Source organism: Hetaerina americana, unplaced genomic scaffold (genome assembly GCF_022747635.1).
Source record: "Hetaerina americana unplaced genomic scaffold, ioHetAmer1.1.p SCAF_76, whole genome shotgun sequence".
In the NCBI taxonomy this organism is placed as follows: domain Eukaryota; kingdom Metazoa; phylum Arthropoda; class Insecta; order Odonata; family Calopterygidae; genus Hetaerina; species Hetaerina americana.
Window position 1 is genome coordinate 949,018 of NW_027287383.1, and position 72,089 is coordinate 1,021,106.

Genomic DNA, 72,089 nt, shown 5'->3' on the forward strand with positions numbered 1-72,089 from the left:
TGAAGCGTGGTCCATGGAATTATTATCATTTACTGTCACCGGAAAAAAGAGAATTAAAAATTCCGATTATTGTCGAGTGACCTGGATCATTCCTACTTTATCTATTAGCTGTGTGGTTTATTTAGAATATATAGGTACATCAGTTAGGTATGCAGGCCGCGGTACTCCAATGTTATTCAAATGAATCACTCAAGTGAACGAGTCATTAAGGTGAATCGATCCAATTGATTCGATGCAATAAATTGAATCATTCGGCCCGACACCATAATACCAAGTGCTAAAAGCGAGATGACTAGCAGAAAGATTAATCGCCATGGCGGGAGTAGATCAGTCACGATAACATTGGTTATTTATTTGATAGAGTACACTTTTACTCGTTGAAAAAACGAAGGGCTTTATTAGCGCGAGGTGGGACAAGGCGGAGCTTTCCTTGGGCAAGAGAAATTTGGCGTCTTCCACATGAATGTGGTATAATTCTTATAATAACTTTATTTTATCAAGTAATTGGATACAGAATTTGAAAGGTAGAGGTAAGAACATATTTCTTTGTTTGGTGATGCATTTCATGACCAAGAACATCGTCTTCTTAAGTTATTCTGTTTACTCCGATTCGTGCGTATTTTCCCAGGATTCCATCTATGCCTCGTTTGTGTGTTTGTTAAATCTTATTTTGGTATATAAACACTACTGAAAAGAATCTTCAAGCGTTATGTTGTATTGGGAGAGTGTAAGCATTTAGTAATTCCCTCAATGAAAATGTAGCTATCTGCATGAATCCAGCTGCGTAATTATTAGGTCGTTCGCCGAACTTTGGATAAAGGAGTCACTATTTTACTACGTAATCCCACAAATAATACAACCAACAAAAATGAAAAAGTGCCGACAAAGACTAATTGTAGGCTAAATATTTAATTGATACTAAGCTAAACTTAAAATTATTAAATCTTACGCAAGAAAAGTATGCATAAATATAAATGAACTACACTCGCCACATTTCTTAAAACAGTTACTGACGAGGATTACAGACCGAAAAAATACACTGGTGCACAACACCATGTAGTAAGATAAAACGTTTAAAATTATTTAAATGTAATGCTCTAAGACCTAATAACTAAAGCAAGTCAAAAAAGGGATAATCTAATAATAGAGGAAATATAGTCCGATAAGAGAAAATGACTACAAAACTTGTACCAAAACTCGCCCTAGTTAAGGCAAAGAAATAAATGGAAAACTTCAATATAAGACTGCCGAATGAATTGTAAAGTGAACTCAGAATTAAGCAATAATATTCACGCGGTTTTGCAACAGCACACAAATGTTCGCACAATCTATCTATCAAAATATTTACATTCGGACATCATATGTTTATTCCTTATTCTTAGCTACATAGATGGCAGTACTACCGCATAGGGTGGCCAAACTCGAGCTGAGTTTTCATTATGCGCTTTACACTAAGGCATCAAGCATGCTCCTTAATGCGTAACCAGGTTGGACGCAGCTATAAAGGTTTTAGCATGGGAGTGGGTGTTCCATGGTTCAAAACTAATGTTTAGAAGGCATAACTGTGTTACTTGTATACTTTGTTTTAGAGAAGCCCTCGGTGGTGTTAATGTGGAGATTAGTGCCGTGATTGGTTTTCGGAGTTGGTAAGGATTTCATGCTGATGTCCGCAGTTCGTTATATGAAGTAGTACATTGTTCTTGTCGGCAGTAGAATAAATGTATCCAGTGTGCACATTGTCATTGTATTTAAATATCTATTTGAAGTTGCAATCATTACTTGTGGAACTTGCTGTAAAATCAACAAATGTTAGAGTTTTAAGCAGGCAGCGAAAGTTGAATAAGCTTGTACTTCTTTGTAATAAAGCAAGGAATACAGCTTATAACTTGCAAATCCTTATTTGGCTGCTACATTCTGATTTATTTATTGCTCTATATTTCACCCTTCCTTAGTACTTAAATACGGCGTAATGAGTAATATTTTTCTCTGAAATTGAGCTGAATGTTAAATTGCAAACACCACGAAAATTTTCATTATGTCATGGTTGTCGATAAAATGTTACCATGTGAAATATGGTCTGTATTAGCCCCACTTTAGGGTACCATGTACGGCCCTAGCTCTGGCGCACCGTCATCGGTCTAAAAACGACCAAAATTAATTTGTACCAATCGATTAAAAATTGGTATTTCAATGGACTGAGAATTTGGAAAATCTGATTTACGTAAAAAGAGACTGCATTCTCTGTTTTCTTAGAAAAATCTGGTGGTTGCCCTTTAGGTCGCTGTACTATTTTTCATGTATGCATTTTATTATTTTTTAACCTGATTATAATTGTATGGAATATTTCCAGAGTACATTTGGCTAGGAGTTTTTGCAGAATAATGTTCTCTAAATCGATAATTTCGATTTTTAAAACACCATGACGTTAATCTTGGCTTTTAATATGTGCCTCAAATGTAAAAGCACAAACTTGTTATTTTTAAAGTTTCTTTTGTAATATCTTCCCCCAACTAAATGTTGTTTCTTTTATTACAGGATTTCATCGTAATTTCAAATGGTAACCACATCCTCTCCACAAGCAAGTACCTGCTTATGCAATATCCCTAAGCATAATTCAATGGAAGTGTGTGGACAGTGTAAAAGTTTTTCTCACTGTCAATTGGTGAAAACATTTTGGGATTCATGATTATAACGTTCTGAGGATTTTACCTTCATACTGTCAATCTCTTTTAATGATAGTAGTGTTTTCTCGTTGCATGTTGAGCATTCTGTCATAGTATGAGTTTCGTGCATTGAAGTTTTCATTAGCTCATTTTCATAGGTTCCCTATAATTTTCCAATATAAAAGCTGGGTATTTATCATAACAAGGTGAGTCACTTTTTAAATAACGACATAGGTGTATGTTTGCTCTTCTTAAGGATGGAGCTACTAGTAGCTCACCAACCAATCCTCCTCCCCAATCGGAGCAACAGCCAACTGTAGCCGAAAATTCAAATCAAGTGGACCAGTCCCCATCCGATGACGCTGAAGATGAGACTGCATCACCACTTGTGGTATGTTTTGATGTGGTCATGTATGTAATTAAACATTTCATCTTGTGAGAATGAAATATCAACAAAAAGGTGATGGATACTGTTATCATTAATTGGATTGCCAGGCCTGTTGCTATTACCTCTTGCGTTAAGATTGTTATTTCCATTAAGGACTTAGTACCGTTTTCTTTATATTCTGCAGTGAATTTTTCTATTTACCTCTCCTTTTGAAATTAAAACTGGAAAGTAGTTCATGTCTGTTGCACAGTTTGGAATGAACTTTTGAGAGTCCGCATAATATCTTATTAAATCTTGCATCTAACTCAGCCAAATGCTGATTTTGCAATTTTTTAATTTTATGTCATAGCATCCTGCCCCCCTACCAGAGAAACCTCCTGTCACAAACAGCAATGAAAATTGGAAGCGTCCTCCGCCCAAGCTATTAATAAAACTTTATGAAAAGCCAGAAGGTGAGTAGTTATGATTTGGAATAAGTTTTGAAATAATTTATTGGAAGGTATACTATTCATTCTGTGAACTCGCCTGAAAGAATCCATTGAACAACTAAACAATATCTGTAGTTGAGGGTAGATTCCAATCTGTAAACTCTGGTTGGCTGGTGAATGTGCTATTCAAGGCTAATGAGGGCAAGGGTTTCATTTTCCAGATGGGTACACATCTAGCAAACTGACAACCTGGGATTTTTTTAGCGATAGAATTGTTCAATCTTCTTTCAAAACATGAAAGACTGACACTGAAGAAGTCATGTTACTTGTGCTAGTGAATTTGTATTTCTTAGGATATTAAATGTATTTTGGCATCCATGATCAGTTTGTTTTTTCAGACAATGAAATGCCATGGTATTAAGGTATGCAAACATAAGCACTGAGCTATATTTTTTTAAAATAAAATAATACGATGCCTGGAAAAGCAGAAAAAGTCACGCATCCAAAATTCAAATGTATGTAACTTCCCACTTATCATATGTAGCTAATATATAAACTGTTAGCATTTACTTATATTTTAATAGTGGTTCTTGAGTTAAAACTGTTTGAACACACTCATTCTCCTCATGCATAAGGTAGAAGTATGCTTGGAACAAAACAAGATATGATGAGAAGTTTGTAGAAAACTTCATAGAATTCTGAGCAATTATTTCACTTATATATTTGAAATGTTCAACTTTAAATATTAAACCTTTGCAACACTCTTTGTTACACATTTTAAAGTGCAATTCTGCTTTTTGTTGCTTGCATAAAAATTTTTGGGTTGTTTCATCAAAGTTAGAGGCTAAAGTTGAGGGTCATACTGCAGTGTACTAAAGGAGTCCCTGTGGTATCAATGCAGACTACCCCCCTGCACTCCCAACAACCCATAATGTATCCCACCACCTAACATTTTTCTGTTTTTATTATTGGGAAAATATACATTTTTCATCTTGCAGTTGAGCAGTTTTAGATTTATCATCCAGATGCTACATTCATTTTACTAAGTCAACAAATAGTTACCCTATTCTCAACAGAATATTTGTATAGCCATATATATTTCATGAAACTAGGTGTTATCTTCTGAGATTTAAAAATGTATAGGGTATTTATTGCCTTATTTTATTCTAAAAAGCTATTCCATTTTTTTTGGTGGTTCAGTTGAATTGGAAATGTGTTAGCTAGGCATGCATTTAGCTGTTGATTTCTGTTCCCCTTTTCATTGAAATATGACTAATAAAAGCCAAGTGCCATATAATTAATTTGTCATTTACATATAATCCTTGTATCTCCTCAAGTGAAGTTAAATTTGAGGGAGATATGTTATATCTATATGCACATTTAGAGAATAACTATGGTTGGGAAGTGGGGATTTCCTGTATATCTATTAAACTTGATTTAGAGAAATTGTTCAATAAAATTATCTTCCAATTTCAAGGATTAAATTAGCCCAGTCAGGCATGAATTAGTGAAAGTTTTTGATTACCATAATGAAAAGAAACTCAAAAAGTTAAATTAAAAATTTCTACACCATGTTTCACTGCATTGAAGCATATTCATGCACTAATATGTATTCCCAATTTCAGTGAAATCATTTGTGTTGCAGTTAAAGAAAATTAGGTTACTTTACATTATTTATTGCAGAGTTACTTAGTGGTTCAAAAATTAAGTTACAATAAGGAGGAACATACTTTTACTCATACTTCAATTGGTTTTCAGTGTCATCTTGCAATTTATTACATCACCCAGTACATTAGTGTTGTTGTCTTCATTTTAATTGAATCTCTTCCTTCATTTTCATTCATTCATTAGAAATACATTTATTTGTATGCATGTTTACTTATCTGAAATTACAGAATCTTTTGCAAGGTTTCTATCAGTGATTTTTATAATCAAAATATTTCTTCTGAAAACCAAGACCTTTTGAGTTTATTGTTCTTAAAAACTTCCACAATTCCCAATGAACTGAATTATAGCTTTTGATTTTGTCATATTCCAAGAAATAAAAACCTCTCTCCTAAATGTATAAATGTTCATGTACACACAAGAGTAATTGTATATGTCGTTGGCGGGAAAGATTGGGCAAATCATAAGGATTATAAAATGATAGATGTAAAAAATGTGTACTTAGTTTAATATGCTGGGTAAGTTAGGCTAATTTTTCTCTTTGTTTCTATACAGGAGCTCAAGTATCATGGCATACACTCTTAACTCCTGACCATGAAGAAATTGCCAAGTATGAACTTTACTCATATAAGGAAGGAACACAACCACCATCTACATCATTATGGCAAAAATTAGGTGATATTGTTCCTTCGACTCTACCCATGGCATGTACTTTATCTCAGGTAATTGTCTTTGACTTAAAAATATGTAGTCTTACTGAATGGATGAAAGAATGGAATAGTGGTTGAATAATGGAATTGTTAGAAATACTGCATAAATTGGTTTTTTTGGGAAATCCATGTCGGAGTCAAGCTGTATCCTATGAATGGGATAATAAAATGAAAAACAAGGAGGGTTACGTGTAAAGGTGCTGTGGAGAGAGGGACAAAATACGGCTATCCCTCTCGTAATAGCAACTTGCTGAGAAATGTACGAGTTCAAGTTGGGTTTTAATATAAGGAAAGGCAACTTATAATAGCTCGAGTGGCAGTTTTTATTGGAGGCGACCGACAGCTGAGGTCATTTGCGCCATTAGGGATGGAAAGGATGAAGGGAGGATAGAATCCCGACATCGGCATTAGCCTACTCTTTATGAAAGGCACTAAGGGGTCCGCAGGTTAATGTCCCATCCGGCGGATACTCACTTGAAGTGCCTTCGACAAATCACCTCAAGTATGAAACACCACTGGAAAATATCTGTCATCACCAGAATTCGAACCCGGGCCCTCACGGTGGGAAGCCAGTACGTTAGCCACCGCACCATCTTGATCCCCCTAATGGCTGGAGTAGGGAAATATCCTGAACAAGTTTTTATCATGTACTGTTATAAGGCAAATGGTTCCCGAGTGACTTAATCCTATGATACTGAAGATATATAGTCTTAGCTTGTTAAGATTATGTCAGTCAATTTATAAAATTTGTTGTCTGCGATGTAACTTGATGGAATTTGCATAACATATTGAAATGAAATTATTGATTTTTAATGCCACAGACTTTATTTAAAAACACGACCCAGGTTTCGACGTTGAATGTCATCATCAGGTGGTCCTCATAGAAGCAAACTTAGTATATTTATGTTCTGATCGGAGGGAGAGGTAGGGTAAGGGTGGGGTGGTAAAAATATTGAAATGTAGCTGGGAGGAAAAGAGAATTATATCTTTCGGTGTCAATCATTGACTTGGAAGAGAGGTGGGTCTAGGGGAGGGAGGGATACAAAATTACATTGGCAAGTTCATTCTTGCAATGGATGCAGTTCAAAATTTCCAACTGCTCCAAAGCATGAAGCTTTTGACCATTATTTTCAAAACAAAGAATTTTAGTCAAAAAGTCACTTTTTTGGTCATTCTCGATGAGGTGCTTTGCAAAGAGGGATGTAATGTTCTTATTCTTTACACATGTTTCGTGTTCTTTTATCCTTTCTTTAAATTTTTGTCCTCTTTGCCCAATTATACATCATATTACATTCCGGGCACTTAAATTCATACACACCACTCCTCGTTTTGGGAACTTTGTCTTTAGTGTGAGAGATCAGGTCCTTAAGGCATGAACCACTGTTAAAGGCACCTTTAATTTTTTCTTCAGGTAACATTTTGATTGCTTATTGAGATATATTCCCTAGAAAAAATATTCGACACAATTTTGCAGTGGTGTCTTTTAAATATTCGGAATTGTTAATGTGGCTTTAGGCTATTTTCGTAAGTTTCTTCCGGCAAAGTGTATTAATTACATCATCTGAATAGCCATTGTTTACTGCTAAAGTTTCAATTACATTAAGTTCCTTATTTATATTGAATTTTGATGTAGGGATAGAGGCTAATAGGTGTATCATTGCATGAAATGCCAAAAGCTTTTGGGTGAAGCAATGCCTTGAAGAGGAATTAATTTATTGGTCTGTACATACATTTTCCTTATGAAAAATGGAGTACTGTAAACCCATCTTTGTATTTTAAATGGATAGGTCAAGGAAATTCAGGGAAACCTTTTCCTCTTTTTCACACATGAATTGTACCAGGTCTTCAAAAAGTATCACAAATTTTGAATTTTTGCAGGTTACGTATATTTGATTTAGATTATTTTGTGGCTTCATGTTTGTACTTATGCGGAAAAGTGCGGCCATTTTGAATGTTCAGTTAATTTTTGACTGCTGTTTTGCTTGGACGTGTTTTGGCTTGTCTTCGATTTTTGCCTATTCCAAAAAATGGATCAAAGAATCTGTCAAAGTTTGTGTGAAAAACGAAATTAAGTGCGCGGACGCTTTCCAAATGTTGACTGTGGCATATGGAGAAGCTACCTTGGACCGAAGCAACGTTTATCGGAGGTACAAAATGTTCTCAGAGGGCCGAGAAGATGTGAACGACGAAGACTGTGCTGGACGCCCTAGCTCGTCAACAACAGATGAAAACATTGATGAAGTGATGAAAATAGTATTGGCCAGTTGTCGAATCACCGGTAGAGAAGTTGCTGAGAACCTAAACATATTGATTGGCTTGTGCCATTCGATTTTTACCAATGATTTAGGCATTACACAGGTCGCCGTGAAATTTATACCAAAATTGCTCATTTTCAACCAAACACAGCAATGCATTAACATTGCTAATAAAGTGTTGGACTCTGTCCGTGATGATCAAAATTTCCCAGAGGGTCATAACTGGTGGCAAATCATGGGCTTATGGTTATGACGTGGAAACTAAAGCTCAATCATCCCAATGGAAGCTGTCGAAAAAACACTACTGTCATGATACTTTTAGAACAGACCTCGTACATTAGAATTGACAATTTAAATGTGCTGGAAACTGATCTAGTTGCCTATCGGAACCTGTAAACACAAACAGAGATCATCATCTACGTATCTTCTATCTACAAAATACATTATTAATGAGAGGGTGAGCCAAGGAGAACAAAAAGTTTTTAAAATTATCCATATAAATATCAGTCAGGAAAGGGGACAAGGGCAAGCCCATGGCTAAAGCTCATGGGTTATTAGAAATATGTACCATTAAAAATAAGATAATTTTGGGAAACCCACGGCTTTAGTAATGAGCAGAGTTGACTAATAACTGGGATGGATTTCCAGAGCAGGATGTCCTCGGCAAGGTTAACAGCTTCCATGGGTGGCATATTGGTGAAAAGGTTGTGTGCATCGAAGGAAACAAGCATACGCTTTTTCGGAATGACCTCTTTCATTAGTTTGTTGACCAGGTCCTAGGAATTCACTACACCTTATTCTGTGGAAAATTTGGAAACCTCCCTGAAGTTCATTAAATCTTTTCAATAGCATGTGGTTGGAAGCTGATATATTTGCTACTACTGGTCTGATCAGAATCCCATTTTTGTGAACTTTTGGTAGCCCAAAAAACCATGGTGCTGAGGGATTCATTTACATTAGTTTGAACATTTTCCAATTTTAAATTACGCATCCCTGGATTTAATCACTTTCTTAATTTCTTGTTGAAACTTGGGGGTTGGGTCTGAACGAAGTACTTCAATATTTCAATGCAACAATTTCAGAGTGTAAAAATCATTCGCCTTGACTGGGATGGCGAATGATTTTTACACTCTGAAATTGTTGCATTGAAATGCACATTAGCGGATGACTCCGTTAAAAGTTACTGTTGCGGCATCTCCCGCAGTTTCTTTGGAATTTTACTTCAATATTGTTGTCTCTGATTAAGTCTTCGCATTTAGTAATGTAAGTATTTCTTTCTTGTACAATCACCATGCCTTTATCTGCTTTTTGAATGAAAATACCTTAGGAAAAATGAATCATGTCAATTCATTGTACCCCTCAAGGCCTTTTCCTGCAAATTGATAGCCATTGTTTGTAAAAGATCAATTCGATTGTTAATTTGTCATAATATTCTTTTTATAGAATTTATTTAATGGTGTTATGATTTTTAAAGGCAGAAATGGTTTAAACTCATGTAGTTAATTTTTTTAGAATTATAAAAACAAAATTTTCCCAAAGTAAAAATACCAGACATGCTATAAAAAAATTCTGTTCTGTTTTAATAGGTCTGAAAACCTGAGCATTTAGTCATGAACATGGGCAATAACTGCCATGCATAAACTCTTATGAACCCTAATTTACATTTAATTGGCTTGAAGAGTGTCATTGAGCCTTCATGTGTATGTTCACATCAAGGCTATGTCATTGATAATAATTTTTCTCCCCTTCTCTCAAGACCATGACTGAAGATGATCAAAGGTAGCACTGAGTGGTTTTAGCCTCTCATAGATGTGTGTGGATAGACTCCTATGGCCATAATTAAATTCATATGAGTCCAAATAGGTTTGGAAGTTCTCTCACTCTCATTTAAATTTTACCTAGTACTAAGCCCAATGGTCCATGAAATTTACCGATCATGTAAGGAGGGGAGCAGTTCCTTTCCCTGTGCTGCCTTTGTTCCCAGGAAGACGTGGTACCCAAAAAGTCACACAGATTGAGTGAAGCTGAGGGTGCTTGGGAATTAAACATGGGCCTTTGGGTCAGTACTCCAACGCTTTACCCCCTGGACCACCACAAACTTACAGAACAGTTATACATGATATGAATATAAAAACTTAGTTAAGAACAAAATGGTAAAATTTAACATGAAAATCAACTGTTCATCTCTGTAGAACTGAGATTTTATGTCAATTCTGGGTTTCAAGTAGCCGTAATAGAAGGTCTTGTATGCATAATTTATACACCGAGCTGTCCAAGTCAAAAATATTACCTACATTTTCTAGATTTTGTGAATTCAGATTCTTCAAATTTGAGGTTTCACTTTAATTGGCTCTGGTCAACGTTAAACCATCCCCAGTTCCTATTTCTAATGAAAGCTAATTATTTTTGTATTATTGCATTGTAATGAGATATGAATTTACTTGATGTTTTTTGTAAGCAACAATGTTTTAAAAATTTTATCTTGGGTGGATTGTTGCGTAAAAGTGAAAATAATGTGTTATTTAAAAATCTTTACAGTTTTTAGGGGGCTATACCTACCACTTTGCCCTTAGAGCTGTTGATGTGCATGGTCGGTGTGGAACATTCAGTGAACCTTTAAGTTTATATATGGAGAAAGACAAAATGCCTAATGACATACATATAAAAGAAGAGGCGGCCAGTCCTGGGGGCGAGGAAGAGGCAGCCAGTCCTGGGGGTGAGGAAGAAGCGGCAGCAAGCAATGATCAGAACTGTGAGGAAATGGGGTCCGTGAAAATAAAACAGGAAGTTATAGAAGACACTCATAAGAAAGAGAGTCACACGGAAGAGAATCATACAGAAGAGAATAATGCAGAAGAGAAGGCAGTTGAGCATCCAATAGACTCAGTGACACCAGTTAAGGAAGAAGAGAAAATGGTAGAATGTGTTACGAAGTCAGAAAACGATGTAGAACAATGTGTAGAACAGTAGAAGGAAGTGGCGCAAGAGACTGAGCAAGAGAAAGCCCAGGTCTAAAGAAAGAGACACGGAAATTGTGCAAGTGAGAGAAAGACAGGAGCCCATGTTCTTGTTGACTGGTTTGTTGTCTCTCTTGTTTCTTTTTGAATTATTGGTGGACAAACTGAAGTGATTTGTCTAGTTGTAGCACCAACTAGCAGAGTCACTTGATGAACCCCGTAATGCTTTCAATCCCCCAGGCTTGAAAATGACCCATCAATTTTATGTGCAAATTCATTATTACATTATTTGTTAATTATTACCTTCTTCTGTACATGTGCATAGATTTTTCATGATTTTTATGAAGATTTGTTTGTGCATTTATCTTTTAAGACAGCCATGAGTTTGCAAATTGTAGATCTTATAATAAAATGATGAATTGTATGGTTGAATTTTAAAGTTAATGTTTTTATAAATCTTTCATTTGATTTATATTCCAAGCAAATTAAGAAAGTGTGGTGCCAATCGTTGTTTTCTCAAAGAATTCATCATTGGCAGAGAAATGTCAATATTACTCCTACTTGGTGTATTTTTCCACCGTAAAATAATGATATGCTCTTGTACCATTGACTTTTCAATGCAGTTTTGCTTGAAGTTGTAATACATCTGCATTGCCAGCCCTTTACTGGTAGTGAGCCTTTGTGGTAGGAATATGATGAACAAAATTCCAAAATATTTTTTTATTTGTCCTTTAAACTGTGTTACGTATCTATGTTTTTGTATTTCTGTGGTAATTTGTAATTTATTATATAAGTTTAGTCCCATTTACTTTGGTCCTAGGCTTGTAGCTTTGATTTGATTATATTTGATGTGCTGGTTTGACTGGGTTCTGAAATGGTGACTGTGATGGTGAGAATTTACATGGAAGTCTAACAGATGTTATTTTATATATGTTACTATGAATAGGATATATATTGATGGGAAAGGTAGCAGCCCAAGATCCTGAAATATTGGATGGGAAGTTGAAATTGGAGGTTCAGATGCAATATGTAAACTAGCCTTCTTTTGCAGTTTAAATATGACTTGGGAGAACCAACCCAAGATGAGACCAACCCAGGAGAATGATGCCATATGTAATATTTGAGTAGATATGGCCATAGTAAAGCATTTGTAGCATGTCTTTGCTCACTGTTATCTCCAAAGTCCTTCAGAAGAAACATGCAGAACTTAATTTTCCTGGAAGGCAGTTTATATGGGTTTCTATGTTAAGTTTGAGTCTAAATGGATGCCAAGAAATGTTGTGGATGTGGTAAATTCTATATTTTGGCTATTCGCTGTTAGAAGACGGTTTGAATAGGTTGAGAGAGGAATATATTGCCTGGGATTTTTAATTGTTCAGTTTCCAACTAATTAATTTATGGAGGTTGCAGAAACTAATATATAGGTATCATCAGCGTATAGAATTGGTTTAATACCACTTACTCTGGTTTAAGCTGAGGTCAGATGATCAATATAAATTAAGAAAAGTACGGACCAAAAATTAGACCCCTAGGCTTTCCTATGGGTTTGGATTTGCCTTCGGTAATGTATTCAAAACCACTGACTGTTATAGTGAGTGTATCCTCTCGATATTTATATATGACTGGATGTACTGGCTTGGTACCCCTCTTATTCCATAACACTGCAATTTTTTTAGCAAGAATGCTACGATTCATTGCGTCCAAGGGTTTGGTTAAATCTAAGGAAAGGCCAGTAACTTCCTTATTATCAAGAGAGGTCAAAATGAAGTTTATGGCCTCGCATGTGGCTGAAATGGTGGACATGTTTTTCATGAACCCATGTTGATTGCTTGATAATAAATTATTTTTACTGAAATGGTATGCAAGTCTATTTAGAAATATTTTAGCGAACACTGGCTGTTAAACAGATAGTTGATATTTATTAGGGTTGCTCTTGCTTCCTATGTTTTTATAAACATGAATAACTTTCCAAGTCTTGAGAGGTGTTGGAAAAATTCCTTGGGGGAGATGTTCATCAATGAAATAAAGTGGGGGTTCTTTAATATAAGGATGGCAGAATTTAATCATAGAACTTAGGAGACTATCCTCTCCACGACTACAGTTTGTATGCAGTTTATTTCCTGCAGTACCTAACTCTTTCCAGATATGGATATAAGAAGAGAGACTTGCCTCTACTTGGGATGTGGGAGGTGTTATTATCATGGGCATTAGGGCTGATTTGTTTGGTGTTAAAATGATGGTAAAGTAGTGACAATATATGCGTAGGTTTGGCAACTACATTTCCTTGTGGATCGTGGAATGAAGCGATATGTACCTGTAAGTCTATTTAGAAATATTTTAGTGAACACTGACTGTATAGCAATTGGTCGATACTTATTAGAGTTGTTCTTGCTTCCTTTATTTGTATAAATAATAACTTTCAAAGTCTTGAGAGGCATAGTTTTGTATGGCATGAAAGCATGATCATTGAAGCAAGATGATAGGCATAGAGTGAAGTCTATTTATTGTAATGTGGCTGTGGAGAGACATGGAAAAAGTAATATATTCAGCAGAGGTAAAGAGAACCATCGAGTTGTGGCAATAATATTGAACAAAAAGTTAGGAAGACTCATAGTAAGCTACTGATTGATATTATCAGTAGAAGTAAAAGCTGGACCAATGAACTGGTTATTTTTCTTATCTGTACATGCATGTATGCCACCAAGCAACTATAGGGGAAAAGTCAATAGTATGTATGATCAGTAAGATGTTATTTGTGGGTGTTCGTGGAGGGAAACATTTGATAGTTATGGGGGATCAGAACACGGCAGTAATGGTAGGAAGAGATGCAGTAAGATAGGGGGCTACATCTTAGGAAGAAGGAAATACCAAGGGCAGAAAGCAATTAGAGTTCTGGTGCAGAAGCGGATAAATATTATCTCCAACACTTGGTTTAGGCTCCACAAAAGGCACAGGTATGCATGGAAAATGCTGAGGACTCGGGAAGTTATCAGTTAGACTATATTATGGTTGAGCACAGATGTAGGAACAGCATGAACAACTCACAGTTTCCAAGGAGCAGATGCTGACTGGGATCACAATGAAGTAATTATGAGGTGTATTTTCCGATTCAAAAAGATAAAGCAGGGAATGGTTTAGGAAACGGAACGTCGAAGCATTAACCAGATTGAAAATGAAGGAATGTCAACAGGCTATAGAAAACATAAGTGAGCACAGAGAGCTGGGTACTATACATGGTGATGCCAGGCAAAATTCAATTTGAAATTTTGGCCATTTTTTACTACATGTGGAGGTTGCTATTGGTGCCCAAATAAGCTTGATGTACTGAACAGTTATAACCTCTAAACAGTTACAGTGCGGAGTACAACCGAAGAGCCACAATTATTGAAAGTGTACATGCTGGTCGCTGGACAAAAGAAATTTTTTGGTTCTTCAGGTGTATGAGATCGATAGTATAATGAGTCAGAAAAATCTGGTAATGGTTTTGCAACACTAGCAAGGAAAACTCACTTGAAGGAGTATTATCAAGATGCTCGACGGTTGTCAGGGTGATATCATGCCACTGCATTTCTTTAAAAAAGGAGAAAATATCAATGAAGTTTAGCATGCTCTGACAAACATAGTGAAGCCAAGGAGGAAAACTTTGTCATCTGGTAGGCCATATGTTTTCCAGGAGGAAGGTGCACCAACCCATATGATTCAGTCGCTGCAAAATTAGTAATGGAACAATTATGATCCTCATTTACTTTCTTTTCTGTCCTCTTTACTTTCTGTGTCCTTCTTCACCCCCACATTTCAATATTCTCCAATTTACTATGCCTATCATCCTTATGCAAAGACCATGTTTCCACGCTACATAACTACATTCCATATAAAAGTTTTAATGAGTCTTTTCTTAACATCCTTACTCAACATCCCTGTCATCGATTTTCTCCTTGAGAAAGCTTCTTTGCCTAATGCAATTCATCTTCGTATGGCCCTATTAATTTGACCTAGTGATACCTCCAAAACACTTCCGAGATACGTAAACTGTTCCACCTGTTCTATATTTTGCCCTCCTATTTTAATGCTTAACTTAGCCTTTCTCTTTCTGGTTAACCGCATAACCTTTGTTTCGTTTCCATTTATTCTCATCCCATAAATATTGCACTGCATTTCCAATGCACTTAGCAATGCTTCCAATTCCTTGGCTGACTGACAAACAAAAGCTTCGTCATCAGCAATCGTAACTGATTTTATGAATTCCCGGCCGACTTTCATTCCTATCTCCAGTTCTTCCCTTGCTTCTATTATCATTTCTTCAACATACTTGTTAAACAGCACAAGTTATAATGGACAACCCTGCCTTACTCCTCTTCCTAACACTACCCATCCAGACTCCCCATCCCCCACTGTAAATGCACCGGAGCATTCTGAGACATACACAGGTTGCAGATTATTCTCCTATCCCTCCAATCTATTCCTATTTTTAGCTATATACATATATTAATTAGTTTTTCCCAATTCACTCTATCAAATGCATTGTTGAAATCCACAAAACGGGCAAATATATCCTGATTGTATTCTATGTTTCTCTCTATTAGTGATCTCTTTACTGCAATGGCATCATGCATGCCTCTCCCCTTCCTAAATGCTAACTGATCATCCCCCAAGTTATCATTTCCTCTGCTCTACAACCTCTTGTTGATGATCATGAGAACCACTGTATCTGTGTGTGATATCAAACTTATTGTTCTCTAGTCCTCACATAATGTGGCCTTAACCTTTTCTGGAATAGGAACTAGCACTGATCTGACAAAATCTTCTGGCCAAATTCTTCTTTCATAAATACTACGAAATAGTCCATAAAACCTCTTCCTCCCACATTTTTGTAAATATTGAAATGGTTCTGCAGGAATGTTGTCTGCCCCCTCTGACTTATTTGATTTTATTCCCGTAATGCCCTTTCTATCTCACTGTAAAGTAAGCCTGGTCCTAGCAATCTTCATCTATGTAATATTCTCTTTCCATGTCTAACCCTCCTGGGCTGAGATCTTTACCATACAGTTCCTCTCGTTATTCCTTCTATCCCTCTTGGATCATTCCTGGTTCATCTAGTATTTTCCCCAACTTATTTATAACTGTTCCCACTGATTTGCCCTTCTTGCTTCCCATTACTGTTTTAACCTTCTTGTATGGCACACCAATTTCACTCTTCCTCTGCAAACTTTCCATATCCTCGTGCTGCATCATCCAACACTCATATTTTGCTCCTTTTGTTACCCATTTCACTTTATTATTTAACTCTTTGTACTTCCTTCTACCTAACTCTATTGATATTCTTCCTTTTCCTTCTTTCATCTAGCTTTCTAATGGTCTCATCACCAATCCTTGGTTTCCTTGTCCTTTTGCTATTAACAGTTCTTATAGTTTCTTTTGTGGTTTTTGATATATTTCCATTTTTCCTATAAAGTACTGTTACTTTCCCTCACCCATGATTTTCTATGGAGCTGGCTCATACTGCTTCAACGTCAATTCAGACAATGCTACTACATTCCATTTCCTAGTCCATCTCCCTTACCTAATCTTTTTGAATTGGACACTACACTCTCTAACAACTAAATTGTGATTAGAGTTTGCATCCGCTCCAGTAACTGTACGAATTGATTAAACTTTCCCTAAATCTGTACCATTCCATAATATAATCTAAATGATATCTTTCCAAGTCCCCTGTCATTCTTCATGTATACCAATTCCTTTTGTGATACCTAAACAAAGTTTTGGTGATGATTGCACGGTCTCATGCAGAACTCAAAACTCTATTGCTTTAATGCAAAGGTCATTTTTGTTCCTAAACTGTAGGTCCCTACTTCACTACCATCTCCTCCTTTGCCTATTGTCATATTTTAGTCCCCATCACTATCCAATGTTTTCCTCCTGGAACGTTCACAATTATATCCTCTTTACTTTTCATATGCTCTTTGGACTTCTTCCTCCCTATGATTGCTTGGTGGCATGTAGACCTGAATGATGACCAAGTTGTTTGGTTCAGCTTTTGATTCTACTAATAATATCCTATCAGTCATGTGCTCGATGTTTAGTATGCTTCTTCCTACCTCTTTGATCTATGTTGTGGCCATCCCTTGTTGGCTCTCTTCCACCCTGCTGCATATTACTCTATGACTTCAGCCATCTGTGCTATCTCACAAAAAAACATGGAACTTCGGTGAAACTGGGGATATTTAAATACATCAAAAATTTGACCAAGGCCTTACTGTTCTTAAAGATCTTTCACCTAGTAACCTACTCAAATTGAACCCATCCAATATTGGGCTCTTATGCAGGCACCATGACTACCTCATAAACTACAACCAGCACTGGGAAAAGAGCTGTTCCCTAGTCCTGATTTGTGAAATTCATGCTCATTAGTGTATTTACATAATTACCTCTACCCTCACCTATCATAATAAACACTTGTAGGTTGATTGCCATGGTTTTGTTAATATGATGCTTATGAAAAATATCATGTAAGCAGGTAGAGTTTCTTCCTTGGGCAAGTCAAACATTTGCTTTAGTTATTCGCGCTGACAGATTAACATACATACTCGTATCGGAAGGAAGTGTTATGACCGTATCTATTTGTTATACCAGCGAGGGCTCAGCTGCGCTAATAAAAATGTCAAATAGAGCGCCAAGAAGGCAGCGCGTTCACATTGGTTAGCAGACGACCCGTTTAACACGTTAAAACAAGAAAAGACCGTAATGCTCAAGGTTGATTATCAAGCCGACAATCTGTCCGAAGTTAAGTCACGTGCTTCCCGCGTTAGTGTCATTCAGTGCTTATATAACACCCGCAGGTAATGCGTCATTTTCTTCGAAAACTGACAATGGTGAAAGGACTTAGAGAAATAAACTGTTCGCGCGTTTGCACAGACGCTTACTCGACTGATGCACGGAATGGAGGTTATCGGGTAACAAATAGTCTTACCTTCATTGAACATTGGCGGACAGACTAGCGCTGAATATTTATCTCAAATTATTTATTATGCGCCCTAACTTGGACTTTCCTGTTGAATCTATTCATTGATAATGTAGTGTATTATTTCAGTCTTGTTGCGCAATGCGCTGCACTTGCTCGAATATGTTTTCATGCTACGATTTCATTAAAGTCATTTGGTCAAGAATGTATGTTTACCCTTTTCATTGTAAAAGCTACTTTTCGTCAATGAATGCAAATAAGCACTTTCCTTTTAATTCCAGGAGGCAGTTAAGGCACTTAACCTACTTCAAACAAATGCATCAGTCTTGCAAGAAGTTCGCGAAAAACGTAAACAAGGCCTAATTGAAAAGAATGAAAATGTGTCAGACACCCGAAAGTTCCTGGCTCGTTCAGGAATTAGCTTGGATGAACTTGATAGTCTACCAGTAATTCATGTTGCAGGCACTAAAGGGAAAGGATCCACCTGCGCCTTTTGTGAGTCCATGTTACGCCATTATGGAATGGTAAGCCAAGTAAAGTTCTGTCATAACTGTGTAATGAAGCTACTATCTTGACCGTAAACCAAAGGGAAGTCTTTACTATGAATGATCAATCCCGACAGTGCTCAATGTTGAGCTACTTCTGAGAAATAATTAAAGTAATTTCAAACTTCTAACAGGTTTATGAATGAAAAAACAAAATGAAAATCGAATTTTGTACTCTCTATTATCACAAACTTTGTCACTTTCCTTTTTCATTTATTTTCTTCTACAGAAGGTTTAGGATATAATTATTATTTATATCTGACCTGGGTTACCACTATAATTTTGATGTTTTTTTATCGTTTCCAAATATAAGGGACACGTAATGACCTCCATATATCCTACCAAAGTCGATTAAAAAAATTTTCTATGATAGATTTCATTAAGCTCTCCAGTTCTATCACCTTGAGCTTCTACAGTTTATTGGCCCAATCTTCTCTGCCCCACATGTCCAATCCATGACATCTGACAATGCAGGAAGTAAATAATAATTTCTCATCAATGGCGTTCATTATTAATTCAGTTCCCAAATTATAAAAATATTTTAAGGGAGGTAACTTAGGAAAGATGAGGGGAATATTTTCAATTCCCATCATCACTGGTCATTAATCCTACAAGTGGGTTAACGTGTCCCCATTCAATTTTGTTATAAGCTTCCCTCTCTCTGTGAACATATTTTATTTGAATAAATTTCTTCCCAGGGGGCCCAAATTCCCTCCCCTCCCCCTAAATCTCAAGAGATGTAAGAATTTGTTAGAGGTGTTCCGATATGTGTGCCATGGGTGAAGCACTTGGAGTGGGGTACGCCAACCTTCAAGTGGGATTTTAAACTGTGGACCCTTTGGCACCTTGTGTTAATAGTAGACTTATGCCAATGCCAGGTTTCTCTTCACCCTTCCTCCAAGCCTTCTCCATCCCTGAGTATTCTACCCATATTGAATCACCTACCTATCCCTTACGGCCCAAATAATATTGGCTGGTGGTTGCTCCCCTACTTGCGACTATGACTAAACTAATGAACAGTATTCTAAACTAGTACTACTATGTGGGTAGTATAATCTGCTTAAGGGAATGGATATACCATTTCTTGACCATATTTCTGGAAAGTGTTAAAAAAATAAAGTCAAGCTATTCGGTTTGTTTATGAAAAAATAAGTGAATCAAGGTTACACTTCTTCAATTGAACGTATCATTAAAAGAATAGAGATAACCATGTCTCAACATATAGAAAATCCAATTTAAGCAAAAATTTAATGCACCTAACTACCAGCCATCCATCCCCACATGAAGTGTTACATAGATTTGACAACCCTCCCCTGTGAAAAAGATTATTTCTATTTAGAATCAACCATAAATCAATAGCATCCAGCAATGGCTACCCCTCAAGTTTACCAGAATCATTATTAAAGGAAAATAAACCGGAATAAAAGTACCCTGAACAATATATTCCTAGCCCATGACAAGGGAGAAACCCAACAAAAGTGGTGCAAATTAAGCTTCATTGTGGGAATATCACCAAAAATTAGTCGAGTATTGCCACAAGACAAACGCACAATTGCATTTTACATCAAAAAAGCCTGGACTCAACTGTCCAATGTCTAAGCTGAGGGTGTGGTGAGCCAAGTGAAAGAAGAGTCTTGCCATTGAATCAGCCTTAAACTGTAAAGTACTTAAAAGTAAACTGCTTCTGATTTTAAGTAATGTAGATTTATGGGAGAATCTCTCCAATTAATATCATCCTGAGCTGGAGGAATTAGGAATAGAATGGTGATAATGCTATGAAGATAACATTAGTTTTCAAGTGGTTTAAGCTTTTAAATATGGCCGACAAGATGCCATGGATGATGCAAGGCCGGGACGACCTTCAACCACCTGTGTTGACAACAATATTGATACTGTGCGGTCCCTTATCCTTGCCGATCGATGAAAAACTGTCTGAATGAAGCTGATGAACTGAATTTAGGAAAATCAACAGTTCACACTATTTTAGCCAAACATGGTGGATTGATCTTTCACCATGACAATGCACCTGTACATTCAGCATTGATTGTTTGCCAGTTTCTGGCAAAAAAATCAATCACCATCCTGGATTATCCTCCTTATTCGCCTGGATCTCAACCCTGCAACTTTTTCCTATTCCGAAAATGCAAAAATGTGATGAGGGGACATCACTGGGAAGATGTGGGCACAATAAAGCAAGGAACAATGAGAAAACTGAAATCCTAACTGCAGAGGACTCCCAAGGGCACTTTAAACTGTGGAAAAGAAGATGGAATAAGCACATAGCAAGGAATGGAGAGTACTTTGAATGGGACAAAATCGATGTGGACTAAATTTTGCAAGATAAAGTTTTTTATGGCATCAGTTGGCGTATTTATTGGACAGAGTAGTATGTATGTAAATGGAAAAATGACCTAAGGCCATAGACTTGACTGGCACTGGGTTTGTCTAAGGGTATAAGTAAAAACAAGGTGAAAAGCTAGAGGAAAATTGAAAGTCACATACTCAATCACTCGGGTGTGTTTGGGAAACAGTGATCCTTGTTACATTGTCCTCTTTAGTCTTTACAATGCATTGTCCTCTTGAGATTCTTACATTACATTGTCATCTAAAAAAGTTTCTGCTGCAGTCCCTTTCCTGGTAAGGGGAGATGAAGGTGGTCTGGGAGGTTAAGGAAACTGCAGTGAAATCTCTATTTGTTGAAAATGTCTGTATTTAGTGAAATGGGTGTTTTAGTGAAAGAGAGAGTGGAGGGAATGGGAGGGAAGCACTTGATCATTAGCTGAGAACGTTGTTCAAGGAATGCTGGATGATGTCTAGCATCTCCAATGCATCAAGCCTTCTCCTGTTCTCCTCCAAGTGCAGGATATCCAGCACTGAGGCAATCTGATGGTTATTATCCATGTGATAACTTGTCGAAGAAGGAATATACATTCATTTTCTGGAAGCATTTTTTGTGTTCACTCACTCAAATATTGACACTTGGTGCCAGGCCAGCCAGGAGCTATACACCTTCAAGTACTTGTAGATGATGTTGACTAAACTAAAGTAAGTGTACCTGATGATGACTTTGTAAGTCAAAACGTAGGTTGTATACAATAAAATATATGTGGAATAACCAAGTATTTTCTTTTCCAAAAAGAACTTAATTCATAAAAAATAATCAGATAAACACAAGAAAGGACTAAATGAGTTCTAATACCAAATCCTGACTATTTATGGAATTATTTTTGTCTTACATTAACTGGCAAATCAGCATTTTGGGGTGAAAAAGATAATTCATTTTTGATAAAAGTGACATACTTCTGTTATTCCTTTTTACCATTGTTTGTTAGTAATTGTTTTTTTCAGTATTTGGGATGAAAACAGTTTTTCTCTTAATTCTTTATTAAAAGTCACACTCAATAAAAATAGATGTAATATCTTAACATTAATCATTTGCTTCAATCACTGAGGCTCCTCAAGTTTTTTTATTGACACTTCTAGAAGGTCTGCCTGATTTTTATTTTTTAAGATTTAAAGTAAAATAATAAAATATTTTTGCAAAAATAAATGGAACTTTGAAATTGGGTAAAAACTTTATTAATGAATTTTAAATTGTTTCTTACTTTTTTAAGTTCTTGTAATTTTACTGTAAATTATTTTTCTTGTGCAAAGCCAATAGAAAAAGGACTTATGACGAACATTAGTTAAGATTTATTATGACTGAAATTGAAAGATTATTCAAGATAATGGGACTTTCAGATTTAGTGCCTAAAGGCTTGCCAGTGATTTTCAAAATACAAACATATAATGTACATATAGTCCCTACTGTAACTATTAATCTAATCTCATATTGAGCCATTGTCATAGCATTTGCCATCATTTTGGATAAGTTTGATTACCAAGTTTGTGTGTCTCTCGTAAGAATTTATTTTTATTGCTGTATCATGCAGGAAAAAATGAACAAATCCTTTGGAAGAAGAGGGATGCTTGATCTTCCATCTACATCAATCCAAACAGGACTTTATACATCACCACATCTTATTGAGGTCAGGGAAAGAATTCAGTTGAATGGAAAACCAATCAGCTATGATTTATTTACCCTTTACTTTTGGAAGGTGTATAACACTTTGATGGAAAAGAGGGTAAGTTTAATATTTGGAGGTTGGAAAAAATTATAGTGCTGCATTAAGCAGTTTTGAATTTGTACTCTGTTCCTTGTAAAATGTATGTTGTTGCAAATTTTTTGTATTGTTAAGTAGTTTATTATTGTTTCAAAAGAGCATTAATTGTTATCATGTGTAATATTTGTTCATAGTAAGTTATAAATTTGATAGACCATGGTTTATGTTAGCAATGTGATTTTTCTTAAATATTTTATAGGAGCATGAGAGAGACATGCCACCTTATTTCAAGTTCCTGACTGTACTTGCCTTGAACATTTTCATCAGGGAAGGTGTAGACGTGGCTGTGATTGAAGTTGGCATTGGCGGAGAGAATGACTGCACCAATGTAATAAGGTTGCAATACATTTAATATATTTTTACTGAGTTTAGAAAACTTTTTCAGACATTAATAACCTTGGATGTTTTGATTCAGGGGCTTCAGTTTATCCAGGTTCATCAATTTTTGGGAAATTCTAAGCCAAAAATTATTTCCGTAAAACTGGAAATTTAGTCGAAAGTCATACAAATCACTATAAACCGGTTACTTACTGCTCTACTTCGTTGAGAAAATAGCTCTACCTGCTCAAATTCTTGTGTGAAAGGAACGTATGTTAGGTAATCTTAGTCTTTTTTCATTGATCAATATGTCAAATGCATTGGTGTATTGTATCTAAATTGAAATTGTGATGATGTAAAGATGATTATTATTGCATGAAATTTATTGGTTACCATAGGAGATCCTATTTTCATCTTACAAGTAAATTTTCTGTAGTAATATGGTTTAGGTGTCCAGGGGTGCAAGGTAACTTGCAGTAATTATTGTTTCACTGGACAAGAATATATGCATATACTTTTTGCATATAGATTTTAATTCAAAGTGTTGAGGTAAAACCTCATGATGATATGGCTTGGGAAGGCTGACATGGTACAAAATTGTTTAGAACTGTATTACCCCGTAATATAGCTATGCTGCAAATATAAAACCAATGCCAAATAGTTAAGAGTGAAATGAAAGGTGTAGAATTTGCCAATGTGTTGGATGCAGCAGCCCATAAGATGCACCTCATTTTTTATTAAAGTTTTTAAGAATTAAGTACTTTTTTCATGAATTCCATGTTAATTTATTGTATGAAATGTATAGTTATTTGTCTTTAAAATATTAACTTGGGGACATAGTTGTTAGGTTCCTTTCCATTGACATTCTCAAAACCCAGAAATTCATCTCCAGAGCTAAATGAAGAATCACAAAATACCTTTTCTTCAGAATTTGGAATGAATAGCCAATGAAATAGCCAAGGGAAAGAAGGACCGTTAATATCCAGCTGAAGTACTGCATTGAAGACTGGGGTGAAGAGAATTAACTCTAGAGAAGAGTGTGTAAAAATATTGATATTAGGGATAATAGATCCTACCCAATGAGGTTTTATTCATACTGTCAATATTTTAACCAGGAAACCAGGTACACATGCTAACTATATATGGTGTTAAATGTTGAATTGAATGAGGGTGTGAGACAGGAGAACATGGTTCAGGGAAATAGAATAGCTTTAGTGAGAAAGTAGTTTTGTGGGGTAAAGTATATCAGAATAACTAACATCTAGTTCAAACACCATTTGGAAATATAGAGTTGTAGGAAGATACATATTTGATAAGACACGTTTGGTTTGATACATGTTAGAATAGATGTATGGTTAAACTTGTGGTTTAGAAAGTCTTCTGTTCACATAGCTTCTCTGTGTAATTGTAGTTGGAATTTATTCAATGTGAAATAAAGTAGTTCAAAAAAATAAACGTGGGATGGAAGGGGGAGGGTTTAACATTAGAATGTAAAAGCTGGCTTGAATGAGTGGGGAGGGTAAGGTCTGATGAGAATGGAGGTGGTCAGGAAGGTTCATGGTTGGAGGTCATAAGTCATTTTCTTAATTGAGAGAAAGGTTGTCATCAGTGGGAAATGTCTTTGAAAAACAATGTCATTAAGGATATGCCCCTTTTCCACTTGTCTTCTAATCTTCAGCTCTTCTAAAATGTCCATTTTACACCCTTTTCGACAAGGTGTAGGATTTCAGGGGTGAAGTTACTTGCATGTCCCTCCTCCAGCAGATGACTCGCAAATGGGGAGTGGGATGGTTTCCTATGAAGGAAACTTCTCCTGTGTTCCTCCGCTCACATTCGGAAGGCTCTCCTAGCTACCTCATGGACAATCACTACATTTTAACTTGTACCCTCGATGGTTTAAAGTCAACAGAAAATCCTGCCATGGCTAGTGATCAACCTAGCAGAAAGTGGAAACGATTATCATGGAAAGAAAACAGTCAGCTGCAAAAGCACCCAATCGATGCTAAGATTGTCGCCTCTAAAAATCCCACCCCAGATTTGACTACCTTCAATGATCCAATGCTGGCACCAGCTAAAAAATCAAGCAAACTTCTCTCGGCTATGGCACCAGTCATAAGCATGAACACCCCAATAAAATGTGAATACACATTTACAAGCACTGAAGTTGTACCTGACATCATGGAGGTGCCTACAGATCTAGTCACTGCTCAAAAAATTACCGAAAGCAGGTCATTGGCTTCAGGAAATCCTAAAGGAGCTCTGGAAAATAAAATACCATTGGATACTACAAAGAATGTCTCCACTGTAATCATGCATGAAGTAGGGAAGGATGGTTCTGCTACTGCACTTTTTAGTTCCTGTTCGGCTATCCTGATAGCTTCGTACCCTGGGACATTTGTGAACAAGTTGGACACATCGAAGGACACTAGTATGTGATTGAAAGGTGGAGGGGTAATTAACGATATTTTTTTTGCAAAGGTCTACTGAATTTTTACTCCAAATCTGGTTTGAAACAAAGTAAACTCCCTGAATCATGTGTTCAAAAGTGCGGCTAGTTACCTTAATGGTGCGGTGACACTAGAGACCACTGATCTGAATGGAATGCCATGTTTGTGTAATTTTGGTAACTCCAAGAATCTTGGAGCACTCGGATTCATCACTATCACTTGGCATGATTTGTTAGCCTTGAAAATGGACGTTGTGGATTTAAGATCTTTCTTTACAGTTTATTGGAATTTTTTAGTGGGATCATACTGGAGTTTCATGACATTGTTATTTTTTATGAAGTCATAACACTTGTTCACATAGTCATCTCGATCTATTACTACTGTAGCATTGACTTTGTCAGCTTTTTCCACAGTGAAATTTTGGTCACTAAGAAACTTTTTGGATGAGTTAACCAATGTTAATTCTTTGTCATGCACTTATTTATTTTGAAAGTAGTTCCTAAAATTCTGTGGTAATTTCTGGGCCAGCACGGCTTCTATACCAATTCCTTTATTGTTTAATACCACTTCTGAGTCTACGATTAGATTCTCCACTTCCTTGGCACCAATTGGGAAGTTAAGTACATATTTTAGGCCTCTTTCCAGTAGATCCTTATATTGAGTATTGATATTAATGTTGGACAAGTTTATCACTCTGTCGAGAAATGCAAAGGAAACTGTAGTTGTAATGGGTTCTTTAAGCGGGATGTTTTCATGTTGACTCAGCCAGTCAAGTTTTTTCCATATGACTAACCTTTTTTCATGAGCACTCTCACTGCTTCATTGTTGTACGTAGTCATCAAGAAGGAACCACTAAATCCAGTGATGTTTGTGGCAGAGTTCCCTCTGTAGGATGAATCTGTAGGTCTTCAATGTTTTCAGGCTTAACTTGTGGAAATCCATCCAAGTAAAAAATACCAATGTATTTTTCCACAACTAGTTTCAATGCATTGGTTTCATCCTAGACTACAAAGTTACATATACAGGTCGGTCATAGTCTCTCCACCCTTCATCCTTTCCTGTCCATCCCCTATGGCACAAATGACCTCAGCTGTATGTCGCCTCCCCTAAATACTATTACTACTACTACTCGATTTTAGAAAATGCTTTGTGATCCCTAACTGTGAACCTTCCTGACCACCTCCGGTCTCCTCGGACCTTACCCTCCCCCCACTCGCCATCGCCCACTGCCCCTGCCCCCTTCAACCACTACCACCAAATTCAACCAATTCCAGATACCTCATTGCCCTCTTCACCTCCACCATATACATATATATAACCGACCAGTATGTGTAACTTTGTGCCTGAGGATGATGCAAATGCATCTAAATTAGTTGTGCCAAATAAAAATTTAGTGGAAAGATACATTGGTATTTTTTACGTAAGTAAAGATATTCCCTTTTCATAGTTATTGATTGGAGGGTCTGGCTGGTATTAAAAATTGTGTGGTCATCTTTGTAAGCTTTTGTGTTTTCCGTGAAGTTATAACCATTATTATACTATTGATTCCCTTGCAGGTTTGCAGCAGTACTTGGGTTATTTCAGTGCATTGGAAAAAGAACCAGTCCAAAGAAGCCAGAAATATTAGGATTTCAGCAGAAAAATTTATAGAATTTTTAATTGAAGTCTAAAATTATATACAAAAATATGCCGACCCTTTTGTCTTGGCATCAGTGTGTGATGCGTTTTTAGGTATGTGGCAACAATTTGGAAATTTTAAATCAATGATAAGTTTGTGAGCCACTCAAATATTTGTAATATCAAAATAATGAGATGCAGGATTGAGAAATATTAGGTAATGCCATGTATTTCAGCGACCATCTAAAGTATGATGATGACTAGACACCTTGAGTGAATGACGACTAGAATAATTAATGCGTGTGAATGAAAGTTTGTAATGCTATTTTAGGATACTTACAGAATTAATCCAAGGCTGTCCTATCTTTTGTTATAAAGTATGTGTAATGCTAAAATGTATATATCTAGTTACCAGCATGTTATTTTATTTCATTCATAAGATCTATATCTAGTTAACAAAATAATAATACATGGAAATGATTTACTTACTCTTTTGCTAATCATGGGAAAATATTTGCTTGACACTAGCCTCGAAGTTTTTTTCAGCCACTATGAGCTGTCCTCTGGTTTGAATCCTTGTCAAATTAGTTATTAATCATCAGCTTATGCTGTAATGTTTAGTCGGTGAATATTTAACCAGTTCAAGCATTAAATGTATTCTTTACTTAAATATGCTCTTTATGGTTTTTGTTAACTTCTGGGTTTAGATTTTTGCACCTTAAACATTGCTTCTGGAAAATCTGGGTTAATATTCTGGTCCATTCGAATATTTTTATTTGGTTAATTTGCTCGTGCAAGTGTTTTAGTCCTACCTTGACTCAGGAAAGTGCTGTAGACTGTATTTTTGATTCAGTACTCTTGAAGTATACTATATACATGCATATTGGTAATGGCCTTAATGTACTGTTTTTGAGATCACATGATGTACTGAGAATGTGTAAAGTTTACTCTATTTGCTCCGTGTTCATTTTTGCAGAAAGCCAGTGGCTGTTGGTATCACCAATATTGGCATTGACCATGAAAACATTCTCGGTAAAACATTAGATAAGATAGCATGGCAGAAAGCAGGAATAATGAAGAAGGGATCTCCTGCATTCACAGCTCATGGACAGGCTCCAGTTGCACTTGATGTACTTGAAGAAAGAGCGAAAGAAAATGAGGTACATTGTGGTGAAATCATTTACTTTTTCATTCTTAGTCTAATTATTTCATATGTAAAAATATTGATATCATTTCTCAGCCATAAAAATTTCCTTAATTTATATTAACCCATTTGGATTATCCACTCTCTTCTAATGGGAATCAATTCAGTAAAAATTAAATTGAATTTTGAGATTTATGGCTGCTTCATTGTATAAGGTTTTTGTAATTAATTTTTGTTCAAGAATTAAGTTTCAATAATCTTTGTTAGTTTATTGTTATAGGCTAGACCTATGAAGTGTGTGTTCTTCATTAATACATTGAAGGAAGGAGAGGCTCATGGTGCCATCTATTATGATTAGTTTTAGCAATTAAATAATCATTATAAATCATTCTACTATGTTGTGGGTCTCACACACACTTGGGCATCTACAGTTCCTTTGCTATAAGCTGGCTGTCGCAAGAGAAATTTGAATTAGCCTGATTGTAAGTGCAGTGAAAGGATTTGAATCCAAGTTTAGTGTTCTGCCATCAAGGATAAAGGTTTTTTCCTCTTGAGCTCCACTGCATACTTCTTATAAAAATTGCAAAATCATAAACAAATCAGGAATAACTTTGTTTCTTCAACTCAGTACTTTACATAACTACCGAGTTGCTGGGTGGTGTTAAGTTGTCTAAGTACTTGAAATATCTTCTACTGAATGAAATTTGAAACTCTTCAGGTCAGTGATCCTGAGTGATATCTGCCATTATGATTTGTGTGCATTGAAATGATGTTTTGAGATAGGAAATCATAGGTTGATGTATGGAACTTTGACTGATGCAAAATTGCCAATTGCTATTCAACACTGTGTAATTAATACTATTAATGAATTATTAGCAGTCAGTGAAGATTAAAGTTGAGGTATGTGATGAAATTGGTAAGCATGACATCACTTCTGAGCCTCACCGAACAGCATGCTGCTAAACCCTCTGATTACAATTAGGATTAGGACCAACAACGAATAGAAGCGTTTGAAACATGGTGCTGGAGGAGAATACTGAAGATGAAATGGACAGACAAAGTGAGGAATGATCGGAGGGTGAGGGAATATGACTCTAAATAGGGAAGAATGGGGGGCTGCAGTAAACCAATCTTAGGATTGAATTACTGATGATGAGTTAAGAATGTAGAAAAAGACACTGTCAGTCACTACATTTGGAAAAGGTGAATGTGTGATTTACTGGACTGACATTTTGCAAACAACCATAGGAGCGAGGAGATAAAATATCATTTATGGTAAATTCTGAGGAATTAAGATGTTTTATTTATATAATATTAGGTGTCTATCATATATTTTTGTCATTTCTCATTTTAAATTTTCTTTTCATTGTGACTTATTGCCTCTAAAGAATGAATTGTAACTTAGGTGTTAACTTTTTCTATTAGGTGATGCTGAAGGTGTGTCCACCCCTGTCTTCATATTCCAGTGGTCAGTTACCCCTAAATGTTTCATTGTCATCCCCAGTCCAAGAGGTAAACGCATCACTGGCCTTGCAGTTGTCAAATGCCTGGATAAAATGGAGTACAAAATCATCAAATGATGGTAATTTTAATTAGATTTTAAAATATAATAATTCTATTTGTACCAACACCCTCCCACCAGGATTTTCAAACATGCATGGCAGCTAGTTTATCATTTATTGGCTGCATGGTTTTGTGTATTTTTGTTCTTACTATGAATTGTTGAAATGCTTGATCTTGGTCTCAAATATTTTTGATGGGAGACCCTGGTTCTTGAACTATTAATTGGTTCCACATTTTATTGGCAGAACAGATTATTTACTGAATTTGACCCATAGTTTTATTTAGTATGCATTTTCCATTTAGGGGTGAGAGTAGTTTTTTAGATGTAAGGAGTGAAAATGTCATAGTGCAGCAAAAATTTAGTTTGTTTACATTCAAAACTGAGTAATAAGTATAGTGTGAACGCTTCATTGTAATGTGCTCAAAGATAAACATTTGTGCTTGTAAATATATGTATCATAATTGACTTAAAATTTCCTTTATTAAGATACAACAGTTTAAAAAAATGCATGTTTTATGCACAAAAATAATTTTAGAATTCCATTCAATGATCATTTTTCGCAATTGAGATAACCACCAAATATTACATGTAAAATTAATGAAAGTAAGTACGTAATTGGAATAAGCATATTGTAATTGCTTGCCTAAATAAGTTATTCAATTATAAAATGGTTCAAAAATGATTATCACATTTATGTTGTTGGTCATATATTATGGTTTGCTATTCGGCATAAGTTAACACTTGGTGGCAAGTGTCTATGGCATAATATGTTTTTTAATGTTTTCCATTATATGTACAGTGGAACCTCATAATACGAGCATAATCGATTCTGTGTTCTTTCTTGTAAAGCGAAACACTTATTTTGTGAAATAACTTTTTGCTTATAAATATATGTGAAACATGATAATGCGTTCCATGAAGATAAAAAATAAATAATGTACCAGGCTTTTTCAAAGAAAATTATTTATGCATTGTTTAGGATCGTGGATCACGTTCACCTTTTCTTTCAATTGTGGAATGAAGCAACCTGGAATGCCAACTCAATTTGTAAAAGCAAAAAAAAATCAAAATAAATTGTTTATTATTAATGATGCATACCTGATTCTTTTTTACTAGAAAGCTGTCTAGAGACATTTGTTTTTGCTGACACTTATAAATTTTGCATAAATGCTACTCAGAATTATCATTAAATAAATTTCTGGCATTCATCGCCACTACCTCATAAAGGTGATACCTTGTATGCATGGTGCAATATAGCAGTTTCCCATGACCAAAACATCACATTTAGCCTGCTGTTTTGGAATTTACACTTCTTGAAGGCTCATGGAGTTTCTGAATGGTGGTAAACAAGTAGGGGTTTAATTTTCAGATCACCACTTGCATCAACTCAAAATAGCAGCAAAAGATAGTCTTTGATTGGCTTGTGGTCAGGCAATGCATTTTCTTCTACTGTGACGTGCAGAAATATAGGTTCACTTCGATATCTTCTGCTAGAAGAGACAATCTTATCACAATTAAAAACCTTTTTGAGCTGGTGACCCTCAGAATCTCTGTGCTTTTTGAAGTCACCGATGAAGTCCTCTGCTGCCTTTAACTTGGGGCTTGTGGCTTCACCATGCCTCACTAGACTATGGATGACGGTTCTTCTCATTAACTTCTCGAACCACACATGGCTCCCCATAAATACTTATTTGGCCATTGATGATCCTGATATCTTCTAATGAGGTTGACAAAAATTACTATACTATTTTCACAAATTATATTCTTATTATTGGAGTCACATGGTAATTGAATTTTGTTTACGCAAATGAGAAACAACCTATCAATATTGTTGAGAATGTGTAACTGTTGCGTAGATACTCGGTCAATATATTTGAAGTATAGATATCTCCTTAGTTTTGTCTGTGTTCTTGAATCAAAGGCCATTCGTAGATGTCAACCAATTGTTGATGTGCGTTCTAGATCAGCCATGCTCACACCTTGCTCCTGATTTCAATGATTTTACGTTTAATTTCTTATGTCATTTTTTTATGTTATTCTCTTATGGCTTTCTTCTTTCAGATTTTTCTTTGGGGTCAAATTTAAAGCTATGCTTGTAACATTATTAAACTTTGCTCAAAAAAAGCACAAATTATATGTTTAAACAGAAGTTTGAAAATATGTGAGATCGCTTGCGATGCTATGATGCTGGTGGAATGAGTGCTAGAGACAAACTGCAGTAGAAGGCAGGCAATGAAATCCAGGAATTCCCCTCTTTATCACTCATTATGCAAAAAGTGGCTCGTTAAACGAGTTGTTTTCAGGACCAATAGTTTTCTTCATTATGCAAGCTTTACAAGGTGCTTCTTAAGGGACGTTCCACTGTATGTTTAATTATCGATTCAGAAAGGCACTTTAAATCCATGTTTTGACTATCAGTCAAAAGTAGGTTATCAGTTGCCTAAAAAAATAACTTTCTTAATTTATTCTCATGCATACACTGATGAAATAATTTATTTCATGGTAAGTTATGTGTAATTATTATGGGGTAATCATTAATTTTTTTATGGTTCACCTGCACTCAAATTATAGTTTAGTTTATAATTACCATATTTAAGGATTATTTATAAAAATATAGAAATACTGTTCCATTTGCACATTAAGGGATATTTTTACAATGGAACTATTGAAGAAAAAAGTGCATTCTAGAAGGTTTCAGAACATACTGAGGGTTTATTTACTACGATAATCTTGTTCATACCAAAAACAAAAGCAATCATATTACAATGATATCTTGATTGAATCAATCTGTACTAGATTATAAATCATCAATTAATTAATCAAAGAATGAAAAACATTTCAATAGTACTTCTATTATTAATGGATGCAGTTTTAAAATTTTGGTTACTCTGCATTTTAAAGAAATTTTGAATCTATGGAATTATCTTTTGTAATATAAATTTCTTTGACTCCAAAGGGTCTTCTTTTTTAAAGATACCACTGGTCCTAGAGATAAAAATATTAAATTAGCTAGAAAAAGGATTTATTTATTACATAGGTTAGAATAAATTAATAATTTGAAATACTTAATAGATTTTGCAATGCAAATTGGCTGTACAATCCACAAAATCCTACAACAGCCTCGGCCATTAAATTATAATATATATTTTTCCATTTCCCCCATTATAATTATTTCCAGATATCTTTTCTTTCTCTGTCAACCACCTTCTACTGCCAAAGCTGGATTCAAGTTAATCGAGTAATTTGCCCTAATGAATTTTTAAATATTACTGTAATATTTAGGAATTATAGCTTGTTCATTTTCAAAATTACCCAGATTCCATGTGCAATGTGGTCAATTTCATCTCAGACTACCAAGGCTAAATGGTGACTCTTTCAAGTGTTGCAATGACTTTGGTGTAGATATTTGCAACTGTTTTGTTACTTGATACTGGAGGATTTTTACTGCTCAACGTAATGCATTGTCTTCACAAGAAGAAAGTGAGACCCTGAAAACTCTGCGGACTCAGACTCTGAGTAATTATATTTCTTAATGGTGACTTAGAGGTTTTACAAAAAATCGCCTTTTGTGTTACTTAATTTCAACTTTTATTCCCAGTTAAAGAATGAGTTTATTCCTTATAATGAGATGTATTAAATCAAAAGATTAAAAAAAAGGCTGTGAACTCCATATCTCCTCACAATTCTTGACACATGTCATTTCCGTAATCCAAGTTGACTTGGTTATTAATATTAGATTTCACGAGGTTTTTCCTGCGAGTGAAGTTTTAGGAAATACCTCCAAGATAAATGCTTAAAACTGCTCACAAGAATATAGAAACCTTTGACTATTGCAATTTTCCTCCTCTAAAATGTCATTGATTTTAACAAGTGTATTGGTAGTTTAAGGTAGGTTTGGGATTGATATTGACAAAAACTCCTACATTTCTTAGTCTTACCTAACAAAGCTCCTCCTGATTCCAGGCAATACAATAAACCCTCAATTTTGTGGACATTCTACTTACCACCATTCCATCCCACAAGCCTAACCTTTTTCCCCCTGGTTCTTCGCTAGGGTAATGCTCTCTCAAGCAGTACATTTCAAATCAAAATTCTCTTCATCCACCTTTCCTGTTTCTCTTGGATTTCTTGCAACAATCCTCTCTCTTTTCCCCCATAATCATGCCTAGTATGTACTTCTATCATTTCCTATCTGACCATTTTACATCTTCCATCCTTAACCCCTGCATCCACATCTCATAAGCCTCCAAATACATGCCCATTATCTTGCTTCAACATCATAAGTTTCCAAGCCGTGCAAAACTGCTCTCTGTAACACATTTTTCGTAAGCCTTATCTTAACATCAAATATTGAATTTTGCATTGCAGGAATGAGGTAAAACTTACATCCCTTGAGTACATTTTATTTCTAATGTAATGATAGATTTATTTAAGATGGAATATTGACATATGTTTTCCAGGAAATACATTGGAAATGGTTAAAAAGAGACGTTTCAGGCATGATATGGTGGAATATCATGATAAATTAAAAATCACCAATTTTTAATTAATAAAAATTGGAACTGGTATCAGTGTTTATGCAGGACTGTTGGTAAATAATTTTGCTTTGATTTTCATATAATTCATTTGCATATATTTTCAGATTAGGCCCATCATGTTGTCAGCCACATCCTTGTTATTAAGAACAATTACCAACTTCATTGAAAGTCATGTGCAAATATGCAGTAGATATTGCTTTCTTGTCATGAATCTAATTTTTTCCCAATTTATTTTAAACAAGTACGACCTAAAAGGTATTTAATTCAATCGGATAATGCACCTAATATTTATAGATTTAAATGTCTTTTTCTCTAAATAGATGCTGACATTGCCAGCAAACATCTCCATATGGCCTCTCCTTTTGAATTGGATATGGGCATTTTAAAAGGACTTAAGGAATGCAAGTGGCCTGGAAGAACCCAAATTCTACCTTGGCAAGGTGAGACAATTTTTATAAAATAGATGTGTAGTATAACCCTGTACTACAAAATTCAAGGCACCAAAAAAAGTTATTCAACTGAAATTAATGAACTTAGTTTTAATTCAGTACTTCAACAACAAAAGCATAAGGACATTGACTGACTTGGCCAAACCATTTAATAGTGCAGTTTTTGTGTGATAATTTAAAGAAGGTAGAACTTTATGCTGTGAGAATTAAAATAAAATGAAAACTAATGCGAAACCATGGGCCATGAATTCAGAGGAACTATGTTTTCTTATTTTTCTTCTATATTTTCTTTTTTTAGTCTTCATTACCCCTCTATCTAGAATCTTGCTATGTAATGTCATTTTCTTCTGATGTTTTTGCTTCCATTGGAATGAAGTCAATTGCTTTATCTGAGCTGTCTCTCTTTAATTATCATCCAGAAGGAGAAAATTCTGTTGATTCAACACTGCTATGGTTCTTATTTCCTGGCTATATTTCCAAGATAACACGTGTTTTATCTTATACCCAGGCAAATTAATATTATATCTTCTTCTTATGATAATGTATTACAGCTTCTAGCTTCTCTGGCTATTGTCCTTGTTGTTACTTTAACATAATTTTATGTAGTGTGTCAAGCAACTAAATTTGTGGGAAAACCCAGGAATATGCATGGAATTCGCAATGAGCCAGGATAAGCTGTGGATTTTGTGGAAAGAATTGGGTATCTTCTATGAGTTCTATTTTTATTAGCTGTACCCGGGCGCGCAATGCTGTGGATCATATGGCCAAATGGAAAAGAAAGAAAGGAGGAAGTGTACTTTTCTAATAAGTTTAATTTCACAATGCTAGCGGTTATACAACATTTTTTGTTATTCCATTGTCTGTGGAGATAGAGAGAATGTCCGTTTGCCGGCTCTAGAACCTGCAGCATATAATTATCCACATGAGAAGCAATCAGTGTCTAGATCCAAACCATGTAATTCTAAAGATTAGCCGTGAACTTTGTTGATGTTGATTGTAAACACCAATGAAATTGGGAATTGCAATCTCTTAAATTGAAATGGCAAATCTGTTAGAATCATGGGAATTCGAGGAATGAGGACTTCTTCACTTTTGAAAGGTCCTTTCAAGATTATGGCTTTTATCATGATGCCCATTAATTGTTTTACTGCTAGCTGCATGCCATTTCAAAGTTTTGGCTGGTTGGTATTTCTCAACATGATGTATGGCATGCCAATTTTCAATGTAGTTCTTGCGGTGGCACTCCTGGCTAATCAAGTGAATTCAATTTGATTAGCTCTTTCTTGTTGACGTCCCTCAGCCACTAGCTAGTCGGCTATGTGAAAGTTGCATTAATGCACCTTCATCAACATATGCTTTGCGGTATAAAGTTCATCAGCATGGGTTATCACTTTACACTCAGATGATTAGTTAGTTGCAGCTCCCCAAACTGTTCCTTACCAATCTCTTAATTCCCTCAAATCTCTTTGCATGTACCTTTTCCATTACCTGTTCTCTTTGTTGAACCTAGGCCTTCCTTAGTCAATTTCCTCCTCCGTTTTTCCTTACTCTTTAATTTTCAGTGAATTATCTTTGCTCTGAAAGTTTTAATCAAATTTCCTCATTCTCTTGTACTTGTCCCTTCATGTGTATCTCTATCTATCCATTTTGTTTTTGGCATTCTCTATCGCCAAATTTCCATTGCCTCCGTTCATATGTACTATGTAATTCAGTTCATATATATTTTCTATTTCAGTAAAAATATTTATTGAAATATATAGCACCAAACCAGGTGCATGCCTAGGTGCTTTTACAATTCATCACATGCTCTATTTTGTCTGCATTTCAATTATCTTTTCTTTTGTGAAGTATTGGCCAAACTGAAGGAGGAATAATTATTTATATTTTATTTCATACTTGCGAGAAACTGGAGGGAATGGTGTTTTTATTAATAAACATTATTCTTTCTGTCCCTATATTTTGTTATATGTTGGCTTATTTTGATATAATTGACCGTTGTTCTCAGATTCTGGCATCACTTTCTTCCTTGATGGTGCTCATACTGTTGAAAGTATCAAGATCTGTCTGGAATGGTTTAGAAAAGAGTCTCATGCCATTACCACCATTGGCTCCAATGCATGGTGAGTTGTATTGTTATTGCATATATTTGAGCTGTTAAGTTTCAAAACAAGGCTTTTGCAAGTTTTTTTCTTAATTGGCGGTTTGCACCTGACCCATGCATGCATTTTGCTTGATTTTGCTCTTTAAGTCAACTGCTTTCCATCTCACTATTGTGTGTTTCCATTATTTTTGTCCACTTGAACCTACTTCCAAGTAAGTCATTGCCTTTGTCTATCAAAATTATAGAGATAACCGAGAACAGAAATTCGATGGTTTGAGGCTCTACCTCATGATCACTGAATAAATGAACTTGGTATTTTTTCAGACAAAAAAAACTTAATTATAATACTATTGAAACTATGTTAATTAAATTTTTGTGTGAAAAAATAACAAGTTCGTTTATTCAGTGAGTATACAAAACTTTTTCTGATGAATGAACAGTCAATTGGTGGCATAAATATATAGGATCAATTGAATTCCAATGAAGACTGGATTTAATTAAAGTTTAATTCAAAGGAGAATTAGTGATTCATAGGCTCCTATACATTTTTATTTCTTGAGGAGTTTGAAGTACATTTCGCGCCAGCATGAACTTTTATAGAATTAAAAAAAATAATGAACAAAAAATTTTGTATTTGATAACCTTTAAATTATGTAGATAAGCTGGGTTGTATAGTATTCATAGCAAGCCAATACATTTGCAAACTGAGGTTCAGTTTGGAGGGGATCAGGACTCTTTAACAAGCCAGAACACAACAAGCAAGAAGGCAACACTCCACCACCACATGAACATGCAACACAAAACATTCTACCCCCTGGGTATGTATGTGTGTGTATATATATAAAAAATATATACATATAATATGTGTATATATATATATTTTTTTTTATAATATGTATATATATAATATGTATATATATAATATGTATATATATAATATGTATATATATAATATATATTTATATATAATATATATATATATGTATATATATGTGTGTTACCTCAGGTGTGGCAGCTTAAGCGTGAAGTTAGGAATGCCAGTGCCAGATTGTGGAATGAACGACTCGTTTATTCGAGAATTGGAACATGAGCATGAATATGATCGACATGAATCAGACCAATCAGTTCAAAGAATATACCCATGCAGAACCACCAACAGAAGGAAGAATAAGATAAATTAATGAAGTCAATTGATGATGGAAATATAATATATATATATATATATATAATAATTATTATAATAATATATATAAAAATGTTATAACTGAACTCTTCATTGATTGATAGCCGGTTCGAAGTTCCCCGGGTCAGCAAGTATATATATGTATGGAAAACATCATATTTTGTTAATTTATACGTAAACATTTGTTTTACTAAAAGTCTTTTGCTTTACGAGAAAGATTGCGGAGTGGATCGTGGGGGTACAAGGTTCCACTGCACATATATTTATTTCAATGAAAATGATTGCCAATGGTTTCCTCCTGTATGCAAAGGCCTCTCTTTTGTAATAGCATATGCATTTCTTAAACTTTATCCAATTTTTTATTTGACATAAAGGGATTCGGGACCTCAGAAATGAAGTAGCTATTAAATCAAGTGCAGTACACATTGTGTATTAGTTTTTAATTAGTTGGAATCTTTAAAAGGAGCACAATCTCTTCCAGGGCCCCCCTTTGAATACAGCCTATTTTTATACACTTAAAACTATGATTTTGGTGGACAAAATTTGTGCTTGAATGTCTAGAAATTCGGTACTATAATCAACTCTATTAATTATGGTGTGTCTTTGAAAGATACAGAAGACTTTGTTTGACAAGCCTTCGTTTTTTCATCAGAAATAATTTTTGTTTTCAGTAATGGTGATGCACAAGGGGAAAATAATGTGCAAGAAGTAACAAGGATTCTTCTTTTTAATTCCACTGGGAACCGAAACATTGAACCCCTCCTGGAGCCTTTTGCAAAGAGCACACTTTTCCATTGTGTCCTATTCTCTCCCAATATCCCAAATTCCTCAATAGACATGCACTCAGGTGGGTTTGTATTAATATATATATATATATATATATATATATATATATATATATATATATATATATATATATATACACATATATTTTTTATTATTATTATAAGGTAATCTACTAGTTAAGGTAGGTTTTTTGGTGGACACAATTATGAAATAATTCTTGTATCTCCGAACAACATACAACCCATCATCCAACTCTACAAACTCTTTCCTCAACCAAGTTCCTCTTGATCTCCATATACTCCTTCCTCCCGTCCAACATCCCTATCCTGTTCCTGCCCTTTTCTTGTTTGCCTATCATTCTCCCCTCTTACAGTCTTCAACATCCCCCTGTTGATCATTATGCCCCTCACCCTTTTTTCCTGCATCCATAAGATTTCTCTCAAAAACCCCTCTTCACCAACCATATCAAGTGCATCCTCATTTGTTGGGAGGGGTTGGGGGTGGGTTGGGAGGGAGGGGATGGGTTGGGGGAAGAGGGAGGGAGGGGTTGGGATGGGGGGAAGAGGGAGGGAGGGGTTGGGATGGGGGGAAGAGGGAGGGAGGGGTTGGGATGGGGAGGAAGAGGGAGGGGTTGGGATGAGGGGGAAGAGGGAGGGAGGGGTTGGGGTAGAGGGAGGGGTTGGGTTTGGGGTAGAGGGAGGGAGGGGTTGGGATGAGGGGGAAGAGGGAGGGAGGGGTTGGGATGAGGGGAAAGAGGGAGGGAGGGGTTGGGGTAGAGGGAGGGAGGGGTTGGGATGGGGGGAAGAGGGAGGGAGGGGTTGGGATGGGGGTAGAGGAAGGCAGGTAGGGGTTGGGATGGGGGTAGAGGAAGGCAGGTAGGGGTTGGGATGGGGGGGAAGAGGGAGGGAGGGGTTGGGGGGGAGAGGGAGGCAGGTAGGGGTTGGGTTGGGGGGAGAGGGAGGCAGCTAGGGGTTGGGTTGGAGGGAGAGGGAGGTAGGGGTTGGGATGGGAGGAAGAGGGAGGGAGGGAGGGGTTGGGATGGGGGAAGAGGGAGGGAGGGAGAGGTTGGTAGGGTGGGTTGGGTTGGGAGGGAGGGAGAGGTAGGGGTTGGGAGATAGGGAGGGGTTGGGAAGGAGAGCGTGGGTTGGGAGGGAGAGGGTGGGTTGGGAGGAAGAGGGTGGGTTGGGAGAGAGGGGGAGGGAGGTTATGGAAGGAAGGGGAGGGAGGGTTTGGAGATGGAAGGGGAGGGAGGTTTGGGATGGAGAGGGAAAGGGAACGAGGGTTGGGCGGTAGAGGATGGGTGTGTTGGGTGGGTGGGTTGAGAGGGAAAGGGAGGGAGGGTTGGGACGAAGAGGGAAAGGGAGGGAGGTTTTGGATGGAGAGGGAAAGGGAGGGTTGGGAGGGGGAGGGAGGGTTGGGATGGAGGGTTTGGATGGAGAGGGAAGGAGGGTTGGGAGGGAGAGGATGGGTGTGTTGGGAGGGAGGGTTGAGAGGGAATGGGAAAGAGGGTTGGAAGAGGGAGGGAGGAAGACGTAGGGTTGGGGGGAATGGTTGGGATGGAGGAGGCTGATGTTGGGAAGGTTGTGAGGGAGAGGGAAGGATGGTTTGGAGGGAGGGTTAGGGAAGAGGGAGGGATGGTTAGGGGGAGGAAGAGGGAGGGTTGAGGGAGAGAGAGGGAGGGTTGGGAGATAGGGAGGGCGGGAGGCCTTGGGAAGGGAGGGTTGGGAAAGGTGTGTGTGTGTGTTGAATGAGTATTCATGCACACGTGCATGTTTTTTCTGTATGTTGATCAACTACATCTAGAGGTCTGTTTTTTCTAGTGGAAATCTGTGTAATGGATGTATGCTAGTGACAAAAAGTTGCATATTCCATGAGAGCAACCCAAGAAAACAGTTCTCAACCTTACTTTAAAAATTGACATAGAGTAGCATGTATCCAAATTTTATGGCACTACCAAGCTTTCTTTGCTTGTGTGCCTCCCTAATCTCTTTTGTATGTCTGGCCCTTGTCCACACTTTCAGATGAATTACTGAACCAGGCTTAAGGCATCTGTAATGTAAACCCTCAAAAGTTATAATAAAAATAAACCGAATATGTTGTACTTTGAGGTATTGGTCTCTTCACCACAAAACTTAACTAATCTAAAATGTTTTACTGCATTGCATGCTCCACCATCATTTTTAGCAAAATGGTGGTAATGACAAACCTCGTACATTTCTTACCTATGATTGATAACTAAGGAAATGGATTGTGCATATTTAGATCTGAAGCTGAGGCCCTCCAGGCAGGATGGAAGCGACATAATCGACCCTGGGTTGTTGCAATGTAAAGGTGACTATTTATTTAAATATACTGAAGCAGTCGATAATGGCATAGTTGACAGGAACAATTCAAATGTAATTAAAATATATGATTTGGAGATTTTGTGTAAATGCCAGGAAACCAAATTATTTCTGAGAAATTGCTGTATATGTTACAGCCAAGAAGGTTTCTTGTGGGGTATTGCTCTGAAAACCTTTCCTGGTATGGTATAAGATATTTTTGGTTTAGTACACAAATGAAAAAGGAAAATATTAATATCATAGTTCTGGTTACCATGCTCATTCTGTTTTTCTCATATCAACCTCATTTTTTCAGATCAAATGAAAGTATCAGCTTCTAGTGGCCATACAAGAGATAGATGTCAGGAGCATCAAGAAGTTTGGTTGAAGCACAATCATGAGGCCCAAGTGTACTTATACTCATGCGTAACTGATGCACTAGCATCTGTAAAGAATTTGCCTTCACCTTGCACATCTGGAAATACCAAGAAAAAGATGATTCATGTCCTAGTATCTGGATCCCTCCATCTTGTGGGAAGTGTGCTGAGCATTGTTGACCCTGACCTGTCATATTCACTTTCACAACAAGGAATACAAAACCATGATACTGTCAATGTCTCTTCTGTGTACCGCCATGCCCAAGGCTCCAACTATCTGACTTCACCAGCATGAACTTCGGTGCTTGTTTGATGACTAAAAAATGGGAGGAGTAATGACTGTTATAACTGTAGTCATGTAGAAATTTTTTCTGTAATTATCAGGTGATTTTTAGCTCAAAAAATTAATTTGTTCCTACATGCAAAGAAATTTCAAGGATATTTATTCTAAGTTGAGCAAGTTAATCGCCTATTGCTATTTAATGCAAAAGGTCGACACATGTGATGCTTCCAATAACATCATGTTATTGCTTGAATGTTACCATAAGTTGATAAAAAAGCTACAAAGCCTAATAAATAAAAATCGTAATGTGCATTAAGTACTAAAATTACGTATAAATTGATGAATGCGATATTGCAGTACCATTCTCAAATTATTTTACTGACATTTGGCCATGAAATAATAATACACATTATTATGTAAGAATGCAGTGATGGCAAATGGAAAATAAGTGGTACATACTGATGTCGGATTATTTTTCAGGAACTAGATCAAATAGTGGTTAGTGTATGACAATTTCTTTCCTATTCACTTGGATATACTCCCAGGGAATGGATCCCTGTGAACACTGGCATGATTTTGTGTATTTTTCTATATCGATCAAGGTATGACATGGATCATTCTTATTAAGAGGAACATGGCATCTGTACTGTAGCCCATCTCACGCCGAACTTAGTACAATGACTGAAAAAATATCATGAATCTCAAAGTTGTAATGAATGAACATTTCTTGAATGTTAAAGGATAATGTGCCTTAAAGATTTGGTCAAATAAAATGTATTACTTGTTATGATATTTTCTGACTAATATTTTGTTTCATCGACTAAGGAATGCTTTTAGTTGCCAAAGAGACTAATAAATACTGAATGCTTAGTTTATGAACTATAAATGAAATTCATCATTAATGATGAAAAATCTGAATATCTTTAAAAAGTATATCAAAATTAAAAAATGCTTTGAATTTTCATGGAACAATTTTTCCTGGTATTAAAGTATTAATGTGCTCCACGTCATCAGAAAATGCAGTATATTGAAAATTAAATAAAAATAGTGGTTGGTTAGTTATCTGAGGAAGTGGAAGGAGGTATAGGGATGCTCAAGAACAATGCGTCGTACACACTTAGAGTGGTACATGAAGTATCACTAACAAGGGTGACTGCAGGGAGGGGTCCTTCCTATTTCCTTATAAACAATGTATAATATACAATCCAGTTACACTACACCCTACTGAATTCCTACCTTCTCTCTGCCCACAGCCACTTTTGCTTCAGGAGTACATCTACATCAATACCCTGCGAGCCACCAAAAAGGTGTGTGGCAGGGGGTGCAGCACCAGGAGGAGAGGGATAAGGGGGTTAGGGTTTTTCAAATGGATGGGGAAAGGTGGGGGGAACCTGCAAAAAAATATATAAATATACTAGTAAAACCATGTGCAGTCACTACCTTGTAGGTAGCGACTGCGCATGCATTGCAAACCCTCCCCTGCTCTATTTTCCATTCCCCCACATGCATACTCGGACTATTCAAATGAAAGTTCTATTTATTCATAGTCATTTGCTCGCGAAGAATGGAAAAATATTCCCAGTTTGTTTCTTTCGATGAAACGAATCTTCTTAATAAAATTCGTTTCATCGAAAATTCAGATTGGAGAATTGCAGAATAATGGAGTTAACAGGAGGGAGAATGAGGATGACACTGTGATTGGGGTAATGGAAAGAAACATATAACATGCTTTCCATGTGCAGTCGCTACCTACAAGGTAGCGATACCTATCAATAGCTTTAAGCTGTACCTCTCGATAGCTTTTTCAAAATCCATAAAGACTATGAATAAATAGAACTTTCATTTGAATAGTCCAAGTATGCATGGGGGAAGGGAAAATAGAGCAGTGGAGGGTTTGCAATGCATTGGGTGTGAGGAAGGAGGCCTGTCTCATGGTCTCCAAACATTGGGCAAGTGAAGACATTAGCCACTCTTGAGGTTTCTGTCCTTCTAATATAGTATACTGTCGCGGGATCAGAGAGACCCAACCTCTTTCTAAATTTTTTTCCGATTGCCTACAGCCTGCCCAAGTATTACCTCTGTCCATTCCCTCCTTCCTAAAATAAATCATTCCCTATCCCACTTACAGACTGACTCCCGGGAAATCTTTCAATACCTATGCAAAATACTCCCACTGCTCACCTGGCCCAGATGCTCTCAGCCCTAAATTTATTTGCAATTGCGCTTCATCCCTTTCACAACCTTTAGCCATCTTGTTTAATCGCTGTTTTTCCCTAGGAACCTTCCCTCCTCAATGGAAACGCGCTAATATCATTCCGATACATAAAACAGGTCCCAAGAATGATGTTTCAATTTATCACCCTATCTCATTGTTTCCAATCCTGTCTTCCGTTTGTGAACGCATTATTCTCAACAGGATTTATTATTTCACCTCTCCCTTTTTATCTTCTCAGCAGCATGGTTTCCTCCCAGGCAGATCATGCCTGACAAATCTCACTGTCTTCAGCACCATGCCGTCATGGCAATAGACAAATCAAGTCAACTTGATGCCATCTACCTTTTCTTCTCCAAGGCTTTCGACACCCTGCATCAACTCCTCCTTCATAAACTCAGCCAACAGTTCGGCATTCATGGTATGTTCCTTAGCCTTCTCTCTACCTTTCTCACCCACAGAGCCCAGCGTGATACTCTCTGATGCTTCTTCCTCTTGGTCTCCTGTCACGTCTGGGGTTCCCCAGGGCAGTGTCCTTGGGCCATATCTTTTCAATTTATTTGTTAATGATCTTCCTTCCCGACTCCTTTCCTCCCAGGTCCATACACTTCTCTACGCTGATGATTGCAAGATCTACAAGCAAATTAATAACATTTCTGACTGTACTCACCTTCAACTTGCCTTACATAAAATTTCCCTATGGTGTGATACCTTGAGGCTTAACTTAAACCCTGGTAAATGCAACATCATGACTCTTGCTCTGAAAAAAAAAACCCCTGATGTTCAACTACTCAATTAATTCAACTCCCTTTAATAGAGTCACAACCATTAAAGACCTTGGCGTTTTAATTGACCAGAAACTAAATTACTCCGACCACATACATTCATTACTCCAAACACCACGACTTTAAAAAATAAAGCAATGTCCCTACTAGGCCTTCTTCACCGCTTCACAGAAATTAAAGATCCAATTGCACTCCATTCATACTTTTCAATAATTGTCCTTCCCATCATATCATATTGCTCCCCCATTTGGTCCACCTCATCCCCAACTAATCTTAAATCCCTTGATTGCATCTCTCACTTCTTTGCCAAAATAGTCAAACACCAAGTCCCACATTACCGCAATATGTCCTCAAATGCTGTTCTGTCTTCCCTATCCATTTCTAGTCCCCAAAGCTGCAGACTTAAAGCTGATTTAAAACTCCTCTACAACACCCTAAACTCGGCTATTGATTGCCCTGAACTGCTATCTTTCTTCAACTACAGGATACCAACCTGATCCACCCGCACCCACTCCCTACTCCATCTGCCTATTCCTAGAATATCTCTCACTGAGTGCTCACTGTTATTTCGCCTCTCCTCCCTTCTAAATTCACTCCCTCACACTGTTGACCCCTTTAACTTATCATGCAACTTCACCACCCAAGCTTTATCCCACCTGTCAGTAAATTAAAATTTTCCCCGGTCCATGATTGGTTCTCGTTGTTAATGTTATGCTGTTATTGTCTTTTGTCCTCTTTCATGTTTGTTATATTTTTCACTGTAAAATGGCGCTACTGCTGTATGTGAATAATGTTTTAAAATAAATAAATAAATTACAATACCAAACCTCACCCACCCATCCACTCACTCTATTTTTGCCTCCATCACACCCATAAGCTGAGTGCCTGTGCGGAAGATGGCATTTTTAATTGACGATACTATGGCGTAGCAATGCAAGTCTCTGTCCTTCCTGTGGGCTGTGGCTTTCTGGCTATAATGTAGATGATATGCAGTCCATGACATTTACTTTTGTTGCTCAGTCCCTTCTTTGCAGTGGTAAACACGTAGAAGAATATGACAACATGAAAGGGATTGACCCTCTGATTTTCAAAAGAGAAACTTAACCTATTTGTTAGCATACATAATGCAAAATTTAGGGAACTCAATATCTAATATGTGAATAATTTGGAGAAGAAACATATTTACTGGGGTAATACTTCAATTATCCATCCATGATTTATTGTAGTAAAGAAATTGACAGGGTATATTGTAGCTCTACTGCTTGATGGGAAATATGGGAGAGTAAATGAGGACTGATGCCAATAATAACCTGAGAGAAAATATTATTTGTGCTATAGCAACATGTTGAATTTGGGCTGATATTGCATGGATCAGCTGATGGCAGATGAATATGGAAGATTTGTTACATGTATGTTACACTTAGGATTTCTTCAACCAAACCTCTCTCCTCCCCCATCAATTCCTGATTTGTTTTCCTTTTCCTACATTTAACCTTTTCCGTACTTCTCACACCCATATCTCAAAAGCCTTCAATCAATGTCTAACATCTTGCTTTAATGATGATGTTTTAGTGCCATACCAAACCAAATTCCATATCAAAGTTTATATAAACTGTAAATATCATGATAATTGGGAACCTTGATGCACAAGGAATAAGCCTGAAGCTAGTTTCCATTTGATAAGTATGCCCTTAAATTCAACCTTGGGTCATTGATCACCCTTAATTTTACTCCCAAAGACTTGGGACACATCCATTTTTAAGATTGATAATAGCAGAGTTTTATTACAAGGTTTTTCAATAGGTTGTATGTACAATAATATTTTTAATTAAATAATACTATGTATACATAAACATTCAGCATTCTGAAATACTTGAATTAAGCTATTAGTCAATGTAGCATATGAAAGAAAAAATACATGCCAAAAATGCTTATGATCCACCTAAAAACTGCCTAATTAAAATAAGGCATAAAAATGAACACATTTCCGCACATGAACAGTTCTCTGATCTTGAAAACTTTTAGTAAGATATCTTAATATGTGATAATAACTGTACATTTAATGAAATTGATAATGCCATATTTACAAAAAGAGAAGCGCACACATGCGAAAAACGGTATTGGGTGAAATATTATATAGGAGTCCTTTTCTGTGGTGGTGACTGAAACACTTCCTGGATTACCTGAAAAAAACAAAACTTTCCACTACATTTCATGAACCATAAGTTGCTCATTAATGACATATATGTTATCATATGCTAAGAAAAACAACAAAACTAACATCCAGAAGAAAGGTGGCCCATTTACAAGTGTTAGGAAGTCTAATTGAAGTTGAAAATTTCTGAATCGTATTATTATGATTTTGATAAATAGACTATTATGCATTGATTTTTTAACTGTGGAACAAATTGCTACATATGAGGGTGGTTCAATAAGTACCCGTGTTAGAAAAGAAGAAACCATTTTTTTTGCAATATAGTCACCTTTTAAAAAGATACACCTCCCAATGTTCCGGCCATTTTTTTAATCCCTCCAAAAAATATGATTTGTCGAACTCTCCAAAATACACCTCTGTCTCGGCGATAACTTACTCGTTGGAGCTAATTTTTTTCCTGTGAGCCATTTCTTCATGTTAGGGAATAAGAAATAGTTGCAGGGAGCCAGATTGGGTGAATGTGGGGAGTGCAGCAGCAATTCATAAAGTAGTTCATGCAGTTTGGCGGCGACAACTCTGGATGAATGTGCTGGTGTGTTATCGTGGTGAAACAGCACCCTCTTTTTCGCCAAATGCGGCCATGTCTCCAATTTTAGTCAAAGCAGTCCAATAACTCACTGTACTATTTCCCAGTGATCATTCTTAGTTTTTCTAAAAAAATCCATGAGGATGACGCCATTTGCATCCCAAAAAACTGTCGCCATGACCTTTCCGGCCGATCTGACCATCTTTGCCTTCTTTGGAGCAGATTCACCAGGAGAAATCCATTGTTTTGATTGTTGCTTAGTTTCTGGTGTGTAATGATGAATCCAGGTTTCATCAACAGTGATAACTCGATGCAAAAACACCTTCGGATCTCGCTTAAATAGCTGCAAACACTGCTTCAAAGTTGACAGCCGGATCAGCTTGTTGTCCACCGTAAGCAATCGTGGCACCCATCAGGCTGACAATTTTTCCATCGCCAACTTATCATGTAAAATATTAATTGCCATTCCGATCAACACACCCACAGCCTCTGCACTTCGCGCACTTTCGTTCGTCGATCAGCGAGAATCATGGCATGGACTTCTTGAATTATTTCCTCAGTAATCACGTCAGCTGGGCGTCCTGGTCGCTCCTCATCAAAAACAGATGTCCACCCATGTTTAAATTCGTTGAACCAATATCTAACTGTGGTCATAGATGGCGAAGTATCCCCATAAACAGCAGCCAACTTTGCTTTTATCTCCTTACATTTCTTTCCATCGAAAAACAAAAACTGAATTACCGAACGATACAGCTCTTTTTCCATCTTAGCGAAAATCACGAAACACGTCTTACTCGGATGGCTGCCAAATCCAAACTAACCTTTAATCAGCCTGAAATTTGTTTTGCTGTCATTTGATAGATGGCAGCACACGATGATAACATAAACTTCCCTCAGGAAAGCCCTTTGTTGTCAACACGGGTACTTATTGAACCGCCTTTGTATTTAGAATTGATATAAATTAATTGTTATGCATATCCTCAGGATGAAAGTTTTACAGCTCAGTGAAGAAACAAAAATTATCAAAAGAAAAATTAAACAATTTTTCATTAAATTAATTAAAATTAAACATTTTAGAAATAGTTTCCTCAATGCCCAATTGAGTATAATACCAAGGCCCAATTAAATGATACCCAAATGCACTAAGCAGATTAAGAATAAAAATATTCAATTTGATATTTAAGTTTTGAGAGTTGATATGTATGATATAAACATATTGAACACTTCATTTAGGTTTTTGAGTTACACAATCTAGGCTATAAAGTAAATGTTTGGAAATAGGTTTCACTTGCTCATAAAATTTCACATGGTGAAAAATTCAGAAATCACAACTTTAAACAATACTTCATGCACACACTGTATTATATTTAAGTATCTTTGCTTTTCTATGCTTGGTCAGTGGAACCCCAAGGACATGGAAATATTTTCATTGAAACTCGCCAATTAATATGAAAAATGGAATTCATGTAAATTATAAACGTAATTCTATCAGTAAGCTTATTGAACAAAATATTACAATGAGTAAGAGCTAAATAGATGTTGATTACTGATTTTGGATTGTGCAATAAATATTTAGAATTGGAATGTGGATGTTTTCATGCTTCAAACACAACTAACCTTAATGGCTTGCATCTTACAATCAGGAGATAAAGCATTAAGAATCTTTTCTGTAGCCATGGCTTTCCAAGAATTCCATGAATCCTCATTCAGTTCGTTCCCACATAAATAATCAATTGACTTGAGTTCAGCTATTGAGGCCCTCTCTCTGTAATTCCTCACAAGACACCTCTTCATTGCTCGAAGAAGTGGGGGATGAACTGCAGAGTTTACAGGGAAAGGAATGGCATACTTAGGATTGCATATAGCATCCAATTTCATCCGTTCATTCATTATGTGCTGAAAGGGACTCCTCCCATAAACAAGGCTGTACAAAATACAACCCAATGACCAGACATCCGACTTATAGCTGGCCTAGAAAGAGACAAAAAAGAAAAGAAATGATCTAACAAGGAATCAAAATAGTTGGAAAATATTAATAAGTCGAGGTGGATCCCATGGATCAAACTACTTCAGAAAATTCATTTAACTACTTATTTCCTATGAATTTGGCCTTTGAACTATATAAATATAGCTTTAAAAAGTGTATACACATTAATTTTAATATATTCATTAAATGTGTATTATCAGATGACAAGTGTAGTTTTGCAATGTATGCTAAAACTAATGATTGAGTTGCCTTTGGGGAACAAGGAGAAAATCATTTAGTAACATTAAATTGATGCCTTTCCTATACTTCATGCATTTTTCAAATGACAAGATGAATGAAAAATCTACTTAATACTATAGATAAGCATTCTCATGCTGGATAATGCAACAATCCCAGTCCTGGTCACAGCCAATGATTTTTACACTTAAAAATTGCTGAATTTGATGCATATTAGTAGATGACTCTAAGAAGTTTTTGTCATGGCATCTCCGGCAGTTCTTTAAATTTCTCATGCTGTCATCAACAAATACCATGCCCGGGGTTATGGGAAGGGGCTGGTGTATACAGACCTGGTAGATTTACCACTTACTAAATGTGTAGTGGACACATGGGAATTTAACATTTAATTGATAACCAGCAGGTAAGAGTATTAAAGGAGCTTGTACTAAGGGAATCATATTTGAAGATAATTGAGAAATATTGGATAATCCATTTTACTTAATTTGGTGCAACTGACTTTAAAATACCAGCTGTCAATGCACATTAACAAAGTGCCCACATTTGGCATTTCAGGCAGTGAATTTATCCCAAATATGAGCCATTGCATTCCTAGCACAATGAATTAGGGACACTGATATTGACGGGATTATGCTACCCCATTCTACCCCACTAATTCCATAAGAGCAGGCTAATTATGTGAAAACAGGAGTTAGTGTAGCCTTGTTTTTGGTTTAGTTACCCTTATTTTAGGAATTTTATTGTGCAGCCAGTTCGAACAAATAATAAAAAAGAGCCCTATTAACAGTGACTCTAGGAAGGTCCAGGTATTTCTGTCAAAAGGTGGCCTGATCAAAAGGTGATTCAATCTGATCAAGTCAAACTACTGATGGAGGTTGGATATTTGAGGAAGGATATTATGCAAATTTAATATTGTTCCAAGATATAACTGAACTGGAATCAGGCAGTTATATTTTAACTATTTCTACTTATGTCAAATGAACAAATCAGAAACAAACGATGTTTGCCTAACTACCTCTTTGATACAGTGGTGGTGGAAAGGTTGGATGAGCAATATAAACAGTTGCTTTGTATTTCTATGGTTTTATGAATAGGTGTATTGTCCTCCACCTTTGTTGTCTATTGGATTGATGCATAACCACAACATTCATTACATCTATCAGGTGAAAATCGAAGAAGTCCTCTTCGCCATAAGGTTGTGCAACGGTGATTTATCACTAATAATCAGGAATACAGGGGCATATGACTCAGAAAATATGGGGAAGCAAGATTCCCTATAGTGATATTAAATGCCGCAGCAAAAAATACAACTAGCTGTTCTGCACAGCCCCACTTCCGGAAAAATTCGAAACAGTAGGCCAGTAGATAAGGAATAATAGGAGAAATAAGATTTTGAAGACTAAGTCAGAGAAAAATAGACTTCAAGTGACTATCTGAAAAGAGAAATTAAGAGCGACTCACTCTGGAATCCTATACTCCAAATTATTTTTCTGCTACAATAAATTCCACAATTCTCAGGCTAAGCAGAAACTTTCTTTATAAATATAATTAAATTTACAGTAGTATCATATTAACAATAAATATTTCAAATTTAATTATTATGTGATGCTCAAAGTTTAAGTCCCTCCCCATGGACAACAACCTTGAGTAAATTATGCTCATAGTATGAGGTTCCATGGTATGTCATTCAGCTGAATCAGTTGTGTGTCATGTCCTACAGTGAGAGAGGTGAAGGTTACATGGTCATCATCTCATGAAATTCTTATGAAAGCGAAAGCAACAGTAGAAGCAGAGAACACAAAGAAGAGGATTGAAATAGTTAGAATAGAGAATTGGAAAGTTAGAACAATGTTGAGGACAGGAATGTTAGAAAATATGAAGCAGGAGATATAGAGAGGAAAAAAAATTAGTGCTACGTGAGGTGGGATGGAAGGATAGTGGGGATTACTGGAGTGATAAGTATACTTATAGATAACATACAGCAGAGGAAAAGATAGCCACCAAGTGGAGACGTGTAGTGAACATAGAGCAAGCAAACTACAGAATATTATCAGTAGAAGTGAAAGCTGAACCAACAAACTTGGTCTTTAATAAATGAAAAAGAAAAACTTTGTTCCAATCCACCACTTTATTTCAGGTACGACTAGTACGGCGTCATCCTCAGGTACAAAGTTTAAAGTCACAATCATTGTATATATATAGGGTAGAGTAGAAAAATAATCATTGAAGCAGGATGATAACCATGGACTGGAGGATTTTGAAATGTAGGAGTAAGGAAGGATGAAAAAGGTGAAAAGGACAGAAAGGAAAACATACCAGGAAGTGATATGCAGGTGGAGGATGAGAGAGGATTGTAGCAAAAAATCCAAAGGAGGCAGGAAAGATGCACGTAGAGCATTTTGATTGAGAATGGAATGCAGAAGACTGTGACAGATTGGAGAATGTCATGCAAACAAGGAAGGGGTCAAAAAAAGATAGGTATAGTAGATAGAATGGAGGGAGGAAAGAAGCATGAGTTGCTGAAGAGGGGCTTCCAAAATCTACTTCAACAATAATAATTGTATAAGAATACAAACAATAATAATTGCATAAATAACACAAAATATTATGCCAAAATAATGAATATTAATGGGAGACGAGGGCAAGATTTGAATAGTCAGAAATAAATCAGCGAAGATTATATTGAATTTCAATTTCAAGAGGAATGAAACACAAGAGTGCAGCCAAAAACATATGAAAAATTAAAATAAACAAACCTTTGGGTTTTTAAACATGCCCTGAGAATTAGGTGAACCAGAGACAGTCAATCCAATAGCCTCTGGACTCATGTAATTGGGTGTCCCAGCGGGATCATTTTTTGTAACACTAGTTACATCGACCTGCACAGCTGTGGCGATCCCAAAATCTATGAGTTTAACTTGTCCTCCGACAAGAAGGAAGTTGGCAGGTTTCAAATCAGAGTGAACGATGCCTGTGAAATAATAATAATTTAAAATATAAAATAGCTTCACCATTACAGTAACAGTACCAATAACAATTCTTTCACACAATTTTATAAAAATAGAAAAAAATATTGATAATTACAATAATATAATTAAAATTGAAATAATTTAATTAAAATTACAATAATTTAAGATATGCAATGATGATAATGATGCTGATTGTATCTGAACATGCAAGGAACATTGATTACAAATATTCTGGTACTATTATTAATACATACACCAAAGGAGCCCCTCTATGAAAGAATTAAATGCATTTAACTTTGACGAAAGCACTTCACTACAATTATACACAGATCTCTTGAATTATGCTTTACAACTGAAAAAGGTACACTGCTATGAAACTAGTTTTTTTATTCTAATGGTATTGCAATTATGAAAGAAAGATATGCAGCAAGCATATTGGAACTAATTTAACAGGTTGATAAATGCTTTAATAATTCCAAAGCAACAGTTTGTGGCAGCAGTAGCTTCAGGGGAGGGGGACCAACAGCTGAGGCAATTTGCATCATTAGGGATTGATTGGTAATGAGGAAGGGTGGAGAGAAACCCAGTGCAAACATTAGCCTACTCTTATCGAAAGGCACCAAGGGATCAGGATACCACTGAAAAAATCTGCTGTCTACAAATTCAAAACCAGGCCTCTGGGTGGACCTCTGGATGGTGCAAGAGTTTCAGCTATTTATTTATTTTGCATTAGTCCGAAAACAGCAATTCAACCTTTACACCAGACTTTAAACAACGATATAATAATATTGCAATTTCAATACTAACAGCCACAATATTACAATAACAATATTACACCCAAGCCCTAGGTGGAGGAAAAACCATCTCGGCAGGAATTGGACCTGCAACCTTGAGGTTGGCAGACGAGAATGTTACCCCACCATCACCAGGGTCAGCAAAGTGAGAAATTGGCACAAAGTGTACCTTAACAATCAAGGATGACATTTTTTTTCATAAAAATGACTGACATCATGAAATAATAAGCCTTAAGTAAGATTCCTCATAAACCCCCAACAGTCCAATGTAAGCAGAGCAAGAAGTGATTTTGACCTTCCTCCTCCCACAAATCCTTGCATAATTTAAAGACCACCTCCACATAATATTGACAGACTTGACTGTCTGTGTCAAAATTCTGAAAATTAGGTTAAATAAACTTGGTATCCATTTCCAAAAACCGCTCTTTATTCCACAATATTCAAGAGTTGAAGTGGAAATGGATACAAGGTTATTTTACCTACATAGCTGCAAGGCAGTGTTGCAGGTAGTAGTGTTTTATGACTATAAGCCATATAACCAGAATGTGTAAGAAAATGCTCTTGTCTATTCTGCGATATAAATGATATTTCTATAACTTAAAACTTCAAATGCAAATCCAATAATTATATAAGAGCAATGCATTTTATTATCTCCAAGCTGATAGCCATAAAAAATTCATTCAAACATTTCAGTAGTAATAATATGAAGAGAGAGGTGGCAATGATAGGTATATCTCTATATGCTAAATCACAAACCTTTTTGGTGTATTTCATCCACAGCTTTCAGCATGGACACCCAGTAATAAATTACAGTAACAGTGGGTATTTTTCCACCAGGTTGGCCAGGATTAGGCATTGGTTGATTCAAAGACAAGGACATAAGCTTAATGGAAGTAGATAGATCCATCTCACCCCTTTCCAATACCATGTAGAGCACCTTGTATTCTTTTTCAAAGCAGATCTCACTAAAATATGAAACCAGGTAACATTATCATGTAAACTCATATTACCTAATTTTATAATTAATTTGAATAGTAAGCTCTAACAAATAGGGATTCAACATAAAGTGAACCCATGTTTACCATGATAAGAAAGTGTTGTTCTGACTGGAAACCATTCTTTGTTTAAATCCTAATGTTCTAAAATCTGATGAAAACTGAATGTGGGATTCCAATGGGTGGATATACTACTCTAATTATACTTCATAATTAGGCATGAACCATTATAAACAAAGGAGAAGGCAACTTCAGGTTTGAGACACTCAAACCTGCGGCCTATGACAAACTCTTAGGAAGATCAATGTCCAACCTTTTACTTCTCACCCATGAATGGATGGATGGAGGTTAATTCCTAAAATACAGGGCAGAGAGCAGATATAATTCAGCAGATTGAGCAGCCAACAGAGAGAAGTGAATTATTGGACAAAGTAGCTGTTTTCTACACCACAAACAATCTTACTTAAAATAAATTATGTCATTTAGGCATTTATATAGTTGGAGTTTCAGGTAAATGAATCAGGAAAAAAAGTGCATGTATAATCAGGTCAAGCATGAAGGAAAAAGGGCAAACATAAGAAACACACACAAAGGATTAACACAAGGCTAGTGAGGTGGCCGATAGGAGTGGGTGGAGTTCATTATTCTGTAAACTACGTACTGAGCTTACTAAAAAGATACCTTTAATTTATTTTCAAGAATCAAAATGTGATACTGCTCAAGTTCATCACAGAAAGAAATCCATTAGTCTTGTTTGATGTAACCTAACTTACCTGTCAAGTAGTCGAATGATGCATTCAGAGCCTTGAAGTTGGCTGAGAAGTTCTACTTCTTTAAGGTAACCTTCAACTGATGCATCATCTTGTCTTAAGACAACCCTCTTGACCGCAACACAGCGATTTGTTTGGCAATCCAAAACCTATAAAATTAATTAAAATCTTAGAAGGCCTATACCAAATTTTAAGCCTTACCTGCTGTCCGTTTGTAAGATGAGTTTTTCATGTACTAGTATAACTATAAAACAACTGAATAAAATTTTTTGTAAACAAACTAAAAACATTGGAACCTGCATTTTTATTAATAATGGCATTGATTTCTACTAAATTAGCCTCACGGAAGTACTTTGGATTGATAAACATATTGAATTCTAAGTTGTTAAACTGCTTACTCTTGATATTGTACTTGCCTGTTTAATCCATCTTCTTATGGTGACATGAATATTTTTGTAAATAAATTAGCAAATTTCCTAGAAAGGTTGTCAAAAGTTGAGCATCTATTTTTGTGGTGATTCATATATTGACTTCTCTGAGGAAAATTGCCATTCAGTGGCCAATCACATGAAAAGCTTAAACTTATGAATGTACATAATGAGCCCAACAAGAAGTGCTAAGTACAAATACTGTACTCAACAAAATAATAAAAAATATCTCTCATTTCTCGATCCTAAATTTTAGGGGAGAAATTTTTACCCTGGTTTTTCTGAGCATAAAGTAGTTATAATGGAAGTGGTATGCTATAAACATTTTCTTCAAATATAAAAGTTTAAATATGGTGTATCCCAAGGCTCTATCTTGGTCCAATGCTATTCATACTGTATGTAAATGATCTTCCTGGTAATAATATTTTATCTATCAATCTGCAAAAAAACTCTAATCTTCAACAATCAAAATCAGCAAAATAAGAAGTTACTTCATTCTGCAATCTTTTGCAAAGAATGCACCATTTCTTGGCAAGGCTGTTCATGTAGAGCATTTCGAAATAGAATTGCCCAGTCCTTATTCAACTGGTTGGAAATACCAGGCTATGACAGATGAATGTTTTCTATTATTCTTCAATTTTATTTCCCATCATCATCTGATACATTACAGAAGAAAATAATTCCTTTTTTGGAGGTGCCTAATGCGAGTCCAATTGTAATTTTCCAGAGGTTTGCTACCTATCTTAGCAGTTGATTTCCATTTTACCATCTTAAAATGGAGGAACAGAACAGCTAAGTATTGTAAAAACACTGAAAGTAGCATATCAGGCTCTCTTAGGAGAGCCATTTATTTGCTTTCTCTGCTAGTTAATTTTATTTGTAGTCTCAAAACATAGAGATCATAATGTCAAATATTTGCACCAATCTCCTGATAGAAGCGTATGTATACATAAACAATTTTCACATCAATTATAGGCTTACACAAGAAACAGAATATGAAGGAACATTTCATGCATCAACAAAATTATAAACCATAATGTATCAGATGAAGACAGAAAATTAAATAAAAGAAAAATAATATACACATATTGATATGCATTTGGTTTAGGTGTGTGAGATGGGGGGAGTTTCAATGATCAACCCAACTGAAGTGACTAGAACAAAGTGAATGAAATGAACAAAAACCCTGAAGGATCCCTCCCCTTTCTTATAATCACCAGGGATGCCCACCCTACTTCCAAAATTCTCTCATGACATCAAGAACATACACTGTATTTTTATACATGCATAACACCATATTTAGTGTATTTGACTTTTTACTTACATCATATACTTTGCTTGAAGCACCTTTCCCAAGCAGCCGCAGAACTTCATAATGCTTCTTATTCACCACAAGGATCTTCCTGTTTGTTTGCAGTGAGACAGGCCTAACTGAAGAAACAGCTTTCCTAATAGGCTGTGATTCCAACTCAGTTGGAATTCTTAACTTATTTTGAACCAGTGGAGGGTTTTCAGTAGGTTGAGGAACTGATGAAGTTGGTGCAACTACCAAATTTTCCACTTGAAGACTTCCACTGCCACATGAACTCATAGCCTGATTAAATGAATTAACACAGCTGACTTGAGGAATGCCACTCATTGCATTGCCCTTTGACTGCATAAATGCTTGTGCGTCATACGCTATTAGCTGACTGCTGGGCAGAGCGGAAACAGGGGTTGGTGCATTTGGAAAGACATTTCTCCTGTCAAATGGCTGGCTATTGACAGGAAAATAATTAGTTTTTGCATTTTGAATGATGGGGAGTGGATTTTGATCTTCAACATGATGAAGATGGCTTGGAGCAGCTGACCCAGCTAATGAATGTACTGGATCATGTGAGGATGGTAATTGGAATTGATTGGAATTAATTTGAGCATCAGCTGCTGCAAAGGAAGAAGGGGCACATGATGTAGCGCCAGAGATTTTAGATTCACAGTTGGGGTCATACTTTGATTGAGGAAGGTTGAAGGAAGGCGCTCTCAAGGAGAAAGGCTTCCGTGTAACACCAGGAACTGCAAAACCTGGAGTAGGCTCATTAACTACAACTGAATTAGCAGATGATCTTTGAATGATACTACCTTGAGGTTCTAAACTTTTGGCGGCTGATTGAAAAATGCAACTGGGTTTCTCATTTCTGTTCGATGTCATTTCAGAAATGACAAAAGTGGAAGTCTTTGTTTGTGCTTGAAATCCATTGACATGGACAGAATTATGGGCAATGGGAGGGAAATGATCAGCAGAGTTCGAAACCACCATGGGATGCTGATGGTGGATGGGAGGTGACCCTTGTTTAGGGCAAGGGTTGGAAACCTGATTCTTCAAATTAGTAGATGCATTCTCAGCATGAGCAAGATGGTAGTTGTTAAGGGAAGGATTAGCATGACCTGATGAAGCATCAACTAACGGCTTATTGATATTACTACATTTAGAAGATTTCCGCTCATGGTCCCTGTCTTCATTGGGACTGTAAGAGTATTTCATAGGAGTTTGCAAATCAAGCATTTCAACACATGATGTTTCCAATGTAGATTCAATACTGGAGGTTTTGGGGTTCACTTTTTGGGGAGTGTGAGAACGGACTGGAGTTGGTATGCGGGATAAATGCTGGCTAATTTTATTAGACGAGATTTGATTTGGATGGAAGAGATTTGAGAGAGACTTTGCTGAGGATGGTTTATCTTCTTTGGAAGGAGTGATCATTCTCCCTGAAAAAATAATAAAAATACAGCTTGGAACAAGAGTTTTAACAAAAAATAGATAGTACTATAATTACCAGAGTATTCATAGATGGCTTTTGAGAGAAGCAGAACCTAATAAACATGATACCCTTTATTCACTCGATGTATCATTAAACTATTTCTCCAAAATAGGAAATAAATGTCTTTTGAAATTCCTAGAGTAATCACAAAGACCTGATCCTAAATCTATTTTTTTCAGAACCCAATATCAAGGAAAATTGAGCTTACATGCCATGATCTCACTATTGCCAATAAGTCTTTGTTTAGAATGTTTCCATTTCAAAACAAGCATTGGTTCATTTATATTACCCTGGCATTAGCAAGACGGGTGGATATAAATTGCATACCATTTTCAGATCTAAGGACAGAAGCATGCGAGAAACTTCTGACAAGTTTAATTTCTTCCTTTTCCATCTCCTGGCCATGTGAAGACCCAAGCTCACAATGCATTCCATACGAGAGGTTTTCCTTATTTGCTTCATTTAACATATTTTCAATGTAAGCATTATTTCTTAGACATTTCTTCTCTGATTTGTGTATTTTGACCAATTCCATAATGTCTGTTCTCTCCAGGGGAATGCTCTTCATCGGAGTTTCCTCTCCCTGTCAAAAGGAATAGATTAGTTGCTGTCAATTTAAAATTTGAAAGGCTAGTCAATATCATGAGTAATTTCAAACACTGCAATAATCCTATGAACATAACTCAATGTAATACATTGCATGCATGATAATATATATTCTTGGTAAAGGTATGTAATGGAATAGTTTTTTTCAACATACAGTTAAATCATTTCACTAAGTAAAAGGATTGTTCATTTTTTTTTGGATAGGTGTGATTTACTAAGAAAAACTCAAGTTATTCCTTTTCTTTATCATCATTATAAATGCGTTCCATTCTACCAATATGAACAATTTATCAAATAAGTTACTGCACTTTTCACATCTAATGAAATGAGAGTGAAAGATTATATTACTTACAAAAGGATAAAAGAAATGGATGAATGCACACACTTTTTCACTAAGTGCAAAATTACACCTTTTCCTTCCATCCATTCCTGGATAATAATGTTACATTAAAGCAATAGCAATGAACTTTGGATTCTTACGGTATTTTTCTGCACGAATGAGAGTAATTCCCCCCTATATGCTCAGAATAGGTTACCATTCAAGAATTTTACCGAGTTATGGCAAGCTAAAGCCCTTAATTTCTGGTCATACAACAATGAGACTTGGCCTTGCACATTAAAAAATGTGTATCTACTTTGAAGCATATGACTGCAATGGAACTTCCACCAAGGTAAGTGCACACTGAAAATTTCTGCCATTTCACCAGACTGGCATGATTTATGAGCTATATACCAAATATGTACGTATAATTATCAACTATGATTTTGAATTTAACAAACCTGGAAATTTTGCAGGGTCCCTGCTTTGGACTTTGATACTAAAGGTGTAGAAATATTCATAGTAGGTTTCTTGGAACTACTTTCCTCAATCAGGTTAGGTAATTTATTTGGCAATGGCAGAAAACCAGATAAAATATCATGGGATTCACTAGAAACACTTTTTTGAATACATGGTGTGAAAAGGCCTCTAGCAGAACATTTATTTGAAGCATCCAATGATTTGGTAGCCATCAGTCCAATTCCACTGTCAGTACACAAGTTAGCGTGATCTTCAGTTACCGACCTGTAAATATACAAATTAATATTTATTTTTAATGACAATCATGATTATTTTTATTGGCAATGAACAATGAAAACATGAACTAAATAACAAAAAATTTCTTGGAATAAACTAGAAAGGTACTGAGTAAAACCCTATGTATACTCTCACGGTCCAGCACAATTTTAATATACATATTTATCACTGCTAGTAGTAGTAGTTTTTAGGGGAGGCGACCGACAGCTAAGTTCATTTGTGCCAAAGGGGATGGACAGGGAAGGATGAAGAGTGGAGAGAAACCCGGCGTCGGCATTAGCCTCCTCTTTACGAAAGGCCCCAAGGGGTCCGCAGCTTAACGTCCCATCCAACGGACGGCGCACTCACTCAAAGTGCCCTCCACAAAGCACCTCAAGTAGGGATCGAGATACCTCTGAAAAATATTCATCACCACCGGGATTTGAACCCGCGCCCTCAGGGTGGGAAGCCAGTACGTTAGCCCCCGCACCATCTCGATCCCCCTTTATCACTGCTATTTCCTGATGATGAAAAAGTATTTTTATTGGTTCCCTGAAATACGAATCCCACCAAGTTATGTCTAATGGATCCCATTAGACATAACTTAGAGAAACTTAGTCACCCATTACTGAAAAATGTGTATTTTTCATTGACATAAAAACCACTTTGACAGTAAATAGGAGCCGCACTTCTGAGATATCCCCAACAAAGTAATAAATTCCTTGTTGGGAAATTAATAGCATTAAAGGGCAAAAACAACGCCTTGTATTATCAGAACATAGGTAGTAAAAATTAGATTATTTTTATTAGGTAATCTACCGGTTAAGGTACACCCTTCATCTATTTTTCCTGCCTCCTTACAATTTCTCCAACCAACCAACAATCCCCTCTCCTCATACACTATACCTAGCACTTCCTCATTTGTTTTCCTTTAGGCCCATTTCACCTTCTTCATCAATCAATCAATTTATTTTTGTCCAAGGACTTGTTGTACAAATAAAGGACACGCCAAAGAAAATATACAGCTGCAAATTATAGTTGTAGATATTCATCAACAGAGTAGAACAAATGGCGGTGGTAATAACCAGTAAGCGAAGTTACTTCAAAATAAATTAATTCATGTTCACGTTAATTGTTAATGATTTCTTTAATAATTGTGTCGGTTTTCACCCATTAAAATTGATCATCACTTGACTCTGCAAAACTGGTGTGAGAATAACCTCACAAACAAATCTAACTTTAAATTTGAAAAAAATTCTATTCTGTAACATTCAGCCAGAAAAGGAGTCCATTGCAATCAAAGTCGAAAATTGCATTCAAGTTCAATCTTCACAAAGATCTTTATAGTTAGCATGAAATGTTATCTCTACTAAATCTTCTCTCCTCGCATAAATGTAGAAAAATTAATAACAAATTTTCTTTACAAATTACTGCATAGCAAGATTTATTCCTTAGAACTGCTAAGGGCAATATCTTTCCGAGTACCTTCACATAAAATAAGGTATGAAGCACTCTTTAAAATATGATATCACGCACAAAACTGCAATTACTACTTGCCAATAAACCAGATTATGAGAGATGCCAACAGTTGTGATTATATTGACCTACTTCATATGTCACCAGGATCCCTTAAAAAAATGTTATAAAAAATATTGACTTTATGTAATTTGTACACATTTACAATTGTTTTGTCTTTTATAATTTGTGGAACCAATATCTGGTTTTTGCTTTTCTTTATGTGAAGGGATAATTCCATTAAATAAATAAATAAAATGTTATTATGAGCCTTTTTAACTCAGTTAGATCTAGAGATGAATTTTGAGAAGTTAAGTTTGCCAGTGAGCCAAGGGATCAATTTTTCGGGACAATATTATGAAATCAGTGAGAGAGGTCTAGAATGAAGATATGTCATAGGAAAGTGAAATACAGAGTAAAATTCACAAGAAGCAAAATTTGGACACAAAACAAACAGGAGAAAAAATATGCATAAGCTTTAGTAAGTATTTGGTGGGATTTTAGCAACATTATTGAGTTAGTAATAAGGAAAGTTTTAGTTCAATAGTTTCAGCCTCAACTTTGTGGAAGTTCATTTATTTAAGGAAAGTTTTATTCATGGATCATCCAAAACCAATATCCACATAAAATTAATATCATGTCTTACACAAAGATAGTTCCATTTCTTAAAAGTTTTTCAAAAGCAAACAGGTGCTTATGTTAGTTTCAAACACATCACTGAATGACCTCAAAATCTACATATAAAAGAATGTGCATATTAAGGTTTATGAACTTGATAGTCCCTTTGGGCAAAAATTTTGAGAACAAACCACTACTTACCTCTCAGGAAGAGGAGTTTTCATAAACATAGTCTCTGACACCTTTTCAGAACTGACCCTTTTTTCTGCGGTTCTTAACAGTGAAGATTTCCATGGTGTATTCTGAAAAGAGTCAGGCCATGTAATGAATACGCACTAGCAAAAAGTTTAAGATATCATATATGCAAATAAAAGCCTAGTGATTTAATAATAACCAAATATACCTCTACACTCTCTCCTTTTACAGGAACAGCAAAGGAAGAAAAGGCATTGTAAACACCAGCACGATTTGGTCTAGATGCTGGGTACGTGGCCTCTGTAAAATGCCTATGCTTAGAAACAGAGCCAGAGAGTGATCTGAAAAACAAGTGGCATTTGGGTATTATAATTAAGTTTTCTCCTTCCCAAGATTAATAATCAAAGCAGTTAAGCACACTGAATCTGAGATATTTTGTTCTAATTAAGTGAATGAAGCTTCTACCCTAAAAAAAAACAGGCGCCTAGGTAACAGCGGCGAGTACATGAGTCACTGGTTATGATCTTATCCCAAACTGGTCGCTCAAACATTCTGGGGCGGAGTTATGAATGTAGGCAGGATACTTAGGAACACACTTTGTACATGCAATGCTTACAATTGAGTAGTAAAACTTTACCGCATGCAATCAAATTCTTATACATTTTGGAAAAGCACTTTCATGTAATTTTAAGGCCACAATAGATGCTTTAAGATTTATCTAATTTCTCCACTGCATTTGATAAAATCTAAGTGCTAAAATACTATAAAAAACCTTCATATCAAGAACAAACTGTTCAGGAAAACCTCAATGCCTCTTTATTTTTTCAACATTGATTATAGAATTACTATTAATAAATTTAGCACAAACTGATTGCCAAGTTGTACAACAGTAACGCGCTCTTCTATTTATAATTTTTTTGCTTTCCTCTTGTTGGTAAGTATACAGTAATTTAGATTACAGATTGCACCAAAATGCTCACAAAAATCACTCCATTCAAATCAAAGCATCACTACCTGTAGCTATTTCTTTATATAATTAGAGAAAGTCAAGGAAATACAGCATGCACACCAAATAATATCATCACTTTGACAAAAGGAAGTCAGTTAATGTTGATCGTTGAATGACAATAGTGATAATTCAAAATAATAATTTACTACAGATATAAATAAAAAAATACTTACGCTTTTTCAAGATGGCTATCATGCATGATCGCTATTGATGAATATGACTGATCTTCTTGTTCTTCCTGCAACAAAAAATACCAGGGCAATTGAACTTTAACCATTACTACACTTTATTATGCCTATGCCAATTGTTATCTTTAAAGTAACCCACTCATTCACCCTGCATTAGGAGTTGCAAATTACAGCATCATTAATATTAATTTCTATATAATGAAGCCAAACCAAACATTTCATAATTTTTCTTTAAAATTCTTAAAAACAGAAATTGAAACAAATATCAGCGAATAATAATTTGGGATTTATGACAATTTCAAACTGAGATGGATGATAATGAAATGCAAAAGTAGTGCAATAAAAGGTGTGGGTTCAAAAGGAGCTAAAAATGTGGTACAGCAAGCGAGACGTCTTGTGCTTCTACCCACATGCACTACATATAGAATTGATTAGAAGATTAGATTGGAAGATTATACGGTTTACCCAAACTTCACAAACAAGATGTACCAATCAGACCTGTGGTAGCCAGTATGAGTGCACCGGCACATAACTTATCCTATACTCTAAATTCAGTCTTTCGCCCACTCTCTGATTTTAAACCAAAATTCAGTATAAAAAATTCGCTTTCCTTAGTGGAACAGCTCCAAAACTTTACCCTATCCCCGAACACCAAGTTAGTTTCATTTGATATCCAATATCTTTTCCCCTCCATCCCAAAACAAGAGGTATTATCTTACGCCCACGACATCCTATCCAATGCTAATGTAGATGGCTCGATAAACACCGAAATATGTAAGCTACTCCAACTTTGTGTTGACCAAAACTATTTTTTGTTCAAAGGAAGGTATTACAAGCAAAAGGAAGGATTAGCCATGGGCTCACCACTCTCCCCAGTTTTGGCTGAAATTTTAATGGATAGATAAGAAGAAAAAATTTTTAATTCTAAAGAAAAATTTTTGGACAATATTCGATATTGGTTCAGATATGTCAATGACATCTTATGCTGTTGGACAGGGAGCAATAGACAATTGGAAAAATTCTTTCAATACCTAAAAAAAGTGCATAATTCCTTAAAGTTCACCATGGAGCCAGGAGTCGATGGGAGAATAAATTTCCTTGGCCTGACCATCGATTTTCGAGAGAGTAAACACATGTTGGGGATCTACAGAAAACACTCTTATACTAACTTGGTGATTCCCGCAGATTCATGCCACCCCATTTCCCATAAACTAGCCAGCTTCCACTCCATGATAAATAGGTTGATCAAAATCCCCATTCCTAAAGCACATTTTGACTGGGAACTAAATATAATTAAACGCATCGCCGTCAACAATGGTTACAAGGAGGTTTTGATCAACTCCTTACTCCGGAAGAAAATGACCAACCTTGCCACTAACATAACAACCTCCCTACAAATGGAACAGACCACGGAAACCCGAAAATGGTGCAAAATCCCCTTTATCAACAACTCATTGTACCATTTAGCGAATGCACTCCCGAAGGACAAATTTAGAGTCTCTTTTTACACCCCCTTCAACGTATCGAAACTCCTCATTAAATACAAGGATAACATCGACAATACAAGGAAGAGCGGTGTGTATGCCATACAGTGTGAGTGTAATGCCATATATGTGGGCCAAATGGGTAGGTATTTTTCCACCCGAATCAAAGAACACGAGAAGTGCACGATCTTAGGCAACATCACATCAATCATCACCAAACACTTACTCGAGACTAACCACACCTGTGAATTAAAATTAAAAGTGCTGCATGTGTCAAATACATGCAGAAAATTAGATGCGTTGGAACAATTTGAAATTGTCCAACGAGTTAAGAAGAAAACACCTCTTCTCAATGACATGTAATTCACTTCTTCCTCCCCCTCCATCAACTTTCGTTGGTAAACTTTGTTCATTCGTGACACACAACCGCCTCCTTCCTTGAGTGCTTTATCCTCTCCCCCCCCCCCCCCCAGTGTGTGAGTTAAGTGGGGCTACTCCATCACCACCCTTCCAGAAGGGCCTAATCCTTGGCCTCCAAACCCAGCTCGCCTACTGGTTTCGTCCCGGCTACTGATGGTTTATTGGAGACTGCTGCCATCCACCCAATAGGACCACTTCGCACCCTTAGACTAGACATACTGTGTGTTTTTTAAAAAGGTCAATATACTGTTTCCTCTATTTCTTGTAAATGCCTCCCTTGTCTTCTCTCACCCCCCCCCCCACCTCGTTTCCTACCACGTCCTCTCCACCAGTTCCGGAATGTATATAAGCTTGAACACAATTTCAGTTGGTTACCTGATGATGATGTAATACATCGAAACCCGGTCATAAAATAAAAAATTTTATCAAGTGGAAAAGTGGTTCAATCAGTCATCCATTAGTGCAATAAACTTATTTACACAAAAAGCAAGAGGGATCAGCTAATATGGGCACTTAAAATTAGTCAAAATGCCAATAAAGATAGAGAAACATATCACGAAACAACTGACGCTGCATTATCATCGGCATCAGTCCTCTAGTTCACTCCAATGCACTTTACATCCCATGTATCGGCAGAAACAACCTTATAAAAGTCCTTCTATCTATACAGCCAAAAATCAATTCTCTTTCTCCATGGACTACGACATTAATGTGGTGGAAGGGCTTGGTGCAAATGGATGACCCCTAGAGCTATGTTGATGGGGGCAATGATATTTGCCCTTAGTTAAGTCGCCAATGCCAGATGCACAGCTCAAAGGGTAAGAACCAGATGAAAGGTCATCTTTGTAATGCATTTGTTGTCTCAGGCATAACTTCATGGAATTTTCCATTACATATTGAAATGAAATAATTTACTTTGTAATTCCACACCCTTTATTAAAAAACAACACGACCCAGGTTTCGATGTTGAACGTCATCATCACCTGATGATGACGTTCAACATCGAAACCTGGGTTGTGTCTTTTAAAATAAAGTGTGTGGAATTACAAAGTAAATTATTTCATTTCATTTTGTGATGCATATTCCTCAGTGAGGTAGACATCTGATCCCAGCGGGCTGGCCATTCAAGTGAAGGTGTCACATTAAAAACATTAACAAGAAGGCTATGGGGAGACATCTTAATTATTTATCCCTAGACTGTTGTGATGGGCACTCCAGAGAAAATGAATCCTGGCAACTACGTGACCGGTCAATGAACCATTATTTATGCTCAGCAGTAGGAACAAGCAAGGTTCCCTGATCAGTCATCAACTCATGAAATTCTTGCAATGTGACAGTGACAGCAGCAGCACAGAAGACAAGAAAGAGGACCTAACTAGTTAGAATAGAGACTTAGAATCAGCATTGAGGACAAAAATTATAAACTATAAAGGGAGACATGGACAGAGGAAGTATAGATATTTTAGGGCTGTGCAAGGTGAAATGGAAGGAAAGCAGGGATTACTGGAGGGATATTTATATACAGCAGGGTGGAAAAGAGCCAAAAAGGGGTGGCCATTATATAGAACAAAAAGGTAGAAAGAAACATACTAAATGTGGAGCACATGACTTAAAAGAGTATTATTAGCAGAATTACAAGATGAACCAAATCTCATTTTCCAGGTCTACATGCCACAATCATAGGGAGGAAGAAGTTGAAAGTGTATATGAACAGTTAGGGGAATGTGATTGTGAGAGCATTGTGGATGATCCGGGAGGGGAACATTTGGAAGTGATGGGGGACTGAAACATGATGGTAGGCAAAGGAAGAGATGATACTCAGGTAGGGGACGACATTTTAGGAACAAGAGATGACCTTGGGGCGAAAGCAATAGAGTTCTGCAGGGGACAGGGGTTAATCAAAAAAAAATTTGGTTTGGACACCACAACAGGCGCAAGTATAATGGAAAAGCCCAGTGGAGTCAGAGAGATATCAATTAGACTATATTGTGGCTAGCTAGGCACAGATTTACAAACACCATGACCATTTTGCAGTTCCCCATGAGTAGATGCGGTATCTGATTACAATTTAGTAACATAGTGTCAGACTCTAAAATATAAAATGGAAGACAGGAAATGGAATGTAGAAGCAGTCATCATATTGGCAAGAAAGGATTGTCAGTAAGCTATAGAGAAAATTATGAATGAGGAAATAACAATAGACAAATAATGAGAATATATCAAAAAGGGATATTGAAGTTACTGCACTAAAATATTTATATCTTAGTGTTATTATTTTGGATGTTGAAGATTTACATGCATGAACGCACATTGATTTTTTGTTCTTTGCTGTGCTATTTGCTGCACTGTAAAGTTACCCACATTAGCTTTTTTGTGCAATGAAACTTTATTTCAATAGCCCAGTTTCCACATTGCCTTTTCATGACATAGCATTGCAGAAATATGATTTCTGACATTATTACATTTTCCTAAGAATTAATTATGCATTTGTAAGAAATCCTTTCCCAGAATATGGTACCTTTATGTGGCCGGTGAAATATTTGACTACACCTACTTATATTTATGCACATATTATCAATTATTTTGCATTAAGTAGTGCATTTTATAACATGCTATATGAATAGTGTCAATTTCTTGAAATCCATGCAAACTGGGAATAATTCAATGCCCTGTACTATACAGCTCTGGATAACTTGCTCTAGGAAGAAAGAAATACACTCCAGAGGTTACAATAGCACATGATTCAATTACAGAGTGCACAAGACAATACCATCTAAGCATACTTTACAATATTTTTTAAACAAATAAGGTACAACAATCATTGGTGATTACAAGGAAGTGTTTACGGCTTATAAACCTGAAATACTTATGAAAAAATTACATTTATCATTTCAATTTCTCATCTTATTACCCAAAATGAAACTTTCATTGGATTACTAATGAATTGTATAAAATTACCAACTGTTTTGAATACTCAACAGGAAGAAATGTATTAAGTCACTTAAAACATTTACTCAAAAAAACTATTTTCTAATGGGACTACTTTATCTGAGAAAAACAGCTTGTAATAGCCCAACAGTTTTCAACTTGGAAACTCGGACCTATTTTCAGATAAATGAAATTAAATGCCATTTTCAATACAAAAATAAGATCCATACAGATTGCTCTTATAAATTCAAGTTATTCTTAAATGTTAAACAATATAAGTTAAATTTTTATTATGATTTCGACTCGCATACAACTTCTTCAAATATATATTTAGGAATCTTTCCATTTGAGGAAATTAGCATCAGATACTCTTCTCACCTATACGTTGCACACACGGGGAATAACTGTACGGGATATCAATCACACACTGCATGGTAGCTACGAAGTAAAATTAATTGGGCTACATGGCATTAGTAGAGGTTTACCTCATTTTTGCACTCAGCGTCATCCTCTATTGACTCAGCAGTTGTCTCCGAAATGTGATGTTTTTCATTCGGATTATCACTGGGTTCTTCCTCATTTAAATTCCATTTCATTGGTACTGGTTTAAAATCTTCACTTATTCTATTTCCCCTGCAGAAACAAATATATATTAACATACTAAAGATTACTAGAACACCATAGCTACGAATTATAGACAAATAATACAAATCTGCAGAACTTATTCAAATTCCTGGTTGTATAAAAAATAGTAGAGCTTGTGTTGATTAAAAGCATGTTAAGTTTGCTCATCGCTTAACAAACCAGAAGTGAAAGTAATTGATTTTTATGCATTCCAATATAAATTATCCAGGTCATATTTGATAAATAAAATGTTTACCATCTCCGGGAGAAAATAGTCAAGCCGCCAGGTCTCCCTATACTTCTAGGATATGTTGAGCATTCCGGTCCATCGCAATCCTGGTTGTCGGTCGCAGAATACGCTCCGTACATCTTATAAAAGCAAGCAACCCAATTCAATAAGATTTAAATTTCTGGACAACAACATAGATAATAAAGATTCTGACAATCGGCTTCAGATTCACGTTAAATTATACCTTAGCGTGTTCACGAAATTTAAATTACACAATAAACGAATTAAATCAAACCACAGTGGTTTCAGGTGTAGAAAATGCGACATTAATAATTCAAACGGAAACAAAAACAGATAACCACTTACTTTTCATCTAATATAAATTCTGTTTTCGAACACCAACAGCGTACACAAATGTTAAATACCAAATTGTAACCGCCAAAAACAAAACGCTGTAGGTCGGCGAACACATCACATTCAAAATAAAGATAGCGCTGTGATTCAAAACGTACCATATTTCAGAACCACGAATTATGTCAAATTGGGTGCATTGTATTATCAAAATTAGATCGTCCGGAATAAACCTTCTAACATATATATGTATTGGAAGTTTTTAACGGAAAAATACAAAATGATAAGATACAAAAATAAACATTTTCACTGGCTCTTTAGTATTAACGCCCCAGAATCTACTCTTCGGCGCTCGATTTTAACAATTACCGAATATTATACAAATTATGTATCTTATATGATAATGAACATGAGATCAAATTCAATAAATTTAAGCTATAGTTGAAGAAAATTAGTCGGTATCAAGCAAAAATACAGTTTTAAAATGTTTTCATGGAGTTCACGAAACGCAAAATATTTCTCGGTAAAATTCCCGGTTTCACAAGAGAAAAAATAACTTTCCCTATACTCACAGAAAATAACGTTGCTTCCATTGAGTTGACTTAACATCATGAAGGAGGGAGAGTCCTACCAAAAACTGTCGTTTTTAGCTCATTCTGTATGCAGTGATGTTTGTGTAAAAGGGGCATTATAAGCCTGTGTCCTTCATTATAGCCTATTCCTTCATAGAAGTACATATATGTAATCAAGTAATTGAGCGAAAAATAAGAGATCCTGCCTGAAGAAGTTAATCAGTATACAAGATTTTTGAGAGAGAGAGTGATGAAATAGTAAATGGACTAAGACAGACTAACTTTCCAGATTTCATTGGACTTTTTATTTTTCACAGCCATGGTTTCAATTCAAGGCAACATCATCAGGTGACTCTATGGGGAACATCATATATATATATATATATATATATATATATATATATATATATATATATATATATATATATAACTATAAATATATAACTATATATCTCCACTACCCCCTCTGGAGGGGGTAGTGGAGAGGCAATCTGGGGTTGGGTAAGTGGAGGTAAAATGGGAGGGGTAATGGTGGGTGTGCCAATGGGTGGTGAATGGAAAGCATCTGGGGAGAATGGGTTTCAGAAGCTGGTAGTGGAGGCATTGGGGTTTTGAGGTGCGTTATTAAATGGCTGTCTCAGTGGGTGGGGAATGGGAAGTATCATAAGGGATACAAATGGTAATTAAGAAGTTGTCAGTGCTTGGATTGATACAGTCTGGGGAAATCTGCAGAGTTATTCTTTGTTCACTTACTATGAAATACTTCCATTAAGTAATGCCTGAGACAGTGGCTTGTGTTGAAATATATTAATCATTCAGTATTTATGTTGATCATTAGCAGTTAGAATAAATATGATATATTTCTATGCACCAACATTGACACCCACTGGCATATCATCACCACCACCATACAAAATTACTTCCTATGTAGATATTTGTACACCATCTATTCCTCACTGTCCTTCACACAGTGTGAGTAAATAAGTCCTGAAATGTACACTTAAGGGCACTGTCAACAACATTTATTAGCTAATGTCTGCAGTCATTCAAGGTTGCTATTTTTTTGGTTGGCAAATTATGTTCCATTGTATAAGTGAAACAAACCTAATCAACATGGCAATCATGATCATACATTGATAAATACATTTTAAGGATGCTTTTCCTATAACTATTCATCTTTTACATTGCATATTTGTTATTTAAATTCCTAATTAATTGGTTTTCAATTATTACTGAAAGTTTACAGAACTTTTAATGTAGGTGTCAAGAAAAAATAATGCATTGCAATGAACGAAAAATATTTGTAGTGCACCTGTTTTAACCATTTACACATTGTTTTATCTGAACATGTTACGCCATTTTTGCCATCTGATTGGCAATATGAACTTCTTTGTTTTCTTCCAGTGCCTTAAAAATCAGTGATGAAAAATTTCATATTAACCAAACACACATTGTCTTTACGTCTATACTCCCCCATACATTTTTTAATGTTATCATTGTTGAATTTTGGCATCAGAAATTTCCTCACATGTACCAAACATGGATTTCACTTTTAATTGCTTAAAGAATCATCAAAGGGGATCGCTGATATGATTGTCATGAATGCATCAGCTGTTAATTCTGCTGACTTCTGAGTGCCTACTTCCCATTTAACAAAAATGCATACTATTTTTGGAAAACTTTTCTTCAGTTATTGCCTCATTACATACTGCTAAGCAAT

General features: G+C 36.1%; 2 protein-coding genes across 8 annotated transcripts; one reads left to right on the forward strand and one right to left on the reverse strand.

The window, feature by feature from the left end:
* Nucleotides 1-269: 269 nt before the first annotated feature.
* On the forward strand, nt 270-42,652 carry LOC139697435 (folylpolyglutamate synthase, mitochondrial-like). Of its 7 annotated transcripts, XM_071596143.1 has the most exons (16): nt 1,443-1,506; nt 1,590-1,646; nt 2,536-2,578; nt 2,920-3,054; nt 3,401-3,503; nt 5,700-5,866; nt 18,306-18,548; nt 22,502-22,693; nt 22,932-23,068; nt 28,091-28,274; nt 29,684-29,840; nt 34,681-34,800; nt 36,815-36,929; nt 38,765-38,940; nt 41,142-41,210; nt 41,517-42,652. In XM_071596143.1, the coding sequence occupies exons 3-16, from the start codon at nt 2,555-2,557 to the stop codon at nt 41,870-41,872; spliced, it is 2,178 nt and encodes a 725-aa protein (XP_071452244.1). In that variant the 5' UTR covers nt 1,443-1,506; nt 1,590-1,646; nt 2,536-2,554; the 3' UTR covers nt 41,873-42,652. The 7 variants fall into 7 exon arrangements, with proteins under 7 accessions (XP_071452245.1, XP_071452247.1, XP_071452243.1 ...); XM_071596144.1 differs by lacking the exons at nt 1,443-1,506; nt 1,590-1,646 and adding an exon at nt 270-530; XM_071596146.1 differs by lacking the exons at nt 1,443-1,506; nt 1,590-1,646 and adding an exon at nt 270-530 and having other exon boundaries at nt 2,536-2,557.
* A 4,113-nt stretch (nt 42,653-46,765) lies between these two features.
* Mps1 (Monopolar spindle 1) lies at nt 46,766-69,872 on the reverse strand. Its single transcript, XM_071596101.1, has 14 exons — nt 69,813-69,872; nt 69,474-69,586; nt 69,079-69,226; nt 63,747-63,811; nt 62,773-62,905; nt 62,571-62,671; nt 59,963-60,245; nt 58,904-59,159; nt 57,103-58,523; nt 55,354-55,499; nt 54,342-54,550; nt 52,579-52,793; nt 49,216-49,569; nt 46,766-47,040 (listed from the first exon to the last, which is right to left on the reverse strand). The coding sequence occupies exons 2-14, from the start codon at nt 69,584-69,586 to the stop codon at nt 46,990-46,992; spliced, it is 3,495 nt and encodes a 1,164-aa protein (XP_071452202.1). The 5' UTR covers nt 69,813-69,872; the 3' UTR covers nt 46,766-46,989.
* Between the last annotated feature and the right edge of the window lie 2,217 nt (nt 69,873-72,089).

Excerpts from the sequence above, each read along its gene's own strand:
- Mps1 (XM_071596101.1), bottom strand. The coding sequence starts at position 69,586 with ATGTACGGAGCGTATTCTGCGACCGACAACCAGGATTGCGATGGACCG. Across the intron at positions 49,570-52,578 it reads GCATGTTTAAAAACCCAAAG|GCCAGCTATAAGTCGGATGT; the intron begins GTTTGTTTATTT and ends GTCTCTTTCTAG. Across the intron at positions 47,041-49,215 it reads GTAAGATGCAAGCCATTAAG|GTAATCCAGGAAGTGTTTCA; the intron begins GTTAGTTGTGTT and ends TGTTTTTTTCAG.
- LOC139697435 (XM_071596144.1), top strand. The coding sequence starts at position 2,555 with ATGGTAACCACATCCTCTCCACAA. Across the intron at positions 22,694-22,931 it reads ACACTTTGATGGAAAAGAGG|GAGCATGAGAGAGACATGCC; the intron begins GTAAGTTTAATA and ends AATATTTTATAG. Across the intron at positions 36,930-38,764 it reads ACCATTGGCTCCAATGCATG|TAATGGTGATGCACAAGGGG; the intron begins GTGAGTTGTATT and ends TTTTGTTTTCAG.